Raw genomic sequence first — 72089 nt, 5'->3', positions numbered from 1 at the left:
AAGGGATTTTAAAAACTTTTCTTCTTTTACGATGGTGAGCACTATTTACAGTGTGAAAGACTTTGGTGAATCAAGTGAAACAACTAACTCATTTGATTTATTTGGAGTATCTGTAAAAATTTTGGCAAGGTGCCATTTGTATTTTGGACAAAGCAGTTCTTGAGAAAACTGTAAAAGCACTTCAATATATTTTCAAATCTCAACTCCAACATTTTTATCAACACAACACATTTCTCAAGTCAAATCCACAGTGATTTTCAAAGACTAAGATACAAAAATATAACACAATTTTTACAAGCCAAATAACTCATAATTATTTTACAACTTTATTGTACAACTTAAATTTACAACTGCTCAAAACCAAGAACAAAATATACATACAGTGAATATACATTACAATACAAAATGCCACATATGGTATACTCACTATACCCAAAATCTCTCATTGGCGGTACTAGCGACCTAGTCTCATCGCCTGTCTATCTCTCTACTGCGCGGCAATAAAGCTATCATTTGAGACAATGTCTCGATGGTGCACAACATTAACCAAATACAATTTTAAATCACAATTCATAAATCATATCATTAGTGGATACTTAAAACCATAGTTGATTTCAAGACAATGAATGTCATAAGGAATTTAAACTCCAATTCACAAATTATCAAAATTCATAATAACACAATTTAGTCAAATAGCTTAAGAATAACGTATTGCAAATTCATTCACAATTTGATCAAATTAATGAATACAACCGTATTTTCCAATCAAAGACACAATTTGATCAAATAACTGAATAATATCGTTTGCAAATCAATAACACAATTCGATCAAATAATTGAATAATATCGTTTTGCAAATCAATAACACCATTCGATCAAATAAGCGGAGAATATGTTGCCAATCAATATCACAATTTAAGTCATGACACAATTTTTCCATATATGCCGTGTTGTACACCACGACAAGACATACTCACCCCAATAATCGAAATCAATGAGGGAGGACGCTAGCTATATAATGAGAACTCATCCATACTCACCTCGGGAAGTCAAAGAGGGAGGAACATAATCATACTCACCCAGGACTAATAAGTCAAAGGGAGGAATAATCACACTCACCCCATTAATGGAGGAGGAACATATTATCAGTGTCATGCCAATTGTGAGTCAAAACAATTCCAAACATTTTATTCAAATGATCCGTAAGAATCCAATAAATTTCCAAAGTTATAATTTCATTCACAAAATGGCAACACAATTCGTAATTCACTTCAATTTCCACAAAAACCATTTACAGTGCTTTTCAATCAATAAGTATCCATCAAATACCATTCAAACAATTTTTCACAGTTTCAAACCATTCACAATGTTTTTCAATCAATAAGTGTCCACCAAACACATTTCCACAATTTAAAACAATGATATGCAAATAGTCAATATTTATTTCCATTGAAAATAATTCAAAAGAAAGCAGTTGTTGTGCACAAACACAATTTAAAACAATAATATACAAATATTCAATATTTATTTCAATTGAAAATTCAAGAGAAATAGTTGTTGTGCACAAACACAATTTAAAACAATAATATACAAATATTCAATATTTATTTCAATTGAAAATTCAAGAGAAATAGTTGTTGTGCACAAACACAATTTAAAACAATAATATACAAATATTCAATATTTATTTCAATTGAAAATTCAAGAGAAATAGTTGTTGTGCACAAACCTCTGATATTTGTCTCCTGGTCCTGACTCAGTATTTCTTTCCCTTTTCTTTGAGTCCTTGTTAATCGAGAAACACAATTTGAAGTGTTTGATGCAAATTAAACTGTCTCTATCGATGGGGTTTGGTAAATAATGCACTGAACTCAATTATTCACTAAGTCACCTAATATACCGACCCTCATTGCGTTTTAGGTAAATTAGGTTTTAGTGTCGTTAATATGTCACATTCGATAAGGTTTTAGATTTGGTATGTTTTACCAAAGTCACTTCCTTGCTTAGTGCATTTTAATGCAAATTGCTGGATTTCAGAACACTGGTTTGACCTAACCGGACGATCTAGTTCCCTCAGTTTTCGGGTCTCGGTCGAAACTACAAACTTGTAGATCTAGGTCTTATTGCACGCGGGGCAAAATTTCAGGTCAATCCGAGTTAAGTAGACCAAGTTATGGTCATTATACTATTGCTGGTCAAATGGTACCATTTTAGGTCAATTTTAGGTCAATTTGGTCAACTCTGGTTCGGCCAGTGTTGGACGAACTTGTGCAAGCTTTTTGACTTGCTTATGGTCATTTCTGGGCTTTGGTGTCTTCATAAGACTTGTAGGTATGGGTCTTAACTATTCATGGTTAAAATTTCAGGTCAATTGGACCTGTTTTGAGTGAGTTATGGCCTAAATACTCACTGCTGCCCAAATGGTCAGTTTTTAGGTCTCAAGTGTACCTAATCCGAATTGGTCATTTTTCACATCAACTTGCAAGCAGAATTTTGGTATGGTTTCTCAATGAAAGTTGGCACATTTTGTGCCTAGTTTCACCTCAAATTGGTCTCATACCAATTGAGGTTACACATTTCAGGTTATGGGCTAAAATGTACACTGCCCTCAATATGCATTTCACACCCCACTTCAAACACACATATACCTTGCAATTTGGTTCACTTCCCTACCAATCTGTTTTGGTGCATTAACCACAGTATAATCTACTTTACATTAACATTATTTTGGGCAGATTACCATTACCCTCAACACACCAAATATAATTCACATTTACAATATTTCAATACCATTACATACACACCTAAACACCACTAATTCTCACATACACTTTACACAATAATTTCATACACATATCCTTCATTCCTTAATGCCACAATTCTGCCAACACTCCCATGAATATACACATTTATTCAAGTGTCCCCAAGGCTGCCCAAATTTGTCCTTCAACATCAAAGTGCTGTCCAAGTTACCAATTCCCATCCAAGTGCATAAATCACCATATAAACATGAAATAATTCACTAGGTTATTAATTTACCATGATCAACATTATTTCTCATCAATTATATGCATAATAAATCATCAAATGTGTGACCCCATGGCTGTCCAAAAATGGCTATCTCAATAACTATTTAAACTTCAAAATTTCCTTCACAAAACCAACACCCATAACATGCACACAAAACTTAACAAAGCTATCTTCAAAATTATGAACTTACCTTATGCTTGGAGTTTGTTAAACCTTGCTTAAACTTCTCAAATTTAGTATCAAACTCTTCCTTGTGATGAGTAGACAAAGTTTCATGAAGGAACTTAAGAGGTTGGAGTTGAAAATGGAGAGTTAAGAGAGCTTGCATGAAAAATGGCCATGGTGGTTCCCATTTTCTTCATTCACGGCAATGTTGATGAAATGAGGAAGATGAAATTTTCTGCCTTGGATAATGGATGTACACCTGCCCCTTTAGTCCTTAATTAATTCCCTAGTGGTCCACTCACCACATTTAAATCATATTATAAGCTTAAAGTGCTAATTACACAATTTTCACTCCACTTTTGGTTATTTGCATTAGGTACCACTAAACTAATTTTTCATTTTATTTTCTAAGTGTAATATTATTTATTTTTAATGGACATTTAGGTCAAAAGACACTTCGGGATGTCAATTGACCATAATGCCCCTGTTAGGGTGGCTTTCGATTTTTCTATTAGGGTTTTGTCTGCTTTTTCGATTTCTCACTTTTCTTTGTACTAATTATTTAATTTTTCTTTGATCTTTCTAATGATATTTATTCTTCAATAAGGTTCTATTTATGTCCTAAAAATGTTTTCCGTGGTTCCCATGATCCAGGGCGATCAACGGTCGTGACTTCAGTCTGATCACCCATCGTTAGGTTTCATTTCGTTTAACTTGATCACATTTCTTTGCAATCATTTTTCCTTTGTTTTTCTTGTACTTTCTTTTCTTTTATTTCATTATTTTATGTCTCCTCACTCTCATTGAAGTGTGGTTCTAGGCATCCTAGCTGTCCGACGACCAGTCACCAAGCAATGAGCGCACCGAACTTAGGGTGTTACAATTCTCCCCCTTAAATAAATTTCGTCCACGAAATTTTTACCCAGTAGCCATCTTACAATAGTCATACGTTTATTTCTCCTTTCTATATGATCGTAAGACTTTTAACAATCTAATACAATGTTTAATTTGTTTGGATAACACCAATCTTCTCTTACTATTATGCTGTCTAATATTTTGGTTCACGTTGCTCCTTGAATGACCCTTGAGGTCATGTTAGAATCATTCATCAGTCATTGGTCCTCTGACCATTCTAGTCCATAGTCTTCCTCACATTTGTAATATTTCTTTGTTACACATGAATCAACTGTTCAATTCTCTACTTTCATAACTCTTTTTATCTGTCAATATTCTATAACTTACTTCCTTTTGTACTGAACTATAACCTTTCAATATTTTAACTTTTGAGTTTTAGATCCCTAAGTAGGATTTTCAAACTTATTTCTAACAATTAAATTCTGTCATGGCATAACTATACCAAAAGCGGATGCCGTTGGCAACTATTCTTGTCTAGGTGTACTATCGGTAGTACGTAGCTCTACACAATAATCTCAAGTCAGTACTGTAATCTGCAGCTTACAGTATAAACATCAAGAACATTGCATAGTTACTACGATACATCCCAATAGATCAAACTTTGTTATCTTTTATTCTTTTTGAATTCACTGATATTCGAATCTTATTCTGATTACAATATCCATTAACAATTTCTAACAACCTCCTTGCCCTCATCTAGAGCAATTCCATTCGCATCTTACATTTACGTCCTCTTGCCTTACATTAAGTAGGCTCGCCTATTATCTTATAATTTTATGGTGTTTAATCAAATACTTTTAGCCTATAAACTCTTCTAAAAATAATTTCACTTGTTATCAAAATCCTTATACTAAAGGAATAGTCACTTATGCATCAAAATTTATTTCGACCTCTGTACAATAATACAAGGAGATTTCCTCCCGTTAGTGCATATTTATAATGTAATGTACTGTATGTATCAAACATTTGAGCGATTGTAGTTATCGACATAAAGATTTCAAATTCACGATTAAATTCACTTTAAAACCATTACTCGATACCACTAAAACATGTCACACCCTACCCTCTGTAAGGCATAACATGATCCCGTAGTATACCTAATGAATTACCAACTCCGTCTCATCGATAATCCATTAAATACACTACAAGGGATTTTAAAAACTTTTCTTCTTTTACAGTGGTGAGCACTATTTACAGTGTGAAAGACTTTGGTGAATCAAGTGAAACAACTAACTCATTTGATTTATTTGGAGTATCTGTAAAAATTTTGGCAAGGTGCCATTTGTATTTTGGACAAAGCAGTTCTTGAAAACCTCAGAAAGCACTTCAATATATTTTCAAATCTCAACTCCAACATTTTTATCAACACAACACATTTCTCAAGTCAAATCACGTGATTTTCAAAGACTAAGATACAAAAATATAACACAATTTTTACAAGCCAAATAACTCATAATTATTTTACAACTTTATTGTACAACTTAAATTTACAATCGCTCAAAACCAAGAACAAAATATACATACAGTGAATATACATTACAATACAAAATGCCACATATGGTATACTCACTATACCCAAAATCTCTCATTGGCGGTACTAGCGACCTAGTCTCATACTGTCTATCTCTCTACTGCGACAATAAAAGCTATCATGAGACAATGTCTCGATGGTGCACAACATTAACCAAATACAATTTTAAATCACAATTCATAAATCAGATCATTAGGGGATACTTAAAACCATAGTTGATTTCAAGACAATGAATGTCATAAGGAATTTAAACTCCAATTCACAAATTATCAAAATTCATAATAACACAATTTAGTCAAATAGCTTAAGAATACCGTATTGCCAATTCATACACAATTTGATCAAATTCTTGAATAACACGATTTTTCCAATCAAAGACACAATTTGATCAAATAAGCGAATAATATCGTTTGCAAATCAATAACACAATTCGATCAAATAATTGAATAATATCGTTTTGCAAATCAATAACACCATTCGATCAAATAGCTGGAGAATACGGTGTTGCCAATCAATATCACAATTTAAGTCATGACACAATTTTTTCCATATATGCCGTGTTGTACACCACGACAAGACATACTCACCCCAATAATCGAAATCAATGAGGAGGAAGCTAGCTATATAATGAGAACTCATCCATACTCACCTCGGTGGGAAGTCAAAGAGGGAGGAACATAATCATACTCACCCGGACTAATAAGTCAAAGAGGAGGAATAATCACACTCACCCCATTAATGGAGGAGGAACATATTATCAGTGTCATGCCAATTGTGAGTCAAAACAATTCCAAACATTTTATTCAAATGATCCGTAAGAATCCAATAAATTTCCAAAGTTATAATTTCATTCACAAAATGGCAACACAATTCGTAATTCACTTCAATTTCCACAAAAACCATTTATAGTGCTTTTCAATCAATAAGTATCCATCAAATACCATTCAAACAATTTTTCACAGTTTCAAACCATTCACAATGTTTTTCAATCAATAAGTGTCCACCAAACACATTTCCACAATTTAAAACAATGATATGCAAATAGTCAATATTTATTTCCATTGAAAATAATTCAAAAGAAACAGTTGTTGTGCACAAACACAATTTAAAACAATAATATACAAATATTCAATATTTATTTCAATTGAAAATTCAAGAGAAATAGTTGTTGTGCACAAACACAATTTAAAACAATAATATACAAATATTCAATATTTATTTCAATTGAAAATTCAAGAGAAATAGTTGTTGTGCACAAACACAATTTAAAACAATAATATACAAATATTCAATATTTATTTCAATTGAAAATTCAAGAGAAATAGTTGTTGTGCACAAACCTCTGATATTTGTCTCCTGGTCCTGACTCAGTATTTCTTTCCCTTTTCTTTGAGTCCTTGTTAATCGAGAAACACAATTTGAAGTGTTTGATTACCAAATTAAACTGTCTCTATCGATGGGGTTTGGTAAATAATGCCTGAACTCAATTATTCACTAAGTCACCTAATATACCGACCCTCATTGCGTTTTAGGTAAATTAGGTTTTAGTGTCGTTAATATGTCACATTCGATAAGGTTTTAGATTTGGTATGTTTTACCAAAGTCACTTCCTTGCTTAGTGCATTTTAATGCAAATTGCTGGATTCCGGAACACTGGTTTGACCTAACCGGACGATCTAGTTCCCTCAGTTTTCGGGTCTCGGTCGAAACTACAAACTTGTAGATCTAGGTCTTATTGCACGCGGGCAAAATTTCAGGTCAATCCGAGTTAAGTAGACCAAGTTATGGTCATTATACTATTGCTGGTCAAATGGTACCATTTTAGGTCAATTTTAGGTCAATTTGGTCAACTCTGGTTCGGCCAGTTTTGGACCCGAACTTGTGCAAGCTTTTTGACTTGCTTATGGTCATTTCTGGGCTTTGGTGTCTTCATAAGACTTGTAGGTATGGGTCTTAACTATTCATGGTTAAAATTTCAGGTCAATTGGACCTGTTTTGAGTGAGTTATGGCCTAAATACTCACTGCTGCCCAAATGGTCAGTTTTTAGGTCTCAAGTGTACCTAATCCGAATTGGTCATTTTCACATCAACTTGCAAGCAGAATTTTGGTATGGTTTCTCAATGAAAGTTGGCACATTTTGTGCCTAGTTTCACCTCAAATTGGTCTCATACCAATTGAGGTTACACATTTCAGGTTATGGGCTAAAATGTACACTGCCCTCAATATGCATTTCACACCCCACTTCAAACACACATATACCTTGCAATTTGGTTCACTTCCCTACCAATCTGTTTTGGTGCATTAACCACAGTATAATCTACTTTACATTAACATTATTTTGGGCAGATTACCATTACCCTCAACACACCAAATATAATTCACATTTACAATATTTCAATACCATTACATACACACCTAAACACCACTAATTCTCACATACACTTTACACAATAATTTCATACACATATCCTTCATTCCTTAATGCCACAATTCTGCCAACACTCCCATGAATATACACATTTATTCAAGTGTCCCCAAGGCTGCCCAAATTTGTCCTTCAACATCAAAGTGCTGTCCAAGTTACCAATTCCCATCCAAGTGCATAAATCACCATATAAACATGAAATAATTCACTAGGTTATTAATTTACCATGATCAACATTATTTCTCATCAATTATATGCATAATAAATCATCAAATGTGTGACCCCATGGCTGTCCAAAAATGGCTATCTCAATAACTATTTAAACTTCAAAATTTCCTTCACAAAACCAACACCCATAACATGCACACAAAACTTAACAAAGCTATCTTCAAAATTATGAACTTACCTTATGCTTGGAGTTTGTTAAACCTTGCTTAAACTTCTCAAATTTAGTATCAAACTCTTCCTTGTGATGAGTAGACAAAGTTTCATGAAGGAACTTAAGAGGTTGGAGTTGAAAATGGAGAGTTAAGAGAGCTTGCATGAAAAATGGCCATGGTGGTTCCCATTTTCTTCATTCACGGCAATGTTGATGAAATGAGGAAGATGAAATTTTCTGCCTTGGATAATGGATGTACACCTGCCCCTTTAGTCCTTAATTAATTCCCTAGTGGTCCACTCACCACATTTAAATCATATTATAAGCTTAAAGTGCTAATTACACAATTTTCACTCCACTTTTGGTTATTTGCATTAGGTACCACTAAACTAATTTTTCATTTTATTTTCTAAGTGTAATATTATTTATTTTTAATGGACATTTAGGTCAAAAGACACTTCGGGATGTCAATTGACCATAATGCCCCTGTTCGGGTGGCTTTCCCGATTTTTCGGTATTACCGGGTTTTGTCTGTTTTTCGATTTCTCACTTTTCTTTGTACTAATTATTTAATTTTTCTTTGATCTTTCTAATGATATTTATTCTTCAATAAGGTTCTATTTATGTCCTAAAATGTTTTCCGGGGTTCCATGATCCAGAGCGATCCAACGGTCCACGTAGTGACTTCAGTCTGATCACCCATCGTTAGGTTTCCCGGCTCGTTTAACTTCATCACATTTCTTTGCAAGCATTGTTCCTTTGTTTTACTGGTACTTTCTTTTCTTTTATTTCATTATTTTATGTCTCCTCACTCTCATTGAAGTGTGGTTCTAGGCATCCTAGTGTCCTGACAAAGACTGTCACCAAAGCAATGACGCACTACCGAACTTAGGGGTGTTACAAATATATTCTCTTGAAATTGTATAAGTAGTAATGATATGATATGACATGACGTAAATGTAAATATGAGATATATATGAAATTGTTTTTAACAGGTGAATAGTGAAACTCGCCAGATGCTAATAAAACAGAGGAGGCTCTGTCCAGGTTTCCATAGAAATAATTTGTAAATATATAAAAAAAAAAAATTTACCACATGTTTTCTATGAAGTTTAAAATTAACAATGAACAGGACAAGATAAGATAGGATGCTCCGGCACTGAATATGGCATGCTTTACTCGGCTACACTGTAGACGAGTAAGGGGTGTCACAGTTAGGAAGCAAGAAAAGAAACAACCTAAAACTAAGTTTAGGGATTTACCTAAAGGTGTAGCAGGAGTGCAGGTTCAAGCAGTAGGCAATTTTAATTTTAATTAACATGTATATCATGCATCACATGCAACCAATTTTCAATTTCTATGTTAACAATTAACATGCCTAACACAATGTTATAATTTTTGTGACACCATTTGGCCTCTTAGCCTATTTTGCCATTAGGAAGCTTAAGATTAAAAGAACAAACCTATTTGCCTAAACATAAGTTTAGGGATTTCTTTCTGATGGGGTGTAGAATCAAATTTCACCCTCCAGGAAGCTAGACCTCCAAACATGATGTCCACACTAGCTAGTAATCTCAATCTCCCACCCTTGGAACCATAAAGCCTCCTTTACGCAACTCTCCTTGTTCAGCCAACAAAGACACAAGGGAAGAAAGGCTCAACTCTTAGGTATGTGTTTGGGTAAATAGGAAAATAATTTTCCTATCTTCAATCTCTAAGGTAACAACTTCAAATCTCCTTTGAGATTGATATGAAGAATATAGCTTAGGAAGAAGAATTCAAGCTTAAAAAAAAAAGATGAAGGAAAGCAATCTCTAAAAGTCTTTCCTATTGCATGTGGATTTCTCTCCTTTTATAGTTTAGGGATTTGGAAATCCCTAAACTATCAAATGGCATCTTAATTTAGGGCTATAAAATCCCAATACCAAACATGTGGTTGGTGGAGACTTTCTCCATTTAAGAGACAAGATTGACATGTGGAAAAACCTTTTTTCCATTTGTCATTTACTAATCAATTCAACTTGGTGTTATGTCAATATCTCATGTTGACACATGGCATCACATGCTAAATCCCACTAAGACACATATTCTATCATGGCTTCATAAGCCATATTAGTTATATTTACTCTTCTCACTAAATAATTTATATATAATACAAACTATTCCTTATTTAAACTCTTTTAATTGATAAGCTCATATTTAACAATTAAATATAAGCTATTTTTCTTCTTATTAACCATTCCTTTGAATTCAGTTTTCAGTCATACTAGGGACTTTGTAATCAATTACAAATTAAGTTTGTTAATTTAATTAATCAATTAAAACATTTAATTAATTAATCAAATCAATATTATCTTGATCACATTAGTTCTATTGTGTGTGACTTTCAAAGTTCATAACTAATTTGCAATGAGAATATGGTATTAATTCTTTAATATCACTACAAATCTTTCCATGCCTTAAGTGAAATTCTATTTCCACTCTTGGTTCTCATAAATCATGGTTAACACCTAACATGGCGAGCCATGACTACCTATTCAGTGATGAATGAAATTCATCCCATTCCTTAGAACCTTGATCGTACATACCATGCACTAAGGTCTCTCCACTACAAAGTCCTGATCCTAGCTAGGTCCACAGTACATGTCAAACCCCAATTGGTTTGGATCAGATGTTTCACTTTAATTGCAATTCTTCATTAATAAGACTTATCTTTAGAAACTCTATTTTGACCAAGTCAAACTGTCCTGGCCAACAACTTTCCTTTTCAAGAACAACTTAGATAGCATAAGACTTATCCCTATTTAATTAGGGCAATGTATTCTAACTTGATTGAACACCTATCTCATATTCTTAACTTTTTGAGAATGGAACTGCAAACAAGAAACTAATTGGCTTGTTCAATTAAAATATAAACAATTTAATTTTAATTAAACATTAATGCCATTTAAGGGAATTTATTGGGTACCCATGTACACACACCCATGAATGCAAACCTCTAATGGCAACCAAGGATCACAACATCAATCAAGCATTTCTTTGAACAAAATAAAATGCAATCTCTATGGAAAAAGAAGCACTAGAATATATATTCAAAGAGAAATAGATCAAGTGTTAACAAAATAACCCAACTTGTGGGAGATTACATTAATCATCAAGTAAAATAGGCAAGTGATCAAATTGCCTAAGTTCTAGTTCTTCTAAAAACTAGCAAGAGAAAAACTCAAAAACTCTCTCCTATGAAGGCTCTTCTGTTCAGCCAAAATAAAAACTAAAGGAAGAAGATGATATTCTCTTCCTTATATACTTAAGGTTAAAAAAAAAAATAGAAACATAAGCTGAAAATGTTAAGATAAGGGTTATAAATAATTATGCCATATTGGCAATCCTAATAAGAATAATAAGTGTATTAATTATAAAGACAAAAGGTGGCAGCAGACTAGCAGTAGCTTTTCTCCCTTTGTGGCAGAATATTAGGGCCCACTTGCTCAAAAAGTAGCTCTCTTTAATTCAAGTAAACTAATGAACTCCCTCCATGTGGCGTGAACACTATAAACATCAAGGTGGTTGCCAAGTGGACTCCAAGGTGGCGTAAGGCATGTCCAAAGTGGCTAGTATCTTGGCTGGTGACATGGCAATGGAAGCTGACGTGGCTGGTGATGTGGCAATGGAAGCTCTAACTTGGCACATGGTGATCCACTTGGATTCTTAGAGCAAGCAAGCTAGGCCTTCCTTATGCACCTCCCCTCCTAAGTTTAAAGCTCTTTTATGGTTCATGAGCATGCTTTGAAGTTGCTTGGCTCTTACACTAGTGATTGCCCGTTTGAAGGGTGGTGGTGCTCCATGATGATCCTAATCATCCCCTCCCACTTGAGAAGATAATGTGTCCCACATCGGTTCTACAGGGAGGTCTTGGGTGTTATATATATGGGTTGACAAACCTCCCCTTGTGAGCTAGTTTTTGAGATGGTGTTAGGCAGATTCATATCAGAATTAGGTTTACAACAAACAACACAAAGGTATTGCTCTAGGGCATACCTCTAACAATCTCCCACTTGCACTGAGGCCAATAACTATAGCTAACAGTATTCATCTTCTAAAGATGACTATCTAACTGTTGCATCTATGGCTTAGGTGAAAGGATCAATTGGGTTACCCACCAATGCTATCCTCTACACTACTTCTAACTATTTTTTTGATTAAATGATTTAGCACTTTCTTGGCATTTGGTTTTCAGGTGAGTCCTTGTCACACCCTACCCCTCCGTAAGGCATGACATGATCCCGTAGTATACCTAATAAATTACTGAATTTCACCTACCGATAATCTATTAAATATACTACAAGGGATTTTAACGAAACAAATGCATTTTTAAATTCAGCGTGGTGATAAAATTTTATCTTAAGTGTTTTCAACCCACGTATGAGTCATGAAACTTATTTAGGACTAATTGGGTATTTTTAAAATTTTGCAAAAAATCCACGTGGTTACGGCTAAAATTGGGCGAAAATAGTTCTTCAATTTACCTGTAAAGAATTTTCAAAATATATCCCAATCCAAATTTCAACCAACTCACAAACCATTCCAGCAATCAAATTCAATTCATCTCAACTTAGTTTATTTGCAACAAAACTCATCATATGGAATTAATTCATTAGTTTCAAATTCAAAAAGAAATTTAAATGGTACACACATTGGGGTAATAAAATTAATTTTTCAACATATACAAGTAAATAAAATTTCTCAATAATATTACAATAATCTGTATTTGATTACATACCAAAATAATATTATAAAATTTTTCGTACAACTGCTCAAACATACTTATATACAAATAATTACATACTTACATTAAAATTTAGTATCTAGAGATATACCTACTCTATACCCAAAATAAATCCAATCTGTCTTCAATTCTCAGCTTCAAGTGATCTCACTCAGCTGCTCTATCCTGTCTTTCACCTGTGACAGCATACAAAGCTATCGCTGAGCGGTGAACTTAGTAGTGCACAACTATAATTTAAAATGTAATACATAATACATTGACAAAATCATAGCAAAAAATTTAGAAATATTTAACTTCATCACAATTCATAAAATCAAAATCAATACTTCCATTTAATGTAAATCATTTATTTAAATGACATTGATCAATAATTACAATTCTCTAAATCATAAATGAAATTGAACATTCCCATCAATTATGGAAATAAATATTGAATTTCACTAAATAGGGAAAAGCATGAAAATATAAATCAATCACAATATATAGTCTCTTTTAAATCATTTCTGCAAAAGTATCATTTAGGAAGTACAATGGCTCACTTTCAAATTCATTCTTATTCTCACTATCTTAATACAAGACTAATCCGTAAGGGCCATCATCGAAGTGATTTTCACTCCCTATGGTAGGGAAGATTGAATCGTGCACATTCCATCCATAACACCATAAAAAATTAAATTCTAAAAAGGGCCATCATCAACTTAGATCTAACCTCTGATAAGAGGAAGATCTAATCATCAATGTGCACGTACCATAGTACTCAAAACAAAGCTAACACCAGTGTCTCCTCAACAAATGAGGGACGGGTAATAACTATGTCGAGCATTAGTAGTGAGATACAACATAACATCCAAAAATTCATTGCCCCATTTTGAGAGCATAAAATCACAATACAAATCAATTTCATTGCCAATTTCAATAACCAATAATTTCCATACTCATCACAATTCAAAACATAATTTGTCCATTTCCCGTGTAAACCTTATTTTAATCACAATTTTCCAAAGCCAATTTTATTCAATCCACAACAATACTCAATAATTGTTGAAATAAAATCATAACTTGATAACATAATGCATAAAGAAAATAAAATCATTTAATCACATAAATATGCAAAACATTATCAATTGAAAACTAGTTGTGCACAAACCTCTTTGGTTGTCTTGATCTAATCTAATTTTCCCTCTTTCCTTGAGTGGCCCCTTTCCAACTGAAACACAAAATTTTAAAGTGTTTCAATACCCCTTCAATTATTTCTAGGAATTAATCCAACAATAATTTCATTTTTGCCTACTAAATTTACCTATTAGGTTTCATAAGATGAATTCTTGTATTTATGGTTATGGGGTTACTATTCATTATACTATTCAAGATAAAATGTTGACTTTTTCATTTTTAACAGATATGTTAGTCCTAAATGCACTCATATACCATATTTTAAGTGTCAAATTTGTTGGCATTGATTGCCATTCTAAATTCAAAGCTTATTGGGAAATAATTCAAAAATTCAGATTTAGTCTTCCAAATTGTACTGTCCCATTAACCTTACTACAATGAGAATTTGGCTAAATATTTTTTCATCAAAATTGTTCCTTATTGTGTCTAATTTATTTCCCTTTTTAAATCATTCCATTTGAAGTTTTGTAGCTCAAGTTATGCTATTTTTAAGATGGCTGGCCGGATTATTGCAAAACTCAGAAATTCTGGGCAACTAGGGTTCTGGCAATTTTGAGCAACTAAATTTGGTTGACAATTCGACTTAGTTATGGGCAGAATTTGTGTTTGTGTTCTTCATGAAAGTTGTAGTACTATATCATAGCTTTCCAATGGTTCAAAAATCAGATCATTTGGACCTTCCTACACTAAGTTATGGCCAAATGAACAGATCATTTGTTCAATTTTTCCAGGTCCAGAATTGGTTACCCAAATTTGGTCAATTTTTAGGTCATCCTAGGTTGGTTTTCTGGGCAGGGTTTCTTCATCAAAGTTGTGGCATTATGTGTCTAATTTCATCTCCAATTAGCCTCACACTAATTGGAGTAGCAGAATTTCAATTTTTGGTCCTTTAAGTGGACCATGGTCAAGCTGTCCAGATTGGGCAGCACCATATTCACATTTCTACTCAATTCTACCATTTCAAACACACTCCAAATGACACCAATTGACCATTTTAAACCTCAATTAGGTCAATTGACAACAATTCCCAAAATCCCTAATTTTTTCCCCAATTTCCAATGGCCATAAACCCTAATTCCTACAATTTGCTACATTTCACCAAATCAAAGTATATAAACATTACCAATCAACTTATTCAAGTTCATGTATACCTTTAATTCAATCAAACTCAATCAATTCCTACCACATCTCAAGTTGGCTGAAATTCCATAGAATTCTATACATGTTATTTTTGTTTCATTTTTAGCAATTTCTAACTTAATTCTTATGCTTAAACATAAATATAAAGAGAAATTTGGAAATAACTTCACTAACCTTATATGAGGCTTTCCTAACTTCTTGTTTCTTCAATTTTCTTCAAATTTTCTCTTTCAAATCTTTTTCTTGAAGCTCAATTTGAGGATTTCTACAAGTTTTCTAAGGGATTTATGGGGTAATTTAGGGTTACAAAAGCTAAAAGTGAGCTTTAATGGAGAGAAGGAAAAGAAAAAATGAGGGGGAAGAGAGAGAATGGGTTCACAGCAAGAAGAAGAAGAAAATAGAAAAAATTTTCCTTTTAATTTTCTTTATTTGTCTCTTTATAATTATCCATAATTAAATAATTAGAATTTAAATTTGTTAACGATGTTATGCTTACATGGGCCTTATGATGTCACAAGTCTTTTTAATTTAATTTTCTTTTCTTTTCATTTTCTACCAACCTCTCCACTTTAAATCTGTATTTCAAAATTTTAATTTCTTATATTTTATTGAACATTTAGGCCAAAAGTCACCCCTAAGGGTAAATTGACCAATTTGCCCTTTACCGGTCTGATTCGATTTTCCAATAGTACTGTATTACTTCTAGAACCCTAATCTAATTATTTGATCTGGTTCTCTATTTTCTGTGATTTTCACATTTCCCTCAGCTTCGCAATTTTTCCTAGGCCTGCGGTGTCATAGGGTCCCACACGAAATTAGGGTAACGACTAAGCTAGCAACCACTTCCCGGTACGGTCACCTATCGCTGTGGCCTCGGCTCATTTAACCCATTATGCTTTGTTTTCTTCATTTTCATTTTACCTTTATGTAATTGCTATTAACTATTGTTCATGGCTTTTCTGGATGTCACAGATATAGTTCTAGACATCCTAACTGTCCGGATAGACATCTGTCGCCGGAACAGTAAACTGTACAGGGCTATCCAATGTGAGGGTGTTACAATCCTAATCCCTTTACTCGAGCTAAGGCACCATTATTGTTGCAGTTGAGAGAGACTAATGACACAATCAATGGAACCATTTTGAGTTTGATTAGGAACTTTCAAATCCAAAAAACCTATTTGCAACATCACATATAGCAAATACTTGGCCTTTATAGTAAAAGCCACAATCGTTACTTGTTTGAAACTCTTCCAGTCAACTATTCAACCACCACAGATAGACACAAAACCTTTAGATATAGATGTGTATCCTTTACACGGCATTGTGTTACTATCAAATTAGCCTATGCAACAATCACACAGGCCCGTGTAACTTTTACATGACCTTATGTAATTGTCATTTTCCCTACTTTGGACTTTCTATCCTTACCATCTTACCAAAAGTCAAAATCTATAAACTCTTATAATTGCAATTTACTTTCTCCTTTTATCAAGATTAATATCCTAAATACTTCAAAAATATTCAGGAATAATCTTAACATATACCCAACATTCTAAACCTCAGTATGATTGGCATTTACTAGCCACGAATAGCATAGTTGTATTCTGCCTAATACACAACTTAGTATACTTAGCTTCTCTCTTTAGGAGTCTTAGAAGACCTTCTTTAAGAAAGTTGGATATTATGCCTCATAGGCAACAATCATTCCTTTAGTGTCAAGCATGTTGAACTCTTTCAACATCTTTTCCAACTAATGACTTATGGGAGAATCCTATTATTCTTATTTGCTCTATCTTTGTAGATATAATAACAAGAACATAGGCTTCCTACCTTAAGTCATTTATGGAGAAAAATAAATGCAACTAAACTTTACAGTAACTAGTATGCTAATTGTCCTTATTAATAAAATGCCATCCATATTCAAGTTCAGGAAAAGTAGTTGCTCCCACCAACCTTCTTGTACATACAAAACTCCTTAAGTTTTTTTTAAGATCATGAACGGATCTCTTAAGTTTATATACTTTGGAACCTTCCAAGATTATGTCTTCCTTCATGTTTCCATTAAGGAAGGTAGTCTTGGCAACTAGTTGCTGAAACTCACAATCATAATTTAAATATATTGCTATTAAAATCTAAATAAATTCAAGCCTAGCCATTGGTAAGGAGGTCTCTTCATAGTCAACCCCCTTTCCTTTTATATGAAACTCTTTCCACAATTAGCTTTGTGTATAGGTTTCTACCTATCCATTTGTGACACCCCTTACCCGTGTACAGTATACCCGAGTAAGTAATGCCACACGGTGTACCGGCACACTCTAATATTCCTTAATTAATTTATATCATGCTTTTGAATATAACTTGTAAAATATAACTCATTTAAGTCATTTATTAAAATCATAATTTATTTGAGGTTCCATAAATTTTAAAGAAAATCCGGCAGAGTACCGGCTAAAAATGGAGAAAACAGTTCTTCGGAACCTGTTAAAAACACTTCCAATAAACAAATTCATTCATTCTCAACTCCAATATCATCACAAAGCTCAATATTAAGATCTCAACAATTTTTTAATTTCAGGTCTCAACAACCTTTTCATTTCTCAAACATCCATTTCTCAGGGTTCTCATATATAAACAATAATTAATACTCAAATTATTTTCATACATAGCCATAAATCTTTATTATTTACATGAACCTCAAAATACATTACATAAATCCCAAATACATATGAGAAAACAAATATTTAATTACAAAATGACAAAATGACATCTAATGTCCTACCAATGCACTGCAGGTGATGAGGTGACACGGACATCGTGCGAATGCGGGATGGACTCACCTATCTGCGGCTCACTGGGCTCACGATCTGTATCTCTAGTACTTACGCGTGGCAAAAGCAACGCGCTAAGCAATAATGCTTAGTGGTGCAATAATATAATAAAAGAAAATTGCAAGAAATTAAATGTGTAGTGAATGTATATGTTTCATTTGCTTGGTATTTGTATATTATTTACTTTGTCCACTTTTATTCATTTGGTTGCCCCAAGTAACCTACACTAGACGCATCTGGATAACGGGTAACCGCCTGGGTATCTAGTACCTCGGGCCGTCACACCATTGGTCACATATGCATCTCCCGGTGTGCAACAGAACAGCTACCAAACTGTAAATAATCTCAGGCACAAGGCCAAATCTCAATGCAAAGTCAGAATGCCTAAAAGCCATAAAATCACAGAATGGCATATTGCCATATGCAGTACTGCTAACTGAACCCTATTGGCATGCCAAACTATCCAAACCAATCATGTTAGGTATGCTAGGGCATTTGAAACTTTTAAATTCTTTAATTTGTGCATTTCAAGTTTTGGTGTCACTATTCACCTCTTTGGTCAACAAAAATGTTGACTTTTGGATAGAAAATATGTACATTGACTTTGGCACTCCCAACATACCACATTTTACATTTAAAACTTGTTAGAATTGGTCACCATTACCATTTCTAACTTAAAACCAAGAGGGCAGAAAATTTCAGTTTTGGAGACCCAAATTTACTGTTCCATTGGGCCCTGTTGCAGTGAGAATTTGAAGAAATGACAAACATGAAAGTTGTTCCTTATTTTGTCTAGTTGAATTTCCTTTTTTGAATCACTCCATTTGGAGTTTTGTAGCTCCAGATATGGCCCAAAGACCACAGCTGGCCGGATTCCCATTCTGCAGAAATTACCACATCTACAGTAACATGAACAGTGGCTGCCATTGCCATTTGGGTTAGGTTCTGGCCATAATTTGGGGTAGGTTCCTTCATGAAAGTTGTTTGTCTATGTCTTAACTTGTTGCTGTAAAAATTTCAGGTCAATTGACCAAATCTACAGTGAGTTATGGCCAAATGAACAGTTACTGTTCATTTGATCAATTCTGCAGGGGCCGTTGCAGTGTGTCCGGATTGGGGACAAGTTTTGGTCCCCTTGCTTTGGTCTTTTGGGCATGGTTTCTTCAGCAAAAATGTGCCATTATAAGCCTAGTTTCATGTCCAATTGGCCAAACATCAATTGGACTAACACAGCCAAGGTTATGGCTGTGTAATTGGACTGAAATTTCAGTCCATTTCTGCTGTCCTAGGGCAGCTTACACCTTGACTTTGCCATACCATTTTTCAGTCCAAATTGTGGTCAACATACCTCAAATGGTCACTTATTGACCATTAGAGTGTTCTTTAACAGTTTGATAAGCCAAGTCAATTTTTACTTCTCAAAACCCTAGCTTCCAACCCATGAATCATGCAACACATCCCAATTAAGGTCATCAATCATTCATATGTCATTATCTAAGCTTGTATTTAGATTTTAGCCCAATAAAACTCATCAATTCCTCATCCTATAAGTGCTGGCCGAAATTTGCTTCTCAATTTCACACATGATTTTCTTCAATTTCTTAATTATTTATTCATTTTTAAACTAAATTTCAATAAGTAAACAAGATTAGGAAGTTAATATGCACTAACCTTATTTGATAAAATTCCCAACTTGTTAACCTTCACTTCTCCTCCCTTTTTTTTTGCTACTAAACACTTGATCAAGGTCTAAAATCAACTTTTAATGTTGGGAGCTAGGGTTTTTATGGTGAGAATTGTGGGAAATTTAAGCTTGGGAGAAGAAGAAAAATGAGGAAGAGAGAGTAGAGAGAGATTCGGCCATACATGCTAAAGGAAGAAGATGAATTGGTTTTTTTTTTTATTTTAATTTATCTCTTTTTATCCTTTCATGAGTGCTTGCCAAGTTTTAATTGGGTGGAGTTTTTTTAATGACCTCATACTATGTCATTATTTGTATTATTTTGCATTTTCTTTTCTTTTCTTTCACTACTCATTTCAAATTTCATTTTTAACAATATTTATTCACATTTTAGATCATAATAATTATTTACTTAGCTGGAAAAGTCGGCCAAAAATCACCTCTGAAGGCGAAATGACCAAAATGCCCTCCGTTTGGCTTAACGGGTCAAAATTGTCTGTACCGATTGAAAAATTTTTTTAGGTCTTTTCTTGGAATTCTAATGCCATGGGAACCTCAATAACCCTTCTCTGGAGTCCCAAAAATTATTTTATAATTTTTCCCCCTGGTCTAGGGCTCCTCGTTGCGAGAACCGCAACTTCCTTCTGGTTACCCATCGCTAGGGCACCGGCTCGTTTAACTTGGTTGTATTTTATTTCTAAAATTTTTACTAAATTTTTCTTATTAATATTTGAGTTAATTATGATTCCCGACTTTAGTTTAAATATTTTTCCGGACGTTCTAGCTGTCCGGACCGACGCCGGTCACCGGAACAGTAGAATGTACGGAGTTGGTACAGGGAGGGCGTTACAACTCTTCCTCTCTAATTTAAATTTCGTCCTCGAAATTTACCTGATGCAAACAGTTGACGGAACTATTGCCTCATCGTCTCTTCACTTTCCCAAGTTGCCTCCTCGGTGTTGTGGTGCCTCTAAAGCACTTTCACCAATGGAATTTGCTTGTTTCTCAACTCTTTCACTTCCCGAGCCAAGATCCGTAGAGGTTCTTCTTTGTATGTCAAATCCGGTTGTATTTCAATTTCTTCTCTGGAGATGACATGTGAAGGATCTGAGCGGTATCTTCTGAGCATAGACACGTGGAACACATTGTGGATCTTGTCCAGCTCTGGTGGTAAAGCTAGCCTATAGGCCACTGGACCCACACGTTCAATGACTTCATATGGGCCAATGAACCTAGGGGTTAACTTACCTTTCCTTCCAAACCTCAATACTTTCTTCCATGGTGACACCTTGAGGAACACCTTGTCGCCAACCACATATTCTATTTCTTTTCTCTTCAGGTCGACATAAGATTTACATGCATGCGAGGCAACCTTTAAGTTGGCTTTGATTGATTTTACCTTCTCCTCACTGTTTCACAGTGCAGCCCTACCGATTTGTCTTCGCCCAATTCAGTCCAAAGACTGCTGAGTTCTACATTTTCTCCCATCTGATTGCTTCATATGGGGCCATTTGAATGCTAGCTTGGTAGCTATTGTTGTATGCAAACTCGCGATGGGAGGTATCTATCCCAACTTCCTCAAACTCAATGACACAACTCCTCAAAGATATCCTCAAGGACTGACATATATTTCATGTTATTGTTATCATTTCTATTCAATATTTGTATCAATTTCATTGGTTTCAATTGTTTACAGATTACTCTTTACGATTGCCCATCCGTCGAGGATGGAAAGTCATCTTTGAAATGGAGTTGTGTACCCAAGGACTCATGCAACTTCTTTCAAAATCTTGATGTAAACCTTGCGTCTCGATCGATATGATGGAAAGTGGAATTCCATGCGATCTAACTATCTCATCGATATACAATCGCTAACTTCTCGAGTGAGTAGTCGGTCCTAATCGCGAGAAAGTGTCGACTTTGTCAATCTATCAACTATCACCCATCTTGCATCATGTTTCTTCCGGGTGAGAGGCGGACCACTTACAAAATCCATGGTGACCGATCCATTTCCATTCGGTATGCATATAGGTGTAGCAAACTGATGGAACTTAATGTTCGCCTTGACTTGCGACATGTCAAACATTTAGTCACATAGTCACTATGTCCTCTTCATACCAGGCCACCAATCAAGCTTCAAATCATGATACATCTTTGTACTTCCGGTGCATAGCATATACACCGTGTGTGCCTCTTTTAGAATCGGCTTTCAATTCCCCATTATCGGTACACACGTCTTCCTTTGTAGTGCAGACACCCATCCGCTTTCACCTCATAGTCACCGCTTTGCTTTTGGGATTTTGCACATAATATCCATTAGCTTCTCATCTACCTTACGCCCATCTAAAATCTGCTGTATCAGGTTTGGCCTCACTTGCAACTCAGCCAAAATAGCTCCATCTCGAATCAAAGTGAGACGGGCATTCAACGATCTCAAAGCTGTGATGGACTTTCTGCTCAAAGCATCAGCAACTACATTTGCCTTCCCAGGATGGTAGTTAATTACACAATCATAGTCCTTCAAGAATTCAATCCATCGCCTCTGTCTAAGGTTGAGCTCCTGCAGGTTGGCAAGTATTTCAAGCTTTTGTGGTGTGTAAATATAGCACTTTTCACCATACAAGTAGTGCCTCCATATCTTCAGTGCGAAGATAATTGCCGCAAGCTCTAAATCATGGGTAGGGTAATTCTGTTCATGTGGCCTTAGCTGCCTGGAAGCATAGGCGACCACCTTCCCCTCTTGCATGAATACACACCCTAACCCATTATGAGAGGCATCACTGTAGACCACGAAGTCCTTTCACGACATCGGCTATGTGCACCGGTGCCTCTGTCACAACATAGCCTTTAACTTCTCAAAGCGGTGCGACACTTGTCATTCCAGTCAAATCGGACATTCTTGTGTAACAACTTGGTCATTGGAGCAGCTATTAGGGAAAATCTCTTCACAAATCTCCTATAATACCCAGCTAGCCCCAAGAAGCTTCTGACCTCAGTTGTATTCCTGGGAGGCTTCCATTCCATCACTGCTTCTATTTTCTTGGGATCCACCCTAATCCCATCAGCTGACACTATGTGTCCAAGGAATGCAATCTCATTCAGCCAAAAGTCACACTTGGACAACTTAGCATACTGACTTCTTTTCTCTCGTGGTTTGCGTAACAATACTCAAATGCTCATCATGTTCTTCCCTGGTCTTGGAATACACCAAAATATCATCAATAAAGATCACTACGAACCGATCTAAGTGTGGATGGAAGATACGGTACATAAGGTCCATGAATGCCGCTGGTGTATTTGTTAAGCCAAAGGGCATCACTAGGAACTCATAATGCCCATATCGGGTCCTGAATGCAGTCTTTGGCACATCTGCATCCTTCACCCTCAACTGATGCTATCTTGATCAGATAACAATCTTGGAAAACACTCCTGCTCCCTTCAACTGATCAAACAGATCATCAATTCTAGGCAACGGATATTTGTTCTTCACAGTCACTTTATTCAACTGCCGGTAATCGATGCATAGTCTCAAAGTCCCATCCTTCTTTTTCACAAACAGCACTGGAGCTCCCCATGGTGACACACTGGGGCGTATGAACCCCTTATCCAGCAACTCTTGCAACTGAGTTTTCAACTCCCTCAATTCCGTGGATGCCATCCTATAAGGAGCAATGGAAATGGGTCTTTGTGCCGCAGTGTCTCAATAGCAAATTCAACTTCCCTTTACGGTGGCAAACTGGCAATTCTTCAGAAATACCTGCAGGAAGTCTCTCACTGTGGGTATATTACTCAAGTTTGGCTTAGCCTGCCTAGTATCCACCACATGTGCTAGGTAGGCTTCACAGCCTTTTCTCATCATTCTTCTTGCAACTGTGGCTGAGATAACATTGGACAGGAAATCTGTCATTTCCCCCACAACTATAATCTCATTACCCTCAGGAGTTTTCAGAGAAATTCTCTTCAATTTGCAATCAACTATTGCCTGATGACGTGACAACCAGTCCATTCCCAAAATCACGTCAAACTCGTGGAAGGGCTACTCAATCAGGTCTGCCAAGAATTCATACCCCTGAATCCTTAACGAGCAACCCTTGTATACTTTGTTCACTACTACACTGTGGCCTAATGGATTAGTGACCAGAATGTCTTGGTCACTCTCCCCTACCAGTATCCCCCTTTCTACGAGTAGGTTGATGCAAATGTAGGAATGAGTGGATCCTGGATCCACCAATGCATGCACAGGTGTAGTGTAGAGGGAGAACATACCCCTGATGACATCCGGGGCATCTTGCTCCTCTTGAGCTCTCAAGGCATAATTTCTGGCAGGTGGTGCATTGTTATCCGGCCTCTCTGGCGGCTCGGATCGAGCCTCGAGATGGTCCCACGACAGATTTACGGACCTTCTACCCCTTGGTGGTGCAGAGGCGGTGCATGCGCTTGTGTTGGAGCATTGTAGTAGTTCTGCGTGGATAGTTCTTCAACCGATGCTCTGTTGACCCACACATCAGCGAGCACCGCCATTACTCTCCAACATTCCCTTGTGCCATTTCGGGCAATGCGGACATGCGAGAAGATCTTTGGGCTGGTCCCTGAACCCCATCCTCGGAGAGCTGCCCACTGATGGTGTGGACTGACCTTTCCTAGGGTTGAACTGTGGCCTGGGCCCCTGAGACTGACCCTGACCCTGTGGTTGACCCGAACTCTGTGCAGGAGGACCCTTGAACTTCTTCCCAAATGCAGGAGCTGAACTAGACTGTCCCGGGCCCCTCTTCTACTGTCTATCCCTTACAGTGCGCTCACTGATTCTTACTTTTCCACCTATATTGCAGCTTCCACTAACTTGGTAAATTCTGTGATTCCCAAGGCAGTGAGCTGGATCTTGATGTTGTCATTTAGTCCCTCTTCAAATCTCTTACACCTTTCAGCTTCATTAGGGACTATCTCCCTTCCGTAGCGACTTAATCGGACAAATTCCTTCTCATACTCGGCCACTGATAGCTATCTTTGCCTCAGGTTAATGAACTCTCTTCTTCTCTCTTCCAGGTATACAGTACCCACATATTTCTTCTTGAACTCGGAGAGAAACAAGACCCAAGTTCTGACTTCCTGCACTTCACTGGACACAGTGTCCCACCATTCGTAGGCATCGTCTTGCAACAAGGATACTGCAGCTTCTAGATTTTGCTCTGAGGTGCAGTGGAGTTGTTTTAAGACTCTACCCGTTCTGTTCAACCAATTCTCAGCTGCAACAGAGTCATCCTCTCTCTTGCCAAAGAAATCCACCGCCCCAACCTTTCTTAGCCTTTCCAGGTGTGATTTCTGCTGTGGAGCTGGTGGTGGTGGTGGTGGTGCTGGCATTACCCCGGCCATTTGTCTGAAGAAGTCGGCCATTTGTTGGAACATGGCCTGTGGAGGCCGAGCGGTGCTGCTTGGTGGCGGAGCAGATTCTCTCATGCCCCTGTCCTCACCGCTGCAGTGGAGCATGACTCTCCACTTCCTCCTCAACGGCTCTCGAGATGAAGGATCCATATCCTATTCAAAATAAGAAAGATAAACAGATCTGCGTTAGTGTCACCTCGACTCTTACAAATGCAATGCATGGTATGGACTCAATCTAGGCCTGAACGCCTAAACCGTGCTCGATACCACTAAATGTGACACCCTTACCCGTGTATACAGTATACGAGTAAGTAATGCCACACGGTGTCTGGTACACTCTAATATTCCTTAATTAATTTATATCATGCTTTTGAATATATCTTGTAAAATATAACTCATTTAAGTCATTTATTAAAATCATAATTTATTTGAGGTTAGTAAATTTTAAAGAAAATCAGTGAGTCTGGCTAAAAATGAAGAAAAGCAGTTCTTGAACTGTTAAAAACACTTCCAATAAACAAATTCATTCATTCTCAACTCCAATATCATCACAAAGCTCAATATCAAGATCTCAACAATTTTTAATTTCAGGTCTCAACAACCTTTTCATTTCTCAAACATCCATTTCTCAGGGTTCTCATATATAAACAATAATTAAATACTCAAATTATTTTCATACATAACCATAAATCTTTATTATTTACATGAACCTCAAAATACATTACATAAATCCCAAATACATATGAGAAAACAAATATTTAATTACAAAATGACAAAATGACATCTAATGTCCTACCAATGCACTGCAGGTGATGAGGTGACACGGACACTGTGCAGAACTGCAGGATGGACTCAACCAGTCTGCGGTCTACTGGGCTCACGATCTGTATCTCCAGTACCTACGCGTGGCAAAAGCAACGTGCTAAGCAATAATGCTTAGTGGTGCAATAATATAATAAAAGAAAATAGCAAGAAATTAAATGTGTAGTGAATGTATATGTTTCATTTGCTTGGTATTTGTATATTATTTACTTTGTCCACTTTTATTCATTTGGTTGCCCCAAGTAACCTACACTAGGCAGTGGGCTGGATAACGGGTAACCGCCTGGGTATCTAGTACCTCGGGCCATCACACCATCGGTCACATATGCATCTCCCGGTGTGCAACAGAACAGCTACCAAGCTGTAAATAATCTCAGGCACAAGGCCAAATCTCAATGCAAAGTCAGAATGGCTAAAAGCCATGAAATCACAGAATGGCATATTGCCATATGCAGTACTGCTAACTGAACCCTATTGGCATGACAAACTATCCAAACCAATCATGTTAGGTATACTAGGGCATTTGAAACTTTTAAATTCTTCAATTTGTGCATTTCAAGTTTTGGTGTCACTATTCACCTCTTTGGTCAACAAAAATGTTGACTTGTGGATAGAAAATATGTACATTGACTTTGGCACTCCCAACATACCACATTTTACATTTAAAACTTGTTAGAATTGGTCACCATTACCATTTCTAACTTAAAACCAAGAGGGCAGAAAATTTCAGTTTTGGAGACCTAACTTTACTGTTCCATTGGACCCTGTTGCAGTGAGAATTTGAAGAAATGACAAACATGAAAGTTGTTCCTTATTTTGTCTAGTTGAATTTCCTTTTTTGAATCACTCCATTTGGAGTTTTGTAGCTCCAGATATGGCCCAAAGACCACAGTTGGCCAGATTCCCATTCTGCAGAAATTACCACATCTACAGTAACATGAACAGTGGCTGCCATTGCCATTTGGGTTAGGTTCTGGCCATAATTTGGGGTAGGTTCCTTCATGAAAGTTGTTTGTCTATGTCTTAACTTGTTGCTGTAAAAATTTCAGGTCAATTGACCAAATCTACAGTGAGTTATGGCCAAATGAACAGTTACTGTTCATTTGGTCAATTCTGCAGGGGCTGTTGCAGTGTGTCCGGATTGGGGCCAAGTTTTGGTCCCCTTGCTTTGGTCTTTTGGGCATGGTTTCTTCAGCAAAAATGTGCCATTATAAGCCTAGTTTCATGTCCAATTGGCCAAACATCAATTGGACTAACACAGCCAAGGTTATGGCTATGTAATTGGACTGAAATTTCAGTCCATTTCTGCTGTCCTAGGGCAGCTTACACCTTGACTTTGCCATACCATTTTTCAGTCCAAATTGTGGTCAACATACCTCAAATGGTCACTTATTGACCATTAGAGTGTTCTTTAACAGTTTGATAAGCCAAGTCAATTTTTACTTCTCAAAACCCTAGCTTCCAACCCATGAATCATGCAACACATCCCAATTAAGGTCATCAATCATTCATATGTCATTATCTAAGCTTGTATTTAGATTTTAGCTCAATAAAACTCATCAATTCCTCATCCTATAAGTGCTGGCCGAAATTTGCTTCTCAATTTCACACATGATTTTCTTCAATTTCTTAATTATTTATTCATTTTCAAACTAAATTTCAATAAGTAAACAAGATTAGGAAGTTAATATGCACTAACCTTATTTGATAAAATTCCCAACTTGTTAACCTTCACTTCTCCTCCCTTTTTTTTTGCTACTAAACACTTGATCAAGGTCTAAAATCAACTTTTAATGTTGGGAGCTAGGGTTTTTATGGTGAGAATTGTGGGAAATTTAAGCTTGGGAGGAGAAGAAAAATGAGGAAGAGAGAGTAGAGAGAGATTCGGCCATACATGCTAAAGGAAGAAGATGAATTGGTTTTTTTTTATTATTTTAATTTATCTCTTTTTATCCTTTCATGAGTGCTTGCCAAGTTTTAATTGGGTGGAGTTTTTTTAATGACCTCATACTATGTCATTATTTGCATTATTTTGCATTTTCTTTTCTTTTCTTTCACTACTCATTTCAAATTTCATTTTTAACAATATTTATTCACATTTTAGATCATAATAATTATTTACTTAGCTGGAAAAGTCGGCCAAAAATCACCTCTGAAGGCGAAATGACCAAAATGCCCTCCGTTTGGCTTAACGGGTCAAAATTGTCTGTACCGATTGAAAAATTTTTCTAGGTATTTTCTTAGAATTCTAATGCCATGGGAACCTCAATAACCCTTCTCTGGAGTCCCAAAAATTATTTTATAATTTTTCCCCCGGGTCTAGGGCTCCTCGTTGCGAGAACCGCAACTTCCCTCTGATTACCCATTGCTAGGGCACCGGTTTGTTTAACTTGGTTGTATTTTATTTCTAAAATTTTTACTAAATTTTTCTTATTAATATTTGAGTTAATTATGATTCCCGACTTTAGTTTAAATATTTTTCCGGACGTTTTAGCTGTCCGGACCGATACCGGTCACCGAAACAGTAGAATGTATGGAGTTGGTACAGGGAGGGTGTTACACTATTAGAACTTGTCTATCTCTTTAAAAACCTTTTAGCTCCCACTAGGTACTATACCTATAGGAAGGTTTCCAATAACACAGATATGGTTGTCGAATTTCATATAAACAAAGGCTGGACCCAGGGATTAATGCTACTACCAAGCTTCTTCCCAGCGTCACCGTCTGATTTTGTTGGTTAAATCCTAGCCGATCAATATCTTCCCCTTTTATTATTATTTTTCTTTTTTTTTTAGAATATATCATTTTTTATATTTTTATTTAAATTAAGAACAAAAATTCTGTGTGAATGTCTTCGGGATAAATGGGGTTAAGAATAATTTTTTATGACCTTTTATTTTCATTGTTTACTTTCTTAGTTGTTGCATCCTTAGGTATTATTCTTACATATAAACTCAATTATTTAATCTCAAAAAAAAAATTCAATATTAACAAAAGTATCTCTGGAATATATTAGGATGCATCCAACTAAAAATCATTGAAATTAGCTTTAAGATAGATTCGATTAATTTTATTTTGCAAATAGCACTTCTAATATTTGAGATTTATTCATTACTCAACATTTTAGCTCTTATTAAACAATTATAAACTAGTATTTTATCATTGATATTTGATTGCTTTTTGGTTCCTAAAGTAATTGTTGAGAAAACCATTGGGCTTTTAAAACTCATAGGTACTGAAATACTATGAACTCAAGATTCCCTCTCTGTATAGCAATAACATGTCTCAAGAAGTATAATCCTTCAGCTCAATTTCAAGAAGTACACTCTAAGAAGCATTATATCCGGGAAATCATGAACAAAGAAAACAAAATAGCCTCACAAGGATAAAGTCAAGGACAAAATCCGCAGAGAGCAAATCCAGATATATACTCACTTCCTACTAAATTTAAAGAAAAATAACAAGAAAGCTCATCTCACAAAAAGTGAACAAATTAAAGAAAAATAACAAGAAAGCTCATCTCACAAAAAGTGAACAAATTATTCGGGCTTTAATACACAAGTTCACCTTCTCAAATACAAGAAATCGTATGGTTTTGGTGTGAAACTCACTTGGCACTTGCGAGCTCGGTGCGATGAACCTTGGCAGCAGCAACCATGTTGCTCAGGGCAGGTTTCACTTCAGAGTACTTTCGGGTCTTGAGGCCACAATCAGGGTTGACCCAGAGAAAGTTGCATTCGAGGACTGCAAGCATCTTCTTGATACGATCTGCAATTTCTTCAGTGGATGGGATCCTGGGTGAGTGAATGTCATACACACCAGGGCCAATGCCAGCCCCATATTTAACTCCTTCACGGAAAACTGAAAGAAGCTTCTCATCTGATCTTGAGTTCTCTATGGTGATGACATCAGCATCCATGTTAATGATCGAGTGGATGATGTCATTGAAGTTGGAGTAGCACATGTGGGTGTGGATCTGTCCACCACATCAAACAGTTCCATATTATAAGATAGCGTAAATTATATACCTTAAAATTTTTAAGAATTCTGTCCAGCAACAAAATGCCACAAGATTAAAAAGTTTCAATAATCCCAGACCAAAATGAACGTGTGCACACACTCACACACTATCCACAAGAAAAATCAGCATCCAATTCTGAAATTTTCCTTGTGAATTTTCCAGACAAGTATTTTCAAAATCTTAATTTTTTTCCCACATAATTTTACGATTTACAAACACTCAAGGACCAGCCAAACAAATATCTAAAACTACTAAAATTACAAATGAGTCAGAAAATGAAAAATAGATGAACCTGGGTTGTATCTTGGACGCCACAATTAGTAATCCTGAAAGAGTGAACTGCCCAATCCAAATAGAAAGAATGCTCAGACTTCCTTAGGGGTAAACCCTCTCTCAATGCAGCCTCATCAATCTGAATAACAGTGATTCCAGCTTTCTCAAGGTCCTCCACCTCATCCTTGATGGCCAAAGCAATTTGATAGCATGTCTCATGTCTTTAAAGCAGACAGATATACAATGTCACAAAACCATCTAAAAACCTGCAATAACATTGTAATATCATTTGCATTGTCTTTCTCACCTGGGCTGATCATTTCTGACAAAGGACCAGTTCAAAATGGTAACAGGACCAGTAAGCATTCCCTTCATTGGTCTCTTGGTCATGCTTTGAGCCATTGATAACCAGAAGACAGTCATAGCCTTAGGGCGACTCACATCACCATAGATGATTGGAGGCTTGACACAACGAGAGCCATATGACTGAACCCACCCATTTGCAGTGAAGGCAAAACCAGACAATTGCTCACCAAAGTACTCAACCATGTCATTCCTCTGCGTTGCAAAGCAAAAACCAGAAACCAAGAAGATTTGGTAAATAAGCAAGTACAACATAATAAGGAACAAATTATTTTCTTAAGGAAGAAAGCTTACTTCTGGTTCACCATGCACCAAAACATCAATGTCAAGCTCTTCCTGGATCTTGACCACTTTGTTAATTTCCTCCTTGATAGACTTTACATAATCATCTTCAGAGATCCTATTGTTTGGTTTTCAAAGACAGAAAAGGCAAAATCAGTTAACCTAATACATAACTTGAAATTCATCACACAATCAGAGCATCAACAACGTTCTCACTTCTTAGCCTTGTATTCACGACGCACTCTCCTAAGATCCTGAGTCTGAGGGAAGGATCCAATTGTGGTGGTAGGAAGAATTGGAAGGTTCAACTTCTTCTGCTGAGCATCCAACCTTGCACTCACATTTGTGGCCCGGCGGTGGTCAGATCCCTTCAAAGCAGCAGCCTAAGCAAGAAGGGGGAAAAAACCCAGCTTGAGAGCAAGCTAACAAACATCAGGACATACTCGTGCGAATAGATACAATTTTACAGAGATCGCTTACAGCTTCCTGAACAGCCTCATTTATCACCCTTGGAGAAGATTTTCTAGAAGCGTGAGCTAATGCATTTGAAGAGAAGAATGCCTGGATGTAAAGGGAAACACAATGAAAAGCTTAGAAATTCTTTAACTAGCTGTCTAAGATGAAAACATTTTTTCTTTGTAGGTCCTTGTTAACAGCAAAGCAAACTACTCCACACATAATAATGATCAGAGTAAAAAATGAATTTAAAGCATTGGGCTTAGTACTTAGAATTCTAACTGTTTACCGCAAATCACTGTCAATTACTATAAAAAAATCCTTGAGCAACCCCATACCACTCTTTCAGTAATAAGTAGAAAAAGATCTAGCAAAAGTGGGAAAAGTACTAGTTTTAATAATGATATATCCACAGGTAAAGTATTTTAAGGTTGTACGAGTGCCCATGGTAAGATAGGTATTTTGTACAAAATGAAGAGAATTCCGACTAGCATCCACAAAGTTGTCAAAATTACAGAAATATTTTGGCAATCGGTTAAGTAAATGGGTTCCCAAATAGTTTTGAAAGCAAAAAAGCATGATTTACAAAATAAATAAATAAAAGTAAATGCATGAAGATGACTTCTAACTGAATAGTCTGTAGTAATTTGAGTTACAAATAATTTAAAAAAAAAAAAAAGCAATAAACTAGTTAAAAAAAGAAAATGCACATGGAAGACCTCATCCCTGTGTCCAGCAAGTGCTTTGGCCAAGGCATTTACTTCAAGTACTTTCTGTGCAGCAAATGCAAGCCATGACTTGATCTCTTTATCCAATTTAGGCTCATTTACTAGGTCAACTGCAGTGTGTAGAAGAGAGCAGGAAGTAGACACCACAACCTTGTCTGCAAAAAATAATGTAAATCATTAATTAATTTCATTACACTAACAAAATGTTGCACTAAAGAGTCAATACCTTTGCCCACAATGGCCTCAAGAGCATGCAGTGTATCAAGAGAAGCAGCAAGATCGTTAGCCCAGATGTTCCTTCCATCAACTACTCCAGCAAAGAGGAATTTGCCCAAAGGGAATCCAACCTTAATCAAATCAAGGGTCTTAGTCCCACGAACTAGGTCAAATCCAAATCCACTAACACCCTTCAAAGACGTGAGGGTTTTGAATGCCTCAGCTGGAACATCGGCAAAGTAGGTCTCAATCAAAACATGTACACCAGATAAAGTTGCCTCCAGCTCTAAGTATGCATGAGTAAATGCTTGTAATTCATGAGCATCAAGATCCATCACAAGCTTGGGCTCATCAAACTGAATCCAGCGTGCACCAGCTGCCTTTAGTTCAGCCACAACTTCCCTGAAAGAACAAATTCACTACACTCTCAACATAGAAACACAAGAAGCATACCATTGGCACATAAATTTGTTGCTGTGAAGTTCATAATAGCGTTCAGCCCACATTTATTAGAACCTTACAATTCGATTCGATTTTCCATCCTAGCCATTCGAATTTATGGAGTGAATCTCAAATGTACTTGAATCTTACCCGAATCTTATGCTTCAATAATGAATCGGGTCAATCGGTCAATTCTTTTTCTAAAGGTTTGTTAGACCCCATAGCTTCAAAATATAATATTTCCCTTCATTTTTTACTGGGAAAAGTGCGCATAAAACTTTTCCTTACCTATTTTTCTTCCACTAGCCATTCTTTTCCCTCTCCCTCTTTTCTTTTTTTTCTTCTTTTTTTTGGTTAATTTACTTCTGTAATTATAGTTGTCAAATTATGATATTTTATATTAATATATTCTAACCTTTTAATTTAATCCACTATCCTTTTTTATTATTTAATTATTTGCTAAAATTTAAATGGGAGCTTCATCACATGCATAATGATAATCATTGACTACAATTCAAAAGTTCATAATTTATAACATAAAATCACATAACATAATAAGAACATATTTTTCTATTATAAAGCATCATTCTCATTAGCAAAATGATAATTCTATATTTATCAAAAACATTTCATTGTGACTTTTTTTTTTACTTATTTTTTAGAACACATATCATTTTTAATTAATTTTGAGAATTTTTATCAAATTCTCCTATTCGATTCAATTCTCGATTCACAAAATGAAGATTTCAATTCTCGATTCGAATCTCAATTTGACAACAATGCGTCAGCCTAATAATTTGGTAATCTACCCTGAGAAATTAAAAGTGATTATTAAGCCCTTACTTGTAGACAGGAAGAATTTTGTCAATCAGGGAAAGAAGAGAAAAGGATTTCTCCACACCCTTCGCTGGTTTGGATAGAAGCAAATAGGAAACAGGACCCACAATGATGGGCACAGTCTCAATTCCAAGCTGCACAACAGAAATAAAAGAACATATTCTAAATGTCAACAGTATATTTAAAATATCCAGTGCTTTTATTTTCCTTGAAATCACTTACAACAGGCACACAAAGACAACTTTATAAATGTAAATCTTAACAATCAGAATGAGACAACATGGTGGGACATAAATGTTATCCGCAAAGGAAACCTTCTTATAATAAAGGTTCTATTGGTTGTGTAAAGCCATTAGTTGATTTGAGACTTAGCAGCAGAATACTAGTTTTCATACTCACTGTGTGTTTCATGTACTTTCATATGACTTTATGATGTATAAAAATATGTTGATGCTCTTACTTTACCATATCCGTAACTTGAAAATTCAAACGAAATACCCCTAAGCAAATTTCCTCCACAATCAACTAAAACAAAACAATTAATCCATCACAGAAAAGAAAAAGAGGGCACTTGAAAAACCAATAATTAATAAACAGTAGTGAGAGATCAAGTTAACTTACAGCTTTGGCCTCCTTGTACTCATCAACAGCCTTGTGAGATGCATAAGAGAACTTAACATCTGGTCCCAGTTCAGGAACAATGTAATGGCTGCACAGAAAAATCATATATATCATTGATGTAGCTCAAACTAATAAACATAGCTCCAGAAGGAAATTATCCATCACTTACTAGTTGGTGTCAAACCACTTAGTCATTTCCATAGCAGGGACAGAGGCATTTCCTCTAGCCATGGAAAAGTAGATGTCAAACCCAATCTCACCACCATTCCAACCATATCTGGGAGGAACAGCACCTAGCATTGCTGTAGCGTCCAACACCTGATCATAGTATGAAAAAGTGTTGCTAGGAATAAACTTGATTCCAGCATCAGCCATCTGTTTCCAGATAGATGACCTGAGATCTGTTGCGACCTTCTGCAATTCCTCAGCGCTGCTCTTGCCATCCCAGAAAGATTCCAAAGCAAATTTGAGCTCTCTTTTGGGCCCCATGCGAGGATAACCAACAATGTGGGAAGCCATTGCCCTGTATCACGTTATGACAGAAAAAGAACATCAATTTCCATTGCATGTCTAAAATAATATAATACAGAACAACAAGAAACAAACTATACAGACCAACAAGAAACCATCAAAACAGATAACACAACAAGGTATTTAGAATCAATTAATTTAAATTATATTTAAATTATCTAATGCCAAATAAAAGACAAAAAAGAAAGCTGCAAAAAAAACATAGATTAAATGCATAAAACAGACCCACCAACAAAATGAAGGCAAAAGGAATGTCCACAATAAAAGAACTACAGTAAACTAGAAGCCGATATCCATATCCGATCTTTCCCAATTTTCAGATCTGAATAAATTTCCAAATCAGGATCCCAGATTCAATAACTTAAATCAATCAAACCATGCAAAACAAATCCCAGAAAATAAGCAGGAAATGATATCAAAATGTTGAATCTCGAACTTCAAAATCCACCAAAAAAAATAAAAAATCCCAACTCAATTAAATCCATAATCCAATCATTCGTATTAAGCAAACCATACTAAATTCTGTCTGTCCACTCCAAAAAAAAAAACCAGCAAGTTCAAAAGAAAACAGAAGGAACCCATTAACAAGGATGAGCAGACGAAAGGAAAGGCGAAGTCAAAACAAGCAAAACAAAAGGATAACCTGTTTAACAAATCGGATCTATCAGAGCAAAATTGAATCAATAGAAGGAAAAACTATACCTAAGAGAAGAAGAGAAGGAAGAAACAAGTACAGGGAAGAAGTGAAGAAATAAAGGAGGGTTAGTCGAGAAAGAGAGAGGTAACAGATATCACTCCTAGAGAAGTGAACGGCGCGAGTAAGTGCTGAGAGACTTGGCTCATTTATGCTACTCTTTCTCTGTCCACACTCCTATTCATCTCTCTCTAAATCATTTTCTTGGTTTTAAATTTTCTTTTTTTTTTCTCCCCAGAAAAAGCACTAATTCCCGCCTCCCCTTTTTTTTAGACAGTAGCGCAGATCAATGTACTCGAGAATATATATATATATATATATATATATATATATATATATATATATATATGGTTTAAGGAATATTTGACATTATTATCAAATTATTGTTGATAAAATTATTTTTTTAAATATATATTAAAAAATAATTTAAAATTAAATTTAATAAATTTTAATTATTAAAATAATAAAATAATATTTTTTAAAATATTTTTTTAATAATATTTAAAATAATATTTTTATTTTAAAAAATTAATTTAAATTTTTTAAATTTAATACCAAAAAGACTCTTAACGAGAGTGCTCCTATAAAAGCTAACTGAGTATGATTAAAAAATTATTATATGATAATAAATATTTTTAAAAAGTATTATATAATATTTTTTATTTTTTTTAAATATTAATTTTATATAAATTTAAATATTTTTATATTTCAACTATTAAAATTTTATCTCTAAAATTATTTTTTGTGATAATTAAAAAAATGTCCTCATTTTGTTAGAGAATATAATAAATTAGAATTGTTTAGTTTTACTAATGAATTTAAATTTAATATAAATTTTATTATGAAATAGTTCTTATATTTTTAATATATGCTATTTTAATTAATATTATCATTTGTTTTATCAATATTCTAAATATATTATATATTTGAATTAAAAGAATTTAATTGAAAATTTTATTATTATATTATAATTTTATAATTAATGAAAAAAATTAAAAAAAATAAGTTTAACACTTTTGTATCTATATACATTTAGGTAGTTATAAATATATAAATTTATTAAAATATTAAAAACTAAATAGATGAGTTTTAAAAATATAAGAACTAATATGTAAATTTTACTAAATTTCAAATACTAAATTATAATAGATTTTACTAAATTTTTAAAACTAAATTATAATTTATCTAACAATATTTAGACAATTTGACGTGCAATTTTGAGATATATTTTTGTTAAAAAGTTAACTTTAGGATGTGCTTGAAAAATACGTGAATTACAGAATAATTTCTTTTATAATTTTTCTATAAATATAACAAATATAATAGAGTATTTCTGATTAATTATTAATAAAAATTATTATTATTATTATTATTATTATTATTATTATTATTATTATTATTATTATGCAATTCGAAATAAATTTAACAAATATAATAGAGTATTTCTGATTAATTATTAATAAAAATTATTGTTATTATTATTATTATTATTATTATTATTATTATTATTATTATTATTATAATACGTGGCTTACATTAGAGTGAGTCCGTTGTGTTATAGTGAATCGTAGTCTAAAAGTTATTTTTCATTAATTCTTTGATGATTATTGAGGATTTTTTCTAATTATATGGCTGAAGATAAAATAATTTATCCTAAATCAATATCAAACAATACATTCTTCCAAGTAACACCGCTAATTTTTAAATAATTATTTTATATGTAAATATAAATATTTTAGTCTAACCCCTGACATTATGGGATTTGCGTAGATACTTTCATTTCATGGCAATTCAATCATCGTCCAAATCTGCGATTTCGAGCCGAACAGATAAGCTACAGGAATCACTTCGGAACCAGGTCAAAGTTATAGGCTACCCCACCATTTTCAGATGCCCCGGATGCGTTCCAAACGTCAGAATTGGCATAGGTAAACCCAAACTCTGAGTTTCTTCGATTTTATATTGCTAGATTTAGAATAAAATTTCATAAAATATTTGTGGGTAGCTAGAAAATTATAATTCCTTTTGCGTTAGCTCTATAATATTGTTAAGGACCGCAGGACAAAATTTTAGAATTTTTAGAGCTAGCTATAATGACTTTTGCAAAATATCCATTTTAAACCTTATAATTGAATTGTTAGATTATGTGAGATTTGCCTAAGTTGGAGGGCCCAGGAGGAGCCATGTGTTGTTGTTGGGATGATGTGTGGCTTTAGAAGTGTGATTTGAACTGCTTTGCAGGTTGGTTAGGTCCTAGGTATAGGAAAAATTTTGCCGGATTTTCATCACAACTTAGGGTGTCATTAGTTTTTTTTATGCCTATATTGAGTCAATTATATTAAATAATTATAATGTAATTATCAAGTGAGCCGAGACAGCCTTCCTCCTTCGCCCAGCCACCACAGTAATCTCAGTTTACGTTTGAGTAAAATATTGATTTTAATTATAATTTCAAGATTATTATATCTTCAGGCATGCCCATGTATCACTTATAAATATATATTTATGTAGTTAAATACTATACACATTTTATATTACATCTTTATTTTATGAAATGTTATAGATGTTGTTTTATGGTAATTTTGGAGCACTGTGCGTGTGTTAACATGTGTGTGGTGTGTGATATCGGATATGAACAGGATGGGTAGACGCGGCTGGAGCTTGAGTTGTTGGGACCCGATCCTTTTATGGATAAGTCAGGGTAGGCACGGCTCGAGATGATCTCGCTGGCCCCACATTTGAACTATTAAGAGAAAGTTCGACTTGAGATATACTCGCTGGCAGAGGTTGGATTAAGAGGGCTGTATAGGGGATCATCTCCCATGTATGTATTGTTTAAATATTATGTGAGTGTGTGAGTACTCCAAATTACCTTTTTATTGTTCATGATGTGATTTGTATGAAAATTATGAAGGTATTGCATTCCACTCTTTAGGACACAGTAACTTTAGATAGCTATAGAAATTATACTTAAAATTAGTATTTTACTCTCTGAGTCGAACGCTCACTCCTATTGAGCTATAGAAATTATACTTGCTCTCTTCTTCGCAGGTCTACTATCGGCATTTAATTGTATTTTGTTCCTTTACTCTGTTCTAGAACTCCGCATGTATTATTATTATTAGTGATGTATTCATTTGAATATGTTATGTATGTATTAACTGAAATTGTAAGCATGATATATGAGTGTGCATAGATGATTATTGGGTTGAATGAGGGAGCTGAGCTCCCATTTGAAATAGTATTGTTATGAGTATGTGGAGGGTGATTTGAGCTCTCCAAATTGTTATATATATATATATTGTGCTTATAGGTCGGGTGAGTCAAAAACTCCCCGTTGGATGGTCCATGTTATGGTCGAACTCTGTTAGGTTGATTTATTGAAACTGGGCTCAATATGGGTCTTAGGATTGGGTTAAGGAATTGTTAGGCTTACTACAGGCCTTGGGGGCTTTAGGCTGACCCAGGTCCTAATGTTGGTCCGGCCCATAGGTTGGGTCATGACAATTATGGTATCAGAGCTTAGGCTCTAGATTCATGGGAAAGAGTGTACTTAGGAGTGTAAAAGGAGTCTTGTTAGGATGTTACATGCGGAGTATAGGAATATGTTTCGTCTTCTTCTGTAACTCCTTATTTTTAGCTTCTGCGTTATACATTGGGTAATATAAAAGTGTTTCAGTTAGTGTTTTGATTTTTGATGAGTACATAGAGATATGAAATAGGGTTAGCAGACATGTTAGGGTCTGCTATGAGGATATGTACTCCAATAAATGCTATGTTTCTATCAGTATGCGTTTAAATAGCATCCCTATCTGGTGTAAGGCACGAGGACATAAAGGTAATTTTTAGTAATATAATTGCTTTAGATGGGAGCGAGGGTACCACTGCTAGCAGTTATTAATGGATAGCCCTGTTAGAGTAAGTGTATAGTATTAATGAGTTCAAAAGAGATAAGAGGTTCGAAAAATCTGGTATGTGGGACGTACCGTAGTAACTATACAATATTCTCGATATTTGTGCTGTAAGTTGCAGATTATAGTACCGACATGGGATTATTGTGTAGAGCTACGTGCTTCCCCGTGGTACACCATGATTAAGGTGTTTGTAAACAACCTCTGTTTCCATACAATTATATCAAGATATAGTTTATTTCTACAGAGGAGTTAGGAAAACTCCTAGTTAGGGTTTAAGACCCTAGAGATTGAACACCAAAGGTCGCAGTTGGATGATAACTAGAGTCAGTGACTCAGTTATCCTATTTTGAGCATAGATTTAGAGCATAAGTGGCAAAATACTAGAGGTTTTTAGTATGATTACAGTGTAATGGTGACACTTACTTGGTGGGATCATCTGGTCTCAGGTATGAGATTGTTGGCAGTGTTGGCATTACAGTGAACGTATTGCCTAAAGTTTAATAAAGATAGCACCTCCTTCATGTGACATTGGAGTGAAAGTATGACTCTACTCCCTAAAGGAGATTAGAGGTTATGAATAATATTCGTAGCTTGCGAAATGACATTCTAGGAAGGTTGACAATGTAAAAAGAGAGTAGACAGTTTTATATAGTTGTGGTAATGGGGTTGAGGTAGTACCTCCCTTACAATCAGTTATATTGTAGAGTATGGTAATGTTTTCTGAGGAGAGACAGAAGAGTACCACTGATATAACGATCTATGGAATAATGTCCTAAATAGGACTGTAGTGTGATAGGAAATAGTGGCTCAAGTATCCCCTTAGGGAGAGTATAATTTTCATAGTAGGGACCATATTTAATTGGATCATGATGGATGAAGAGCTAGTGAATTGAATGATGAGTTATGGTACCTAGTACCACAAGTTTTAACTAATTGAATGGATATAAGAAAATAGAATCCCTATAGATTTCCTCCTTAAAGTATTAGAGGTAGTTGTAGTTAAGTAGCGAAAGGGATAATGACTGGAAGTCAATGAAAATAAGTCATAGAATATCTGTAGATGAAAGAAAATATGGAAATGAAAATTTGTATAATTGGTTTTAGAGGTAATAAAAGAGAAATTTGAATGGTAATGAAAGTGCTAATCAGAGTGATCGAAAAGACCAATTCTGAGTAGTACAAAGGTGAAGATGACTTGGCATTAATATTAAAAAGTACAGTTATCTAGCATAACTGTTAGGTCAAGAAGAAGAATGGAACTAAGGAATAAAGTAATCAAGGAACTATTTTTAGTAATATAAAAGAGATGAATTAAAGAGCAAATGGAATAGCCAAGAATAGGACAAGGTTAAGAAGATCAAAATGAGATATAAAGTACATAAAGTGACTTCCTGAGCAAGGTAAATAGGATGAACTGAAAGGTAATATTAGAAAACCCAAAATGAGATTACATGAGTGAGGATAATTGTCAAGATATAGAATTTAAAAGTGTAAGACTTAGAGCAGGTTATAGTTTGGGCAGTGTCAGGAGCCAAAACATGGGTTCAGAGTTGCAGGATATGGATCAGACTTTATTCATTCTTGTTTCCAAGATGGAGTACGTAGCAATGGGATAAGTCCATTTGGACTTCTAACAATACGAGGAATGTAATCAGAGCAAAGAAAAGTTATGGGATGTGCAATAGTGTCTTGAATTGCCCTATTAGGCAAATGAGTGAATTAATAATTAGTAAGTTAAATAAAAGTAAACCTAGTGGTTCAAGTAGGCATGACGAGCAAAAAGGGATGATAGAAAATGGCATATAGACTTAGGTTATGAATAGAGATGGTGAGATAGCAGTTATGGGGTCTGAGATCAAAAGTTAAGTAAGCATTTTCAGTATGACCAATAGGGTCACTTTATAAGCAAACATGAATGTAAATAAGTGACAGAACTATAGTAGGAGATAGAGCCAGAAGAGATATGCATGAGTGATAGTCACAAGTCACTAGGAAGTACTAGGATAAGAGTTGTGGCAATAAGTATGATTGGAATCAAATTCTGGAAGAGTCGATTAATGAGAGATATCTTCTAGAATACAGTAAAAGATAGGAATGCCAAGAAGCGAGGGTAGGCAAAAAGGGTAAAAATAGAGTATAAGTAGAGATAGTAAATCTTAAGATGATATGTTAGTCAATTGGTGGTATATCTTATAAAAAGGAGATGATAAAATTTCAGGAAAAATATTAAATAAGTAAGGAAAATTGTGTGGAGGTGACCCAATATTTAAGAATTTGGTAGGCACCAGTCTATAAACATTATCCTTAAAAGGAAATAATGTTAAGTGTGTACCTAATGTTAAGCATGAAAGGACAATCAAAGTAGTGACAAGAGTTAAATCGAGTTAGTTATCAAGGTTTGCAACCCTTCTAAACTATAAGCTAGAGGAAGTACTATTTGTGGATGAGTTACAGTGGATAAAATTATTGCTGATGAGTAAATTTGAGGCTGAAGTTTGGAGAGCTGTGGGCAGTATATGTGGTTATATTAAGGAGAATGGACATGTAAATTATCTTTTCTGGAATTATGGCATAGCACACATTTCCCATAGCCATATTAGTTTGGGTGGAACTTATAGTTTCAAGGGCTCCTATCTAACCATGATGAGCGACTTCCTACAAAGGGTGGTAGGGAATGATAACTTCTGATGGTCAAGTTAGAACAAAAGATACAATAACAATTTTCTATGGTTAATCATAGGTGTTACATAATGTGAAGGATATGCTAATAAGAGCCAATTGTAAGGTTAGAATTCTAGAAGTGATGAAACTAGTAATCAAGATAGGACTAAGAAATAAAAAGTAGATTAAAGTTGATGATGGAATGGATATCCTTGAAGGAAAAGTTATAAGGGTGAGAGAGGACAAAGGTTAAAGAATAAGTATAGTAGGTTGGAAAGATATCAATAATAACAGAAACAGGAAAAGGAAGTAGATAAGATCTAAAGGATAGGAGAAAAGCTTGGAAGAGTTTATTACAATAATGAGAATAAGAAGGAACAAGTATGCTAGGGACATACTAAGAGATGTTTAAAAAAAGTTAAGGTGAGATGATAGACTAAACAAATAATGGAGCCTCGATTTAAGTACCAATGTATCTGAAAGTACATCAGATAGCAAGAAGTTTTAAGCAGAAGTCAAGGAACTCTCTTTTCAGGAAATGAGTAGGCTATGATAAGTAGTGTTGACTGGGTGAAACTCTACACAACAAATTACCTAAGATAGGTAGGAATTATTATAAGGAACTCTTTGGCGACACAAAGTAAGTTAGAAGCTTGCAGTATCATGGAATTAGGAAGGTAAAAATGTTTTAAGTATGGGAGGATCTAACTAAAGCTTCAATGGCCAACAGAATTAGCAATGACCTTAGGTAAGGTGCATGCAGAAGTAGTTGTTTCAGAAGGGTGTTTCATGAGACATTGTAAAACAGACAATATGAGTCACATCCTTACACCACAGAGATTGGTAATAAAGGGGAACAAAGGCTAGTGCTACAGGATACCATATTAGAGTGTAGAAGAAGCATAGATGGTGTAGGTATACTTGGCATTTTGATGGAACTCTATATGACTAGTTACATAAAATGGACAGGAGTTGGTCTAAGGAGCTTAATAATGACACAAAGGAGATTGGAATTTCAAAGTATTATGAGAGTGAGAAGATGCATAGGTATTGACCATTGAGGTCATAGAACAAGTAAAAATTTCGAATGAGATGCCTATGACAGGTGCTACAGGAAAGCATCTCATAGGATACTATAGGATAAGGAACATAAGTTATGTCTTTGGGAAGTAGAGATTGTTGAAACAGAGGAATGGTGACTGAAGTCACTAAGAGATACATTAGGACATAATGAAAGAGAGGTAAGCACCAAAGCTGATTGAAGTTATGAGATATCAAGTCAAGCATAGTGGAGGTATAGTGAGTACTGAAGATGTCAGAAAAAGATTGAGGAGTGGTTTGAGATATGAGTTTTGCTATGAAATGATAATGATAGCTAGGACACTATAACAGACAAAAGAGTTATGGAGATCCTAGGCAAAAGGATTTAGAGTTTTCAGTGAGCGATTATGTATTCCTGAAGGTCTCTCCAATGAAGGGAGTTATGAGATTTGGGAAGAAGGGCAAGCTTGCATCCTGATACATAGGGCCTTTTGAGATTACTAATAGAGTTGGAGCAGAGGCCTATTAGTTGGAGTTACCACCAAGCTTTTCTCACGTCCACCCAATGTTCCATATTTCCATGCTTAAGAAGTACATACCTGATCCTTCCCATGTGTTACAACCCGATACAATGAAGTTGAAGGAAAACCTAACCTTCGAGGAGTAGCCAATAGTCATAGTGGACTTTCAGATAAGGTAGCTAAGGTCAAAATAGATCCTTATGGTTAAGGTTTTGTAGATGAGCCATTCGGTAAAAGAGTGTACTTGGGAGTCAGAGTAGGACATGCGCAACAAGTACCTGTACTTTTCCACTGTGTAATCTTGTAATTCTTTATTCTACCTTGTGTAAAATTCGAGGACGAATTTTCTATAAGGGGAGAGAATGTAACACCCCTAATTTTCAAATAATTATTTTATATGTAAATATAAATATTTTAGTCTAACTCCTAGTATTGTGGGCTTTGCGTAGGTACTTTTGTTTCGTGGCAATTCGATCATCACCTGGATCTACTATTTCAGGCCGAGCAGATAAGCTGCAGGAATCACTTCAGAGCCGGGTCAAAATTATAAGCTACCCTACCATTTTCAGATGCCCCGAACGCGTTCCAAGCATCAGAATTGGCATAGGTAAAACCAAACTCCGAGCTTGTTTAATTTTATAGTGCTGGGTTTAGAATAAAATTTCATAAAATATTCGTGGGTAGCTAGAAAATTATAATTTCTTTTGCGTTAGCTCTATAATATTGCTAAGGACCATGGGATAAAATTTCAGAATTTTTAGAGCTAGCTAGAATGACTTTTCCAAAATATTTGTTTTAAACCTTATAATTGAATTGTTTGATTATGTAAGATTTGTTTGAGTTGGAGGGCCCAGGAGGGGCCATGTATTATTGTTGAGATAATGTGTGGCTTTAGAAGTGTGATTTGAACTACTTTACAGGTTGGGTAGGTCCTAGGTATAGGGGAAACTCTGCAGGATTTTCGATACAACTTAGGGTGTCTTTGGTTCTTTTTAAGCTTATATTGAGTCAATTATATTAAATAATTGTAATGTAATTATTAGGTGAGCCGGGACAGCCTTCCTCCTCTGCCCAACCACCACAGTGACCTCGGTTTACGTCTGTGAGTAAAATATTGATTTTAATTATAATTTCAATATTATTATATATTCAGGCATGCTTATGCATCACTTATAAATATATATTTATGTAGTTAAATACTAGACATATTTTATATTACATCTTTATTTTATGAAATGTTATGGATGTTATTTTATGGTAATTTAGAGTAGTGTGCATGTGTTGGCGTGCGTGTAATGTGTGATATTGGATATGGGCAAGACGGGTAGACGCGGCTGGAGCTTTACTTACTGAGACCCGATCCTTTTATAGATAAGTCGGGGTAGGCACGGCTCGAGATGATCTCGCTGGCCCCCGCATTTAGACTATTAAGAGAAAGTCCAGCTTGAGATGTATTCGCTAGCAGAGGTTGGATTAAGAGGGTTGTATAGGGGATCAGCTCACATATATATACTGTTTGAATATTATGTGGGTGTGTGAGTGCTCCAAATTACCTTTTTATTGTTTATGATGTGATTTATATAAAAACTATAAAGGTGTTGCATTCCACTCTTTAGGACGCATTAGCTTTAAATAGCTATAGAAATTATACTTAAAATCGGTATTTTACTCTTTGAGTCGAACACTCACTCCTGTTGACCTATTTTTCCAGGATACAGGAGGTCTTTTATTAAATTTAACCTGCTCTCTTCTTCACAGGTCTACTATCGGCATTTAATTGTATTTTATTCCTTTACTCATGTATTATTATTATTAGTGATGCATTCATTTGGATATGTTATATATGTATTAACTAGAATTGTAAGCATGATATATGAGTTTGCATGGATGATTATTGGGTTGAATGTGGGAGCTGAACTCTCATTTGAAATAGTATTGTTATGAGTATGTGAAGAATAAGCTGAGCTCCCCAAATTGTTATATATATATATATATATATATATATATTGTCGACACCATATTTTGGCCGATCCCCAAAATCAATAGACTTTGAAATCGATCCCCAACACCAAGTCTCCATGTCGTTTAATTCATTACCGATCTCTCTTCAAAGGGATCAAACCAATGCCAAGTCTTCATTACCGATCTCTCAAACCAATTATCGAGTCGCCTTGCCAGTCGATCACATTTCCGATCTCTTGTCAAACGAAATCAAACCAACATTAAGTCTTCGTGCCATCCAGTCTTATTTCCGACCTCCCTTTTATAAATAGTGTGGATAATCGTTTAGTAAAGTTAAGGTTTCAATCCGGCTTAATGGTGTTTCCGATCTTAAGTGTGCAAATCAGGTTTCCAATTTTAATAATCTTAAGTTTCGTTCGTTGTCTATTCTCGGCTTAGGCCGATCTCATGATTACAATGTTCTTCTGACCTCTCATACTTAAATTAATAATCGCTTTCAGGTTTGATAATCTAACATGTTCAAACAATCAGGTGTTTGTACAACTTAGATACTTTCTGATCTCATCCGGTCATTGAACAAAAGAGAGAATTTCATTTCATTTCAAAATAAAATACAAGTCATTACGCTGGAGGATCACCCCTAGCCTGTTCTATGTTTTGCTCACCCTCTCTATCTCCCTCAGCTTCCTCCTCGCTCTCCTCTTCATCTTGGGGAGCCAGGTCCACCATCCAAGAAAAGTCCTCCTCAGGATAATGCCTCTTAAGCTCGGCCAAAAGATCCCCGTGGGCGTTCACATAAGCACCGGCCTCCCTTGTCACTGCCTCTTCTTCTTTCGCTCTAAGTTCTTCAGTGAGGCGAGCGACATCAACAGCTCGGAGCACCCCAGCTTCTTCAAGAGCATGAGCCTGCTCGGCTAGTTTATCTTCATAGAATTTCATCCGCCCCTCAATCTCAGCTATATAGTCCCGGGCGGATGAAAGTTGGGCTCGGGCGGAAGCTACCTCCTGGCCCGCCTTCTGCATCTCTTGCCTCAAATGATGAGCCTTTTCCCTGATGATATACTGGTTCACCAAGCTCTCCACACTCAAGCTCATAGTCTGGGCCAGGAGATCATCGAGGTTGCCCTGGGTCAGCCTGTGCTGATCCTCTTGGAGGCATATGGAAGCTCCTAGAACCTTTGCCAAGCCCGGATTCTCCCGTACAGATCGGTTCTTCTCCAAAGAGTGAATGAGGACCTGGGCGCCGCAGGAAAGGGTCCTCGTAGGAGGTTGGGAAGGACCCCCTTCTGCACTCGAAGCAACTGGTGGAGGTGGCGGTTCTTCTTGTCGAGGAGGAGACCGGACTACCTCTATCTCAGGCACCGGCTGTCCCGAGGGTCGGGACGAGCCTCCTGGCACCTCTCCAGAATCATGCCTTGGCGTCTGTGATGCCTCGGCGCACTTCATCTCCCGCACTTTCTTGGAGACCTCCCTCTTATGCTTTCGGCTCTCTTTGGAAGCTTCGCCGCTCGCCATACCTGCACAAGGAAAGAGTCAGTGAGTTCGCTAAGGCCCAGAGATCAGAGATGTAAAAAATACCAGGGTCGAGGTCAGAGAGCTACAGCCTGCGCTCTTCGTCGATAACCAGCAGCATCATCCAATGATGCAGTTCGGCCATCATCACATCTAAGCAGGAGAACTTCTGAGTGGCCGCCTGATCCTTTAATTCCATTACCATGGCGCCCTCATCCCTGCTCAGGGCGATATGCTTCGGAAGTGGCGGGACTAGATATTGCCAGCTTCGGGGGAAACCTTCGAATCCGTTCGGAATCTTGCTCCTCAACATGAAGAAGCGATTTTTCCAGTTCTTCAGTGAGGAGGGCAGATCAGTAAAAAGCCCACAGTGCGGTTTCGCCTGAAAGAACCAATACTCATCGACCTTTCGACGAGTGAGTCTATGCAGCTTAGCGAACACCTTTGCTGTGGGATCGAGTCCCTTAGCTCGGCAGAGGCTTCTAAAGGCTACTAAGATCCGCCATGAGTTTGGATGTACTTGGGCCACTGAAACATGGTGAAATTTCAAGACGTCTCTGAAAAAGTCGTCAAGGGGAAACCGAAGCCCGACTTTTAATTGCTCTTCGTACACCATGATCACATCATTTTCCTCGAAAGAGTGATCGGCTCTGAGATCGCCATGGCATCTGATAAGCTCAAAGGAATCGGTTCGAAGGTTGTATTCTTGACTAATGGATTGCAGATCGGTTTCTTTGAGGATCGATGGTAACTCATCCACAGGGAGATTTTCTCTACCGGAGGAAGATGTCTGTCTTGATTGAGCTGCTCGACCACGAACTAAAGCAGAAGTTGTGGGAGGTTCAGATCGCCCAACTGGTCCGACCACTTCAACTTCATCCGATGACCACGAAACATGGACGGAAGGGGGGCTCACCACTCTCTGACCTTCAGCGCCGCTCATTTTAAAAGAAATGGAAGAAGTTTAACTAAAAGAAAGATCAAAACCCTTACCGGAGTGTGATCGGTGTCAGAAGAACTTGAAGAAATGAGAGAATTTTGGAATCACTCGCGAGAGGCTAAAAATGACATAAGGGAGCGACTGGCTGACCCTTCCCCCTATTTATACCCGTCTGAGCATTCAATGCTCACGGTGTCCCAAGCGGCGCATCGATTAGCAGAATTTGCTAGCTTTTCTGACACGTCGCAAGAACGTTCTAGAAACTCCATAAATAAATAAGGGGAGATCGGCTGGTTAAAGATCGACAGATTAAGGCAGATGTTTAGAATTACAGATCGGCTAAGGGCTATTCAGTTAAGAATCGGATATGACAAACATATTAGAGATCGGAAAATAACCAATGCAATAATAATAAAATGATAATTGTCAAAATAAAATTTCATTTCCAAAAGGTCAGATTACATCATTTGGGTGATCTCAAGAGATCGGATTACATTAAAGGTCAGATTACATCATTTGGGCGATCTCAAGAGATCGGATTACATTAAAGGTCAGATTACATCATTTGGGCGATCTCTAGAGATCGGCAATACATCCTACCTAGTAAAGACCTATGTCAAAGCCTAGTCTCGTGGTTGAATCAAAAGATGTGTTTGATCAGGAAACCAGCCATCGACATCGGATAGATGTACAGCTCAGATGGGGTGACTATGACTCTCATGGTGATAGGAGAGGTCATCGTCAATGTTATCGCTCGGATTTGAGCCGCTGTCGGGACACCCGATGTGGTGAGGAGCCAAGTGAACTTCGAAGGGCAGTCACCAATGATAAGAGGGAAATTAGCAATCTTCTCGCCTGAAATCAGTTCGCTGATTATATCGGTTGACCGACTCGAGATCAACACGATCGATATTCTCGATCTAGATCGGTAAATTAGTCCGGTTCTCTCATTATCATCAGAGGTGGTCATCGTGATTTCCTAATCACTGGGTTCGTAAATTTTCAATCGATGAACAAAGTGAACAGTCAGAAAAAGATTAAAAATAGATGCCATGGCTGAGATTGTTGCCGGAGCAGCTAGAACAGGAGAAGTGAGAAGCGGAAAGAGGAGAAAGTGAAATGCGGAAGGAAGCCCCATTGGAAGGCATATATATAGAGAGGGTCTGAGCATTTATTACTAGCAAAAATCGAAGCGGACGCCTCGGTAATCGAAGGAATAAATGCTTTGACTGAATCAGCCTGGATAGAGGAGAAGGTTCTGAAATGGGAGAGATCGGGAGAGGGGCCCGGCATGAGAGATCGGAAAAGGATCGTATTAGAAAGATCGGAAGGAATGGGAGATCGGAAAGCAAAGAGAGGATGAGACAACTTCCAATAACTGTCGTCATAATCAGAGCCGAGGTAGTTAAAGCGTTGCAGGCAGGATCAAATTTCCACCACACGCCTCATTTGTAGAACCGCCCACATTGCTGACAGGTACTAGGATATGTCATGACAGTCCTGTACATCTTGATCTCCACCATTGATCTTACTTGTAAGGACAAGCCCAGAGCCCTTAGATCAAAGAGAAGATGACAAGACCGGCGCCTTTATTCCCAGCCCTCAGATCTCCCTTGATAAGAAGATTTTGAGCCGTTGGATTAGAAAAGAGAAAGGACAAATATTCTGAATAGGATCTCAGCCATTCATCTTGATTCTCTTCAATTCTCAGGCATCAGATCATGTCCTTTAAAATCCAAACCTTCCATCTCCCTCAAAGAAAATCCTGACCCTTCATTGGGAGCACCCGTTCCCTATAAATACCTGCATGAAAACTGTTGAAGGGAGGGACGAAAAAAAAGGGGTGGTGATTATAGTGGAAAGGCTCTGAAACTTGATTCAGTCTTGCTACTCTGCTATTTTTAAGCTTTCAAAATAGAAAAACTTTAGAAACCAGTTTTCTAAAGTATTTCCATTGAAGGAGTGTTGGATACTAAAACTCTTCATTTTCAGTTTGTTCATTACTCTGTGACACCATCTCTCAGTTTTAGTTTTATCTTCAGCATCTCTATATCCACTTTTTATTTTTCAAGCTCAGTCTCATTCCAACCCGGTTACTGTTACTTCGGTCCGACTGCATTCTAACTTGGTATTCGTTATTCCAAGGCAAGCATTAGTCCCCAGGCTATTAGCACGCAGCTCTATAATATTCGTGACCCCATAGTTAGCTCAACAGGTTCAATCCCCTACAGGTATGTGTTTAGATCGTTGCTTCATCAAGTGCTCGCTTTTTATTTTCCTTGTATTCGTGCTCGTAATTCTCGTTAAATTTATGTTATGTTAAAGAGTCCCACGTAGATAGTTATTCTCTTGAGTTTACCTTCATTTCATCAGTTCATGTTATTTATTTGTTCTTAGCCTTATTATCTTTCAAATATAGGTGTTCTGGTTACTGGTAACGTATAGGTAGTTTAATAAAGGTTGATAGCCGTATCTTTATATGAGAGTTTCTTTAAAATAATAAAAGTTTGGATAATAAATCGAAGGAAAAGTCACGGAGTCGAACCATTAAACAAGCTCAGGAGTTAGGCTGGCATGGTGGGGGATCGAGGTAAGATCGGATCCCAGACCAGTAGGCGAAAGAGGTCAGACATCGCCTGTCAAAAGTATTGGTAACGCGATCACAAAGGAGATCAGAAAAGATTCAGTCTGGCATCCCTTCCTTAGTTATAAGGTACCAATGGGCTAAGAGACAGCCTCGTTCGGGTCCCTGGTGTCTTCGGATGCCAGAACCCTTAGTCTAAGGTTCTTATGATATATAATTGTAATTAAATTTAAAGAGATTGGCGGAGAGTTCTTATCCGATTCTTAATAAAAAATCTTAATAAATACTTAAAGAGATCAGAGGAGAGTTCTTATCCGATTCTCAATCAAAAATCTTTATAAATTTAAAGAGATCGGAGGAGAGTTCTTATCCGATTCTCAATCAAAATCTTAATAAATATGCGGAGATCGGAGGAGAGTTCTTATCCGAAATCCTTCATTAAAACTCTGAAATTAAATTTAAAGAGATCGGAGGAGAGTTCTTATCCGATTCTCAATCAAAATTTTAATAAATAGGTGGAGATCGGAGGAGAGTTCTTATCCGAGATCCTTCATTAAAATTCTAGAATTACAAACTTAAAGAGATCGGATGAGAGTTCTTATCTGATTCTCAATCAAAATTTTAATAAATGTGGAAATCGGAGGAGAGTTCTTATCCGAGATTCCTTACTCAAACTTTAAATAGATCACCCTTAGAGATCGGGAGAGATTTCCACCCGGATTCTCTCAAATTCAAACAACACGATGCGCAAAGTAATCCCTTAAACCAAAACGCTGCGCAAAAGCAACTCACTAAGGGTCGTCTCATATACTTGTGTATTTGGATAATCCGAAACAGTGAAAAATCAAATATTCCCTTTTATCAAAGGGATTAACATCATTATTCTAACCTCCCTAACTTTTGATTTTATTTTATGAAGAGCATAATGTTAAATATGTTTACCCTCATAAAGGGACGAGGCGGGGTGCCTAACACCTTCCCCACTCGTATATGGACTCCGAACCTAGAATCTCTGTTTTAGAAGTGGTTTCTATTAATTTATCTTTTTTATAAATGGTTTCCTTTAATTTCTCTCAAAATTAAAGTGGCGACTCTTCACTCTTTCCCACTTCGGTGAGTGTTCGTCCAGGCGACTGCAAAATACCTTGCGACAGCTTTAGCTACTCCGCTGGGGAGTGTACACCTTAACCCCGGTTCAGAGGTCCAAGAGCAGATTTAATTTTATGCTCATATAAACTAAAAATGTAGTTAGGTGGGTTTAATTTATAAAATTCGAAAATCTCAATCTATCGATTATTATTGTTTATGCTAATCGTTTTGCTTGTCTTGATTGGCTTATCCCCTACAAGCACTCTTTGTCTAAAAAAGGGGAGAAGGGAAAACTCCCCCGTACTGGGAAGAGGTAAAGGTGTCCCTTCACACACTAAACACTCACACAATGTCCTCACACACTTCAGCCCTATACCCGGGCTTTCTTACCTTTTTAGGAAAGTAGGAGGGAGTCATGTAGCGATACCCATGGGTTTTACCCCGTTAGTATCCGTGAAGGCTTCTGCTTAGATTGAAACTCGTTTCTATTTACTATGATATCTGTGGAACTTTCCCGTTAGTATCATGGTGATAGAATGGGGCTCTACTGTTCACAGTAGGGGCAATTTGGGAACCTGTGGCTTTTAGAAAATTAGACCTTGAGCTAAACCATCACAATAGCTGGAAGCTGTAGCAAACTACCTCATAAGATAGAACTATCCAATTAGGTAGCACCTATCCGGTACTAGGATTCTCCCTATTATAGGACAAAAGGGACATACTTGCTCTTACCCTATTCTGTTTGTGTTTTTTTTTATGTTCTTATTCTTGAGGGTAATCTTGGATCATACTGTTAGGAGGATCTACACATTTTTCTACTTTGACAAATGTGTGGATGTTACCCTGCTAACAATATAATTCAAAATTACCCGAATTTACCCTGCTAACAAGTTTTCTACATTGGCATTATAGAATTAAGGTCTGTAAGAGAATAAGCATCATTTTTAACATGGCATCCTCGAGTCAGTCGGCAGAAGAAATTCCTAGACCGGAACAGCATGCTAAACCGTGGTCCGAATCGCCTCATAGTTCAGTACCCCCACGAAGTGATGTCACCAGGGCAGATACCAACTTGTTACCTCCATTGGACCTAAGCAAAGTCGAAGTCAAAATCACCTATCTCGAGGGTTTATCCAGTAGTTGGAGGTTGCTTCCCGATCACGTCAAGGCACAATTTGAGGAAAAATATGGAAGGATTGCGACCTTGATACGAGTCAAAGTCCAAGTTTCGGCATTAAAGGCCATGCTGTCAGTTTGGAATCCCAAGTATGGGGTGTTCTCCTTTAACAACATCGATACTACCCCCACTATGGAAGAATATCAAGCGTTGTTAGAAATTCCCTATGGGGCACAGAATCGGATCTACCTACACCTCGAGCAGAGGCAGACCTGGAAACGGTTCGCATATATGTTGGGAATTCCCCCGAAAGAAGCGAAGGCAAGAGAAACTACCAAAGGGAACACACACGGGTGGTATTGGACTTATCTCAAGAAGTGGTTGGATCGATACATCCAGGATGAACAATGGGAGCAAGCTTCATTAGCACTAGCTTTGGGGATCTATGGCCTGATCTTATTCCCTGGGCCTCCGGGAATTATAACCTGCAGTGTTGCGGAGATATTCTGGGCAGTAGAGAAACAGAAGGTCAACCCAATACCGGCAATTCTTGCAGAGACTTTATTGACTCTTACTTACTGCAGACAACAAGGCAAGGGATCCATTAAGTGTTGTTCTCAATTGTTGCACCTCTAGATCATCAGTCACATGTGTCCTGTAGAGACAAAGGGGTTAACTTGGTATCTTGACCAGCCTCTTATCGAGAAGATGACCATATTAGTAATCAGCCCAAAGGACGAGCTGCAGTAGCAATAACGGATTCTGAGCTTCAACAGCCATGACTATTGTTGGAAGAAATTGTGGACGTCAAGTCAACCCATTTTGTTCAGCACAGGGGGTAATTGTTCAGTGTCTCTAATTGGAGTGACCGCACATACAAGTTACATCCCAGCATTGGTAATGAGACATTTCGGCTCAACCCAGTCCGCAATTAGTATTGAAGAATACCACCGAGGTCATTTCTATCATGAGCTCGATAATGAAGAAGAATTGAAAATAGCTCGTAAATCCTGGGAAAACATCACTATGGTGGAAAGGTCGCCTAAAAGTCCGAGTGCCACGGGCGATTATCTTAAATGGAGGGTTGGCAGGGATCAAGGACACCTAACTGTAGATCCAACCAAATTCGAAGGTAGCGACCCCCGTTGAAACATCCTTTCAGAAGAAGCTAGTACTCATTTGGCTGACTCTCTACAAAAGGCGAATACCGAAAATTGGCAATTACAAGAACGAATAAGACAGTTGGAGGACCAACAGCACATCCTCAGAAGAGAAGTAAAAAGGCTAAGGGAAGAAGCAATGGTCGAAAAGACAGAGTTTGAGGAACAAGAAATGCGGTGGGAAAAGGAAAAGATCTCTTTCCAAGCTATAATAAAAGAAGCAGAAGTATAGAATGGCAAGCTTCAAGAGAGAATGGAATACCAGGAGATACTCATGGAAGAGTATAAACAAGAGAGTAAAAAGAAGAAGCTTGAATTGAAGGAGCAAGCACAGCTTATCAATGATATTCTGAGAGAATGTGCTAAAGAAAGGAAGGAAAAAAGAAAGACAAGCCACTCTCTATCAAAAGCTAAAAGAAAATGTTGACCAGCCAGAGAGAATGATAGCATAGGGGAAAGAAGAACTCTTAGCCAAATCCGAGTATGCCCTGAAGATATTTAACCCCGCCAGACAAGAAGAAAGGTGTTATGAATATCTCAGGAAATGTCATTATATTATAAAGAATCTCCCTGAGCCTAGGCCAATGTAAAGAATGCCATGTATGAATTATTCGACTAATGGAACAACTTTGGGCCATTGTTTAGCAAAATTGTGAATGAATAGTATGACTCCTGTAGGAACCCCCCTCGCTAGGGTTATGCGAAAAGTTGGATGCGCCATATGGACAGGTATCATAGAGGCGCATTCAATCCAATCATTCACCGTCAGACTATCGAACGATGCCATGATAAAATTGATGCAATTATTCTTCTGCAGATTTCATTCCTGGCTTTCAGATGCCACCGTATCCTTTGTCCAAATCAAGACCTTTTAATTTTTAACAAAATTCAAAATTCACTAAAAGACTTCTTTTTTTTTTTTTTTCAAATCCCCTACAGAAAATCAACATTACTTCAAGCAAAGCAAGCCTGACCAGACACGCAGTTCAACCAAGACTAGTGTACTTAACAAGGTCACGAACAAGAAGGCTAATGGAAGATCAAGAGCAAGTCCAGAACCTATAAGGACAGGTTTCCGAGTTGAAAGACCAAGTCTCAGAGCTCATGAGATTAATGAGGGAGATGTCTCAAAATAAGCCTGCATCAGAGCCCAACTTGGCACTGCCTCCCCCACCTCCCACAACGGTTGATTCTCATCATGCTTTAACCTCTTTTACCTTCCAGCCACCTATCCCGGATCCCACAATCACTGTCAATCCAACCCCCCTGAATAATGATCCACCCTTTTCCTATTACCCGGCTATCCCAAATGCCGAGTCACACCCTTCAATCCTGATCCCTCCGGTTCATTCTGCCCCTCATTTCCCAACTGGGTAAATATCCCATGCAGTAGGAGGAGAAAATAAGACAAGAGAAAACGAGAAGTTGTCTGCTCTAGAAGAGAGATTAAGAGCAATAGAGGGACTGAATATGTACAGTTCAGTTGATGTGGCATCACTAAGATTGGTGCCAGACGTGGTGGTGCCACCCAAGTTCAAAGTCCCAAACTTTGACAAATATACTGGGAATTTAGACCCTCGCATTCACTTTGTAACACCCCTATGTTAGGTAGTGCGTTTTACTGCTTCGGTGACCAGTGTTTGTCCGGACAGCTAGGATGCCTAGAACTATATTTAAATATTAGTGAGGAGACATAGAATAATAAAATACAAGAAAAGAAAAGACAAGAAAAACAAAGGAAAAATAATAGCAATGAAATGTAACCAAGTTAAGCAATGAGAACCCTAACGATGGGTGGCACTTTTGAGAAGTCATGGCGTGGACCGTTGACTAGCCCTGGACCGCGGGGAACCCTGGAAAATATTTTTAGGACTTAAATAAATGTCTATTGAAGTATAAATATCATTAGAAATATCAAAGAAAAATTATTTAATTAGTACAAAGAAAAAGTGAGAAATCGAAAAACAGACAAAACTCGGTGTTACCGAAAAATCGGGAATGCAAGCCGAACAGAGGCATTGTGGTCATTTGACACCCTAGTTGTCTTTTGACCTAAATGTCCATTAAAAATACATGATATTACACTTGAAAAATATCATGAAAAATTAAATTGGTGATACATAGTTTAAATAGCAAAAATTGAGAGTTAAATGTGGGAAAATAAAACCTTAAGATTAAATTAACATTATATTTCTACTTAGTGGTCCACTAACACCTAAAGTGGACCATTAATCTAATTTTTGGATAGCAGAAAGTCACTTTCTTCTACATCTCAAAATCCAGCCGAGACCAAGGAGGAAGAAAACCTCCATGGCCATTTGTTACAAGCTTCATGGAAGCTTCATCCCTTCATCTCCAAACCAATTTTTCTTACCTTTTCCTTCACTAAAATTGTTCTACATCACTTAGGCAGTAGATAGGCAGCAAGAAGATCAAGTTTTGGTGAGGTTTTGAAGAGTTTCAAAAGTGGTAAGTATGTGTTTTTTATTATTGCTTCATTAAAGTTTGTGAGGATGTTATGGGTACTTGAATTGTGGAAAGAATTTTGGAGTTTGATGTTCTAAGGGAGATGTTTATTTTTGGCAGCCATGGAAACTCCTTAAGGGTAGTTTATTCTTGTATGTAAATGGTAGATTAAAGGGTTGATGAAGTGTTTATATGTGTAGGAATAAATTGGGTGATGTATACTAAGTATATTATGAATGTACACTTGATTTGGGAAACTTGGAAGTAAATTGAGAGGGATGTATGAATCGGCAACTTGAAGTGTATATCAAAAAAATGTTATTTCATGGTTTGGTTTGTGAAATATTATTATTGAATTATGTTATTTGTTATGAGAGCTTGTACATGGGTATAAAGGTTTGAGTTTGGACATGTGAATGAGCTTGGTTATGTAGTTAAATTGTGTGTAATTTAAACTTGGTAAATTCTGGACTATAATGTGCATATTGAGTGTGGTTATAAGCTGCCAAAGTGACCAAAAATGTGTTTATGTTATGGTACAAAACAGAAATGACATGTAAGAGTTAACTTGGTAGGCATAGGATGTGTATTTGATGGATGATGATCAATGAATTGCAGGGCAGTGTGTATTTTGGCTTAGAACCTTAAGTGTGTGACCCCTATTGGTATGAGACCAATTGAAGGTGAAACTAGGCACAAAAAGTGCCAACTTTCACGAATGAAGCTTACCAAAATTCTGCTTGGAAGGTAACTTACAAAATGACCAAATCCGGATTAGTGCATTTAAGGCCTGAAAATTGACCATTTGGGCAGCAGTTAGTGTTTTAGCCATAACTCACTCAAAATAGGTCTAATTGACCTAAAATTTTTACCATGAATAGTTGAGACATATATCTACAAGTCTTATGAAGAAACCAAAGCCCAAAAATGACCATAAGTAATTCCAATAGCTTGCACAAGTTTGGGTCCAAAAACTGGCCGAACCAAAAATGACCTTAAGTGACCAATTTTGGTGTATTCTGACCAGCAATAGTAAAATGACCATAACTTGGTCTAGTAAACTTAGAATGATCTAAAATTTTTCCCCGCGTGCAATAAGACATAGATCTACAAGTTTGTAGTTTTGACCAAAACCTGAAAACTGAGGGAACTAGGTGATCTGGTTAGGTTAAATTAGTCTACCGGAATCCGATAAATTGCAATAAAGTGCAATATACATGGAAATGAATTTGGTAACATGTACCAATACTAAAAGGCTACAAATGTGACATATTGGTAACATTAAAACCTAATTCACCTAGATTGCATCGAGGGTCAACATCTTAGGTTGACTAAGGAAATAATAGTATTCAATAAATTAATTATTAAGCATTATCGTTAGAGACAGTTTAAATGAGTACTGAAACACTTCAAATTGTGTGTTTCAGTTAGCAAAGACTCAGGGAAGGGGAAGGAACCACTGAGTCAGAGCCAAGAGGCAAATATCAGAGGTTTGTGCATAATAGTTATTTCTTTTGAATTTTTCAATTGAAATAAATTATGATTATTTGTATGTTATTGTTTTAAATTGTGTTTGTGCACAATAATTTTGACTTCTCATTTTCTACTTAAAAATTTAATTGAACATTATAGTTTTAAATTGTGTCCGTGCACAATACTTTTATAACCACTGCTTTTACTAGCAAATTTATTTGGAGAAATGAGTTATGAATAATTTTTTATTGTTTTGGTTTTGGGAATATTATTTGGAATTTATTGTGTTGCCTACTTTGTAAATGGAAATTTTGAGATAAAATGTGATTTATGGTTTATATGAAATATTATTATTTGAAATTGTTTTGATTCACACTTGGCATGACACTGTTACTATGTTCCTCCTCCATTTATGGGGTGAGTGTGATATATTCCTCCCTCTTTGACTTATCAGTCTGGGGTGAGTGTGATTATGTTCCTCCCTCTTTGACTTGCCAGTCTGAGGTGAGTATGGATGAGTACTCATTATATAGCTAGCTTCCTCTGTCACACCCTACCTCTCTGTAAGGCATAACATGATCCCGTAGTGTACTTAATGAATTACTAACTCCGTCTACTGATAACCCATTAAATACACTACAAGGGATTTTAAAAACTTTTCTTACTTCTTTTACAGTGGTGAGCACTATTTACAGGTGTTAAAAACCTTTTTGAACTGAAGTGATAGAACTAACATATTTGAATTATTTGGAATTTCTATAAAAATTTTGGCAGAGTGCCATCTATATTTTGGATAAAACAGTTCTTCAGAAAAACTTGTAAAAAGCACTTCAATATATATTTCCAAATCTCAACTTCAACATGTTTCTCAACACAACATATTTCTCAACTCAAATCCATAGTAATTTTTCAAAGACTGAGATACAAGAAATATAATACAATTTTTTTTATAAGTCAAAATAACTCATAATTTACTTTACAACTTTAATGTACAATTTTAATTTACAACTGCTCAAAACCAAGAACACTATATACATACAGTGAACATACATTACAATATAAAATGCAGAATATGGTATACTCAATATACCCGATGATCTCTCAATGTAGTACTAGTAGCCTAGTCTGCTGCCCTGTCAGTCTGTCTACCTGCGACAGCAATGAAAAGCTATCGCTGAGTAAAATTTACTCAGTGGTGCACAATAACAATTTGAAATGCGATATATAAATCTTTTATTGGCAGTTCACAAATCAAATGATTCACAATTCCATTTCAAAATTTACAAAATTCATCTAACACAAATTTGATCAAATAACTGAGTAACACAATGTTGCCAATCGATAACATAATTTAGGCCATGACACAATTTTTCCACACATGCCGTGTTGTACACCACGACAAAACACACTCACCCCAATAATCGAAATCAATGAGGGAGGAAGCTAGCTGAATAATGAGTACTCATCCATACTCACCTCAGACTGGGAAGTCAAAGAGGGAGGAACATAATCACACTCACCCCATAAATGGAGGACGAACATAGTAACAGTGTCATGCCAAGTGTGAATCAAAACAATTTCAAATCACAATATTTCATACAAACCATAAACCACATTTTATCTCAAAATTTCCATTTGCAAAGTTGGCAATACAATAAGTTCCAAATAATATTCCTAAAACTAAAGCAATAAAAAATTATTCATAACTCATTTCTCCAAAGAAATTTGCTAGTAAAAGCAGTGAATATAAATGTATTGTGCACGGACACAATTTAAAACTATAATGTTGAATTAAATTTTTAAGTAGAAAATGAGAAGTCAAACTTATTGTGCACAAACACAATTTAAAACAATAACATAGAAATAATCATAATTTATTTCAATTGAAAAATTCAAAAGAAATACTTATTATGCACAAACCTCTGATAACTGTCTCTTGGCTTTGACTCAGTGTTTCCTTCCCCTCCCTGAGTCTTTGCTAACTGAGAAACACAATTTGAAGTGTTTCTGTACTCATTTAAACTGTCTCTAACAATAATGCTTGATAATTAATTCACTGAATTCATTTATTCGCTTAGTTAACCTACTATGTTTACCCTTGGTACATTCTAGGTAATTTAGGTTTTAATGTCATTAATATGTCACATTCGATAGTTTTTTAGGGTTGGTACATGTTACCAATTTCATTTCTATGTAAACTGCATTTTCTTGCGATTTGCTGGATTCCGGGATACTAGTTTGACCTAGCCGGACGACCTAGTTTCCTCGGTTTTCAGGTTTTGGTCAAAACTACAAACTTGTAGATCTATGTCTTATTGCACGCGGGGCAAAATTTCAGGTCATTCCAAGTTATGTAGACCAAGTTATGGTCATTTTACTATTGCTGGTCAAATTGCACCAAAATTAGTCATTTTAGGTCACTTTGGGTCATTTTAGGTTCGGCCAGTTTTTGGACCCGAACTTGTGCAAGCTGTTTGACTTACTTATGGTCATTTCTGGGCTTTGGTGTCTTCATAAGACTTGTAGATATGGGTCTTAGCTATTGATGGTTAAAATTTCAGGTCAATTGGACCTATTTTGAGTGAGTTATGGCCTAAACACTAACTGCTGCCCAAATGGTCAATTTTCAGGCCTCATTTGCACTTAATCCGGATTTGGTCATTTTTCAAGCTACCTTGCAAGCAGAATTTTGGCAAGCTTCCTTCATGAAAGTTGGCTCATTTTGTGCCTAGTTTCACCTCCAATTGGTCTCATACCAATTGGAACCACACACTTAAAGTTATAGGCCTAAAACACAAACTGCCTTATCGCAATTCTTGCATACATATCAAACATCACTTTTAACACTCACCAAACTTAACATTCAAACTAATTCTGGTTGTACCATGATCTAAACATAATTCACAACACATTATAGGTCATTTTGGCAGCTTACAATTACATTCAATGTGCACCAACAAGTGCAGAATTTGCCCAACTAAATTTACAATAATTTAACTCCATAACCAAGCTCATTCACATGTCCAATCTTCACACCACTATACATACATTCAAACTGCCATAACAACCAACACATTTTAACATCATTATTCCATAAACCAAGCATGAATTCCAGCATTCTTCAAGGGTTAGCAAACTGCCACAATGGTACACTTACATTCCATTACTTTTCAAGCTTTAAATTTCATTTTACATTTACATATACTAAGTATACATCACCTAAACAATTTCCTACACAATATACATTTAATCAATCATTTAATTCACCATTTACAAGCACAAATAACCTGCCTTCAAGGTATTTCCATGGCTGCCAAAATTACACATTCCCATTCAACATCAAACCTTAAAAATTTCTTCATAATTCAAACACCCATAACATGCTTACAAACTTTAACAAAGCAATATTCAAAAACTCAAACTTACCTATTGTTGGGCCTTGTTAAATCTGCACTAACTCCCTTGATTTTGGTATCTACTTCTTCCTTGTGAGGTGGGGATCAAAATTACTTAAGACAAGTAAGGAAAATTCAACTTGAAAATGGGTGGAGTGTGGCATGCAAATGGGGTGGCCATGGGAGGATTTTGGAGTTCTTCAATTCGGCAATGGTGAGTTGAATGAGGAAGATGAAGGTGCTGCATGAAGTGGCTGTCCACTTAGGTGTAAATGGCTCCCACTAACTCTCCACTAAAGTTTAATTAATTAATATTATATGTTAAAGTTTGATTATTCAAGTTATTTCCCATTTCTTTCAACATTTATATTAGGTACCATAATTTTAATTTTTCATTATATTTTCTAAATGTAATATTATTTATTTTTAATGGACATTTAGGTCAAAAGACAACTTGGGGTGTCAATGACCACAATGCTCCTGTTCGGGTTGCATTCCCGATTTTTCGGTAACACCAAGTTTTGTCCGTTTTTCAATTTCTCACTTTTCTTTGTACTAATTATTTAATTTTTCTTTAATATTTCTTATGATATTTATACTTCAATAGGTGTCTCTTTAAGTCTTAAAATTATTTTCCAGGGTTCCCCGCGATCCAGGGCTAGTCAACGGTCCACGCCGTGACTTCCCGGTGCGGTCACCCATCGCTAGGGTTCTCGGCTCGCTTAACTTGGTTGCATTTCTTTACTATTATTTTTTTCCTTTATTTTTCTTGTATTTTCTTTTCTTGTATTTCATTATTTAATGTTTCCTCACTCATATCGAAGTGTAGTTCTAGGCATTCTAGCTGTCCGGACAACACTGGTCACCGGAACAGTAGAACACAATATCGAACTTAGGGGTGTTACATCCTCCCTCATTGATTTCGATTATTGGGGTGAGTGTGTCTTGTCGTGGTGTACAACACGGCATGTGTGGAAAAATTGTGTCATGGCCTAAATGATGTTATTGATTGGCAACACTGTATTATTCAGTTATTTGATCAAATTGTGTTATTGATTGGCAAAACTGTATTATTCAGTTATTTGATCAAATTGTGTTATCGATTGGCAAAACTGTGTTACTCAGTTATTTGATCAAATTTGTGTTATATAAACTTTGTAAATTGTGCAATGGAATTGTGAACTATTTGATTTGTGAATTGTCAATAAAAGATTTATGTATAGCATTTCAAATTGTTATTGTGTACCACTGAGTAAATTTTACTCAGCGATAGCTTTTCATTGCTGTCGTAGGTAGATAGACTGACAGGGCAGCAGTCTAGGCTACTAGTACTATACTGAGAGATCATCGGGTATATCGAGTATACAATATTTTGTATTTTGTATTGTAATGTATGTTCACTGTATGTATATAGTGTTCTTAGTTTTGAGCAGTTGTAAATTAAAATTGTATATTGAAGTTGTCAAAATAAATTGTGAATTATTTTGGCTTGTAAAATTTGTACTATATTTCTTTTATCTCAGCCTTTGGAAATATTGAAAAATTATTGTGGATTTGAGTTGAGAAATTATTGTGTTGAACAGAATGTTGGAGTTTGAGATTGAGAAATATATTTGAAGTGCTTTTTTACAGGTTTTTGAAGAACTGCTTTATTCAAAATACAAATAGCTCTCTGCCAAAATTTTTATAGAAATTACTAATAATTCAAATGTGTTAGCTGTTTCACTTCAGTTCAAAAAATTTTTTTTAACACTTGTAAATAGTGCTCACCACTGTAAAAAGAAGTAAGAAAAGTTTTAAAATCCCTTGTAGTGTATTTAATGGGTTATCAGTAGACGAAGTTGGTAATTCATTAGGTATACTGTGGGATCATGTTATGCCTTACAGAGGGGTAGGGTGTGACACACCTGGCCACCTATATTGCCAAGATGTTCGCCTTGACAGAAGATGATAGACTCCTGGTCCATTTCTTCCACGAAAGTCTCTCCGGGGCAGCCCTGAGATGGTGCATTCAGTTAGACAGGATCAAGCTGCGCTCTTGGAAAGATTTCGCTGATGCCTTCCTAAAACAGTATAAATTCAACTGTGATGTTGCCCCCACAATGAGAGACCTCCAAAACCTAGTGCAGAAAGAAAGAGAAAGCTTCAAGGAATATGCCCAAAGATGGAGAGAGAAAGCGGTGGAGGTGTATCCTCCGGTTACTGATAATGAGCTTTGCTCCCTGTTCATCGAGACGTTGAAGGCTCCATATTTCAATCTGATGATTGGAAACACCTCCAATAGCTTCTCGGACATCATTCAAGCTAGAGAGAGGATTGAAGCTAATCTCCGATTAGGACGATTGCAGGAGATGACTGAGAATCCTGCGAAGAAAAACGCCAGCTTTGGCAAAAAGAAAGAGGGTGACGTGCATTCCATCACCCGACAGAACAACCACTCCCATTTCCTCAGAACAACTACCGGCCATATCCTCCCCCTCATGGCTCAACAATTGCCAACATTCCACCCCCTTTCCCAAATTATCCTCATCCACGCCCACAGTATCCACCACCAATAACTCACCAACCAAGACAACCTCCTCAAACTATCTAACCAAGACTACCCTAAAATAACCCAAGACCACAAAGAAATCCTGATCCACCTCTTCCCCTCCCACTCAGCGAAATATACCGATACCTTGTCGGTATAAATCAAATAGTGCCAATCCCCCTTGACCCAATTCAGCCGTCATACCCCAGGTGGTATGATGCCACTGCCCGCTGCGATTATCATGGAGGGGCACATGGGCACTCAACCGATAACTGCAGGGCACTCAGAGGGAGAGTGCATGCCCTAATCAGAAACGGATGGTTAAAAATCGAAGGGAATGACTCCCTTCCCAATGTCACCTCAAACCCATTGCCCAATCATGGTACGGGCAATGGCGTAAATTTGATAGACTCAGAGGAAGAAAAGTTGACCTTGGAGGTAGATCAATTGATTCCTCACTTTGAGGAAATTTTTACAATGGCAGTGAGGGAAGGTTACCTCTACCCTCAAACACCAGGACCAGAAAGGGGCACAGGCTGTCCTTACCATGGAGGGGCAGCTAATCATGAGCTGCGAGGATGTAAGGTATTCTGGCAAGAAGTCCATAACTTGCTGTCCTTCAAAATCTTAAGATGCCAAGCAAGGTAAAAAATGGAGGGCAGAGTAAATACATCCTGATTCGGCCAAAATACCTCCACCTCTAATCCCAGAATGACCTTCTCTACCCCAGCATCATCACCACCAGTAACAATCATCCGGACCCTGCCCCAGCTCCTAGTCACAAACACTCGTGCGGTACCCTGGAACTACAATTTCCAAGTCTTCACCCAAGGAGCATTGAGCAGTACACCGGCACCTAGCCTTGCCTCACCCATAGCACCTCCTAAACCGTGCTTCACCCCTCATGAGCACTTCAAGATGACTGACGCTGAACCCTCTAGTAATGCTACTCCCCAATCAAACCCCCAGTCTGTCACTACCACAAAATCCTTCCCACTTGAGCAAGAGATTGAATTTATAACCCGAAGTGGGAGATGCTACGGGGGTGAAGAGAAAGAAAAGAAGAAAGGGAAAGTAAAAATGGGAGAGCCACAAGAGATTACGGAAGAGGAGGTTGAGAAAGTGGAGAGAGGAGAACCTGCCAGATCAAGCGGAGAGGAAGAACTGCTGCTTCAGATAATGAAGCAAAGCGAGTATGATGTTGTTGAGCAGCTAAGGAAGGCGCCTGCTCGGATTTCACTGCTGTCACTAATTCTGAGCTCAGAAGTGCATCGCCCAGCCCTGCAAAAGATTCTGAGTCAGGCTTTTGTTAACCCTGAAATCACACCGGGGCAGTTTGAGAAGGTAGTTGGTCAGATACAGGCATCTAGTTTCGTCACTTTCTCGGAAGATGAGATAGACCTGGCTGGCCTGAAGCACACTAAAGCTCTCCATGTGACAGTAAAGTGTAAGGGATGTGTAGTCGCCAAAGTCTTGATTGACAACGGATCGACTCTCAATGTTTTGCCCAATGCCACCCTAGCCAAACTCCCTGTAGACCGATCAAATATACGCCAAAGTCCCATGGTGGTAAGAGCTTTTGATGGCACAAGGAGGGAAGTACTGGGAGACATTGACTTGCCGCTTCAAATCAGGGCATGCACTTTCAATGTCACATTCCAAGTGATGGACATTGAACCTGCATATACCATGCTGCTAGGGAGGCCATGGATCCATTCAGCAAATGCGATACCTTCGACTTTGCACCAGAAGATTAAATACATTATGGACGACAGAATCATCACTATGAAAGGGGAGGAAGCCTTGCTGGTCACCAAGCCGCAATCACTTCCATATGTGGAAGCAGCTGAGGAATCGTTGGAAAGCTCTTTCCAAGCTCTTGAATTGCAAGAAACCACCTCGAGGGATGAAGGGTCTATGGCTATGGTGGCAAAGATAATGCTGAAGAGTGGTTACGAAAAGGGCAAGGGATTAGGCGCCACATTACAGGGGATTGTCGAACCTATACCAGCCATCCAGAAGGTTGGCCGTTGCGGCTCGGGTTATGAGGAAGACGCTCTCATAGATAGATGATTATGGATGAGAAATATGCTTCGGGATCAGAGGTTTGATCAGAAAATCGGGAGAATGAAGGTAGTCCCGAGAATCATAGATGTCTTCACTAAGCCGGTTATTGAAAATCCAGTGGAAGCTGAAGAATCACCCGACGAACCATTCGTTGATGTCATCCACCTCGATTGCTTGTATGAAGCCCTGATCTCGCTAATGGCTGAAGGGCAAGAACTGGACAACAGAGGACATTCCTGTACTCAATTTCGAGTAAAGTATCTTTAGTTATCTACACTTGATCATTTCGTCCATGGTGACAAGTGTAATACTGTAAATGGACCCTTTTTTTATGATGCAAATATTAATGAATTAATAGCACATTTTACATCCAATTCTCTTTTCCTTTTTTTTTTTTTTTCTTGAAATCCATTCTTATAATAAATTCCACTTTCATTTCTTCAGGACCATTCATCAATTAACACCTAATAATTCAATAGACTCAGAAATTCCTCTGGTTAATTTTGAAATCCCCATAACTGCCATTACTTCAAGCGATTCTGAGGGAGAACTCGTAGAAGAAAGAGATGAAAGAGATGAACCTTCCCTAGTGCCTTATGGGGACAAAACGCACACCATAAATTTAGGCACAGAAGAAATAAAAAGGGAACTTAAGGTTGTGGAGAGTGAAGAATTAGAAGATATGGTCAGTTTGCTCAAAGAATTCCTAGACGTATTTTCATAGAGCTATGACGATATGACCCGCTTAGACCCTCACATAGTGACGCACAAAATTCCCCTAATTCCCGAGACGATCCCAGTAAAGCAGAAGCTAAGAAGAATAAACCCTGACACGCTACTCAAAGTTAGGGATGAAGTCAAAAGGTAGTATAATGCTGGATTTCTGGAAGTAGTCAAATATCCCCAATGGATAGCTAACGTTGTCCCGGTAATGAAGAAGGACGGGAGAGTCAGGGTGTGTGTTGATTACAGGGATCTTAATAAAGCAAGCTCGAAAGATGATTTCCCTCTCCCACACATAGATGTGCTAGTTGACAATGCTGCAGGATTGGGCAGATGTTCGTGTATCGATGGGGTATCTGGGTACAATCAAATCCCTATGGATGAGGAAGATAAGGAGAAAACTGCTTTTATTACTCAGTGGGGGGTATTCTGCTATCGGGTCATGCCATTTGGCTTAAAGAATGTTGGCGCTACCTATCAACGTGCTATGGTCACGTTATTCCACGATATGATGCACAAAGAAGTGGAGGTGTACGTGGATGATATGATCATCAAATCAAGGGAAGGAGAAAGCCATGTGCAGGTGCTGAGGAAAGTATTCGAGAGATTCAGGAAGTATCAGCTGAAACTGAACCCTGCCAAATGCGTGTTTGGAGCTAGATCTGGGAAGTTGTTGGGATTCATAGTGAGTGAGAAGGGAATAGAAGTAAATCCAGACAAAGTTTGAGCCATTCAAGAAATGCCATCCCCAAAAACAGAGAGGGAGGTGCGCAGTTTCCTGGGGAAGCTGAACTACATTTCGAGATTTATTTCCAACCTCACTACTAAAGCTAAGCCTATCTTTAGGCTACTCCGAAAGAACAACACCACTCAATGGGATTCAGTTTGCCAAGAGGCTTTTGAGAAAATTAAGCAGTACCTGTCAAACCCACCGGTATTGGTTCCTCCGATGGCAGGAAGATCGCTGATTCTGTACATAGCAGTCCAACAAAGCTCAATGGGATGTGTTTTGGGGCAGCATGATGATACCGATTGAAAGGAGAGGGCCATTTATTACCTGAGCAAGAAGTTCAACGATTGTGAGTCAAGGTACTCTTTCATAGAGAAAACTTATTGCACATTAGCCTGGACAGCAAATCGGCTTAAACACTACATGTTGAATCATAAGACATGGCTCATCTCTAGGATGGATCCCATTAAGTACGTATTTGAAAGTCCTTTCATGCCAGGGAGGATAGCGAAATGGCAAGTCATACTCTCTCAATATGACATTGTCTACATGACCCAGAAGGCAGTAAAGGGTAGCGTAATCATTGATCTCCTAGCAGAAAAGCCTATCCAGGATTACGAAGCTCTGGATTTTGAGTTCCCTGATGAGCATGTTAACGAAGTCGACGGCGAGGTGAAAGAGCCTACTGATGTATGGGAAATGTATTTTGACGGAGCTGTCAATTTGTCTGGTAATGAAATTGGAGCTGTGCTAGTATCCCCTGATGGAAAATACTTCCCGATAGCTATCAAGTTAAGGTTTGAATGTACTAACAATGTCGCAGAATAAGAACCCTGTGTGATGGGTTTACAGGCTGCCATCGAAATAAAAGTCAGGAAGTTGGAAGTATATGGAGATTCAGCCTTGATCATTTATCAAGTCAAGGGAGAATGACAAACCAAGGATCCGAAGTTAATCCCATATCAGAAGTACCTACTGGAATTGATCAAGAAATTTAAGGAAATTTCTTTCACTCTCCTCAGTCGGGACAAAAATCAATTCGCGGATGCCTTAACCACCCTGGCTGTCATGGCTCAAATAGAAGAAGGGCAGACGACACAGGAATTGCAGATCAAAGCAAGGAGTGAGCCGGCGTACTGCTTCATGATCGAGGAAGAAACAGATGGTAAACCTTGGTATCATGACATCCAGGTCTACATCAAAACCAGAGAATTCCCTCCAGAGGCAAGTAGAAATGAAAGAAGAATGATCCGGAGATTAGCTTTGGGATACTTCCCCAGTGGCAAAATTCTATACAAAAGGAGCTCCAACGGCGAATTGTTGAGATGCGTAGATGCTAAAGAAGCATGGAAGATCCTTTTCGAGACTCATGAGGGGAATTATGCAACCCATGCTAATGGGCATATGATGGCTAAGCAAATCATGAGACGGGGATACTTCTGGACTACTATGGAGAAGGATTGCATCGAGTACTTTCGGTAATGTCATAAATGTCAGGTCTACGCGGATCCGATAAATGTCCCGCCTCACCAATTGTTCAACCTCGTCTTACCATGGCCTTTTGCAATGTGGGGAATCGATGTGATTGGTCCCATCAACCCCAAGGCATCCAATGGGCATAGATTTATCTTGGTAGCTATTGACTATTTTTCTAAATGGGTCAAAGCGACTTCATATGCCCACATCACGCAGAACACATTTCTCAAATTCCTCAGAAATCATGTTATCTGCCGATACGGCCTCCCCAGTGAAATCGTCACTAACAATGCCAAGAATTTGAATGGTCTGAAGATTCAGAGATTATGTGATCAATACAAGATTCGACATCTCAATTCCTCACCATACCGTCCCCAGATGAATGGAGCAGTAGAAGCCGTAAATCTCAGGAGAATCATCCGGAAAATGACACTCACCTATAGAGATTGGCATGATATGCTTCCTTACATCCTACATGCATATCGGACCTCCGTAAGGACATCAACTGGGGCAACTCCATACTCACTGGTTTATGGGATGGAAGCTGTACTGCCTATTGAAGTTGAAATTCCTTCCCTAAGAATTTTGAAAGAATCAGGAATTGATGAGTCAGAATGGATCTAGTCTAGGTTGGACCAATTGAATTTGCTAGATGAGAAAAGGCTAGCGGCAGCGTGTCATGGGTAGTTAACAAAGGCGTTCGCCCACGCAAATTTCAACCCAGGGACCTAGTCCTAAAGAAGGTGCTTCCGAATTAAAATGATGCCCGGGCTAAATGGTTACCAATTTATGAGGGACCCTACGTGGTTAAAAGGGCATTTTTTGGTAGAGCCCTGATCTTGACCCACATGGACGGTGAAGAATTTCCAAGACCTGTGAATGCCGACACCATCAAAAGGTACTATGCCTGAAAAAAAAAAAGGGGGTAGGGGTGAAAACCCGAAAGGGCGCTCCTAACAAAATGTGCGAAAGAAGGCGAAAACCCGAAAGGGCGCCTTCTGTAAAATGAGTGAATGGTGAAAACCCAAAAAGGCACCTTGAAAAAGAAAAGAAAAAAAGAAAAAGGGAAATAAATCTAAGGGCGAAAACCTGAAAGGGCGCCCTTAGAACCAGAAAATGGAGAAATAAGGAAGGGGACATGGAACCAGGGACGCAAATAAACCACCACGGCAAGAATTTTTATTACCAGAGTATTTAAAGTAATGGCAGTTAAGAGACTTCAAAGCTAACTACAAGGAATCTGTGAGGTCTATCCTTGTACCCTTTTTCTTTGAAGCTGCACCTTTATCTCTCAACCCATAATAAAATCATCCTTTCATTTTGATATATTTTCTTCACATTTATCTTTTTGCTTTATCTTTCCTGTATACTCACACTCTAATACTGTCTTTTTCAACCTCTTTATTTTATGCGCTATTAATCTGTTAGAATTTTGTCATAAGATTAGGATTTGGATTTTGATAACCTCGTGTACTTTGCTATGAGATTTGCAAGGAATGGTCCAAAAAAAAAAAAAAAAAACTAGAGGCGAAAACCTGGAAGGGCGCTCCTAATCGGATGGGCAAAAGGGAAAATGAAAACCCACAAGGGCGCTTTTCGCAAAATAAGAAAGTCTAGAATAGAAAGAGAGTCCTGAGAAGTGAGTAAGAAATGGAAAATGATAGGTTAAGTCTTGCAACTCGTCTTCCATTAATCGTTCATCTTTAGGATCCTGTTAAGTACACTTCGACGCGGAAGAGCTTCTCGGTCAAGTTAGTAAGCATTTTAATTTTTCTCATTTAAATTTCCTGTCATCAACCTCTGATTCCTTGATGCAAGTTGATTTTAATTTCCAGCATTTAAATTTCTGTTATCAACCTCTGGTTCCTTGATCCAAGTTGATTTTAATTTTCCAGCATTTAAATTTTCTGTTATCAACCTCTGGTTCCTTGATCCAAGTTGATTTTAATTTCCAGCATTTAAATTTCTGTTATCAACCTCTGGTTCCTTGATCTAAGTTGATTTTAAATTTAAATTTCTGTCATCAACCTCTAGTTCCTTAATCTAAGTTGATTTTTATTTTCCGACATTTAAATTTCCGTCATCAACCTCTGGTTCCTTGATCTAAGTTGATTTTAATTTTCTAGCATTTAAATTTCCTGTTATCAACTTCTGGTTCCTTGATCCAAGTTGATTTTAATTTCCAGCATTTAAATTTCTGTTATCAACCTCTGGTTCCTTAATCTAAGTTGATTTTAAATTTAAATTTCTGTCATCAATCTCTGGTTCCTTGATCTAAGTTGATTTTAATTTTCTAGCGTTTAAATTTCTGTCATCAACCTCTGGTTCCTTGATCTAAGTTGATTTTAATTTTTCACATTTAAATTTTCTGTCATCAACCTCTGGTTCCTTGATCCAAGTTGATTTTAATTTCCAGCATTTAAATTTATGTTATCAACCTCTGGTTCCTTGATCTAAGTTGATTTTAAATTTCCTGTTATCAACCTCTGGTTTCTTGATCTAAGTTGATTTTAATTTTTCAGCATTTAAATTTCCTATTATCAACCCCTGGTTCCTTGATCTAAGTTGATTTTAAATTTTCAGCATTTAAATTTCTGTTATCAACCTCTGGTTCCTTGATCTAAGTTAATTTTAATTTTTCAGCATTTAAATTCCTATTATCAACCTCTGGTTCCTTAATCTAAGTTGATTTTAAATCTCTGTTATCAACCTCTGGTTCCTTAATCTAAGTTGATTTTAATTTTTCAACATTTAAATTCCTGTTACCAACCTCTGGGTCGTTTGACCTAAGTTGGTTTTAGTTTCCTAACTTTAATTTTGAGTTTCAAAGTTTTAATACCCAATCGCCCAAAATATGGGTCTGAATCTTTACATAATTCCTACACGGGAAAAATTTTCCCTTCAATAGAAATTATGTGAAGAGGGGCAGCTGTCGACACCATATTTTGGCCGATCCCCGAAATCAATAGACTTTGAAATCGATCCCCAACACCAAGTCTCTATGTCAT

The 72089-nt window shown here is 36.9% G+C and overlaps 1 pseudogene; it reads right to left on the bottom strand.

Moving 5' to 3' along the window:
• Positions 1–29750: 29750 nt before the first annotated feature.
• LOC131180776 (5-methyltetrahydropteroyltriglutamate--homocysteine methyltransferase-like) lies at positions 29751–35884 on the bottom strand (annotated as a pseudogene).
• Positions 35885–72089: the final 36205 nt, after the last annotated feature.

The sequence above is a fragment of the Hevea brasiliensis genome, chromosome 6 (assembly GCF_030052815.1).
Source record: "Hevea brasiliensis isolate MT/VB/25A 57/8 chromosome 6, ASM3005281v1, whole genome shotgun sequence".
In the NCBI taxonomy this organism is placed as follows: Eukaryota; Viridiplantae; Streptophyta; class Magnoliopsida; order Malpighiales; family Euphorbiaceae; genus Hevea; species Hevea brasiliensis.
This window is presented reverse-complemented; position numbering and strand designations above follow the sequence as displayed.